This window comes from Eutrema salsugineum, unplaced genomic scaffold, assembly GCF_000478725.1.
Source record: "Eutrema salsugineum unplaced genomic scaffold, Eutsalg1_0 scaffold_7, whole genome shotgun sequence".
Taxonomy (NCBI): Eukaryota; Viridiplantae; Streptophyta; class Magnoliopsida; order Brassicales; family Brassicaceae; genus Eutrema; species Eutrema salsugineum.
This window is the reverse complement of record NW_006256486.1, coordinates 7,168,340-7,230,504: the sequence shown is the minus strand read 5'-3', so window position 1 is coordinate 7,230,504 and position 62,165 is coordinate 7,168,340. Positions and strand designations below refer to the sequence as shown.

The following is a 62,165-nucleotide window of genomic DNA, read 5'->3' as shown; positions in this document are numbered from 1 at the left end:
GAATTGTGTCTCTGGGGGAATTATGCCGAAAGTTGGAGAGTGTTGCTACACATGCAACCAATGCTACCATTGCTTTCGTGTTACAATTTGGAAAGTTAAGATTGTATCAAGACAAGAAACAAATGTTTAGTTATACAAGCAAAATATCGTTTTTTATAACTATACATAACTTTTAAGCCATTTCATTATTTAGGTGTTTGGAGCATTGGTAATTGTTACAGTTCTTCAATTAAGATGACAGATCCTGATCTCCCTGAAATAAATGCTTTTAAATACCGGTATATTTATAAAAACAAAAACTTTTACACTTTGCTTTTTAGTTTACTTTCATATTACTAAAATGCATCAATTTAATTTCCTTTACAGCTTACCAAAGGATGATGTGACTTTGTCATACACACACCCTAACCAATTGACCATTGTCAATTCTGTTTCTGTAAGAGATGATTTCTTTTTACATACCCCTCGCCGGATAATAAGTGAAATACTTGGTGCTTCTGAGGTATTTATTTCATTCTAAGACACATATTTCTTAAACAACATATGCTCTTCATTTTTTAAAAGTTTAGCAATGTTTAAATGATTAGGTTGAGAAAAGTGTGACTATGGCTACCATCATGTCGATCGACACTGAGTTTGGATGGTACTATATGTCATGCAAAGTATGCTAAAAAAAGGTGTTTCCTCTTGATATGAATTTGTTGAAAGAGCAATATCCTGGGAAGCCATTTGCTAAACAGTTATGGAAATGTGGCAAATGTAAGGATGATGTTGAAAGTGTCGTACCAGCGTAAGTTTGTACAAAAGTTTTAGTTATAAACAAATATTTTAACTATTTACGAAATATATTAATATTTATATATTCTCCTATGATAACTTAGGTTTATGCTGACTTTCCGTGTTATGGACAACACTGGCGAAACAAAGTTCTTAATCTTTGATAAGCTTGCCATGGAAGTTGTAAATCAAACAGCTACACAATTGACTGAATCTGTGGAAGAGGTACTTATTCAGTTTACTATCAACTCTATTATAGTCAATCTTACTATATATATTACAAAATTATATGTTTGCTAATCTGCGTGCAGATCCAAGACCCAGACGTGCTACCTCTTCCAATTAGTAACATTTGTGGGAAAACTTATCTGTTCAAACTATCTATTGAGAGTTCAAACATCGTTTTCAACAGTGACGTCTACAAAGTTACAAAGATTGTGACCCAAAGTGACATGGTCAAAGAATTCTCAGAAATATCCGAATTTTTGGTTTGATCCCTAAACTATTTATTCATATTACTACAACAATTTCATTGTCTTTTGATCATTGTTAACTTATTTATTTATAGACTACCCCTGATGTCAAGTCTGAAGAAATGGGGTTTATAACTCCCGATGAACAGGTATGCTATATTGTTATTAGATGCCTCTCATTAAGATTATATGTCTATAAATAACAGTATTTGTTCACACCTGTCAATTTAGGTTCCTAAGATGTTACTTGACAGTGGCGAAGATGATAATTCACCACAGTCAAAAAGGAAAAGCGAGGAGATGATTGATTTGGATGATCCTAATGGAGAGCAGTCTACTTCTAAGAAACCTTTCACTGTGGACATGAAGACTGGATCGAGTGAAGAAACGATTTCTCTGAAGCTTGTTAAGAAGGAGAAAGTTGATGACTGAAGTCTTCGTTTCTTTAACAAGATGCATTATCCTGCTTGCTTTGTTTCTTAGGATCTACTACAATATCTCATTGTTTATGTTTCGGTTATTTTGTTTCTTGCCCTTAGGATTTTTCATTTTCTGTTTTCAGATGTTCTGGAAATTTGTTATTTGGAAGTTTAATAAAAGCAGGAATTTTTAACTATATTATGTTTTACTATGTTAATTAATAAATGCTGAATTTTCATTTATCAGTATAAATAACAAAGCAAAATACCGTTTCATATAGGGATTGTTTGGACAATCAAGCCTAATATCAAAAGAAATTCTGCATGGCAATTAAACATTTACAATATTCATGCAAAATATATGGAGCCATTATTACTTTGGCAATACAGACATTTTTTTACACTAACGATTAGAGTTGTATCCTAAAACAACTCTATATTTAAATATAAAAATATATTTACATTTTACAATATTAGAAGAACAATCATACCTACCCTATTATGTCGTATATAGTTGCTAATTGGTGAATATTACACAACCAATTATAACCAAATCAACTTCACTTAATTCTGAAAATTTCCATGTTCAGATAAATTCTCAATTTATTTGTAATCTTAACAAATCTTCAGAATATTATAACTATCCTATTAAGATGCCTACTACTTCTCATTTCTTAATATTAAATATATCCTACTCATATATCGATTCTCTACATTCGCACAAATCTGAAGAAAAATGAAAAAGAACAAAAAATCGTCTTCTGCAATGGATAATGAACATGACATCTTAACCAAAAGACCGAAATTTGATTTCATCAACCCAGGTATAAAATTTATGGTTCATTCACTAATAAACTCAAATTTATACTCGGATTTTGATATTCTTAATTCAGTACAATTTATTACTTAAGAATTCATTTATAAATGGTCTATCTAAAAGTTTTATATCTATTTTTTGATTATTTACTAAACACAATGGACATAATCAAGTTATCCCTGCACGAGTACCATTACCAGTACCTATTTCAAATCCTGATGCTTTCGAAAATATATTGGGAGATATCAGTAATATTCAGAACATCCCGAGAACTTCAAGTACTCGAAAAAGGAATCAGTGTAGTTTGAGTACGTATTATATTTATTTCCAGTCGGCCAAGATGAAACAATTAAACAACTTATATTGCTCAACTATTTATGATTGTTTCGTAATTAGTTAATAAACATGGAGTGAAACCTTGAAGTTTTTATTATATACAGATCCCAATGGACAGAATGAAGTTACCCCTAAACGAAAAGCATTGCCAGTTCCAATTTCAATTCCTGGTGTTTTCTGAAATATATTGGGAGATATCAATAATACCCGAAATAACCCTAGTGCTTCAAGTTGTCTTAAAAGGAACCAACTTAGTCCAAGTACATAGTATATTTATTTTCATTGTAATCATATTATTCATTGACAACTGTATTATCTTGATATTTTGTTATTCTCCTATAACATCAGTAACAGGAAAAGAAAATTACACTGTCACACAAACATGTATTATTTAACCCTTCTTCTTTATGTTTTTGTTGTCCTGAATGAAACCACTTTTCTAACTGAAATATTTTCTTTATAATATCTAGCAAGCCCATTCACTCCATGTTATGGCTCAAATCAGCTTCTGCCAACTATATATATATTTCTTTTTATTATAATCAAGCTTTATATATATATTGATTCATTTAGTTTAATATCTTTTTAATCAATTTAAATTCTTATAAATATAACTACTTTGTTTCTTATTCATCTACAGAAAAATTAGACCAACCGATTGTTGGAAAATATGTTTTACCCGATAGAAACATAACAGATGTTCCAAAAAATCTCAATTTCTACGCTGGACCTTCAAGTTCAAGAAATGAAAATCTAGAATTGAGTTGTCCATCTAAAAGTTCTAGAAGTGCACGTACGTTTATATTTATTTTAATTCGCTTTCTCTTATACCATTCCCATTTTATATAATGAGTTTTTCTTTACTTGATCTACATCAACTAGCGAAACAAAGAGATGATCCTTCAAGATACAACACATGTAAAAGATAGAGTCTGCACGTATCCTTAATAACTTAGTTGTTATATCATGATTGTTTATATACTCGCCTAATTAAAGAGATTGCTTAATCACAATGGTGTCCTTCATATTATCAATTAATAGTTGTTTTGTTTTGGAACTCTGCTATGGAGAAAGCAATGCAACCATGTAATAAATCACCTAAAACTACTTCACAATCAGGTACAAGTATTCTATATGTTGCAATATTAGTGTATATTTATGATGTATATGACAGAGAAAATATGTTTTATCTTATCTACCATTTTGATAGTTTGGTTTACTAAAAATAGGCTATGTTACTTCATCGACGTCTGCTTTATCTAAAAACCAAGTAACAAATTCTGCAAGGAAAAGGAAAGGTAAAGTCATGTATAAGTTTATAGGGGAATTGTCTTAGAATTTAAATTAATATTGGACGTCTTAATAATTGTTAGTATTTCTTCAATATTTGTACAGATACATCCAATGATCATATTCCTCAATCACAAAGTTACCCGCTAAGTAACATTAGCAATTCCATTTTTGAGAATCAAAGATTGTCAAAGATTAATAGGAGACATGTTATGTTGAATAAGAGACATGCAAATATTCAAGCTTCAGGTATGTATATTCATGTTACTTTCCCAAATATTATTATTGTCGGGTATTGCAAGGTCTTCTATAGTCTATCGTCATTATGATTAAATTTTTTGATATCATTCACTTTCACGAACATGAATGTGTTGTCAGGAACTTCAACAATCGATGATCCAAGTGGTTTACAATCTACACTATCTTTAGAAGGTGTAGTAAGGAATTATACACCTTCAAATGATCGTGACGTCCTTGGATGTAGTACTGTTCAATCTCAAGTAGATATTGGACCTGTGATTCAGCCTAATGGTAACATAGTTTACTTTGTATGTATCAGCTTACTGTTTTACTGATATATAATAAATTAAAATTCGTCATGTTATAGGTTATCACGATGATGACGACCCTGTTTATCAATGTACCCACTGCTCGGTCCGTATGTGGTTTAACGAGAGGATCAGCAAGAAAAAAAGATGAAGACATACATTTTCACGCTGTGTTGTATGCAAGGAAAAGTAAAGCTCCCCATGTTACAACAACCTCCTCCTCTACTGTTACATCTCTTGACAAGTGATGATGAGATTTGTCGTCATTTCTGTGAAAACATCAGAGCATATAACATGATGTTTTCTTTTACCTCTATAGGAGGTAAAATAAATCATGATATAAACAAAGGTAAGGGACCACATGTTTTTCAGCTACATGGTGAAAACTACCATCTTATTGGTAGTTTGATGCCTAATGCAAATGAAACACCCAAGTTCTTACAGCTTTATATTCACGATACGATTAATGAGATTCATAACAGAGAACTTTCATTAAGGTACATAATTATTTATTGATTGATTTAATTCTGAGTGTGTTTACTCTGACCGATTCTGAATATATTTTAATGTTTTCTTTTATAGCAAGAATGGAAAAATTGACAACAAGCTACGGCCTGAGTTAATTGAAGCTTTAATGAAGATGTTAAATCATTGCAATCCGTTGGTTAAAGCTTTTCGTTCTTACAAGGACAGGTACCAAAATGCAGATATTGAGGATACTGTCTGAATGGTTCTAATAGCCAAGAGAGATAAAGATGCTAGAACACATAACTTGCCAACTGCAACAGAAGTAGCTGCATTAATTCCTGGTGATTTCGAAGAAGGGTTAGACAAGAGAGACATTATGTTAGAAGCAAATGATGGAAGTCTTCGAAGAATCAGTGAATTATACGTCGGTTATCTAGCTCTGCAATATCCTCTGTTATTTCCTTATGCTGAATATGGCTATCAAGTTGGTATCGAAAATGGATTTTCACATAAAGAGGAAAGAAAAAGGAAAACTATCAGCATGAGAGAATGTTATTCATATCGAATTCAGGATAGGTTGATGGAATCTCAGGCAATAATTCTGTCTAAACAACTATACCAGCAATTTTTGGTCGACGTATTTACAATGATTGAAGCTAATAGATTACGATACTTCAGGGACAACCAAGTAAAACTCAGGTCTGAGAAGTTTGTAAATTTAGTGGAAGCGCACAATGAAGGCCAAAGTGATCTATCTAATATTGGAAAACGTATTTTGATTCCTGCATCTTTTACTGGTGGTTCTAGGTACATGAATAACAATTACTTGGATGCAATGGCTATTTGTAAATACTTCGGATTTCCCGATTTATTTATCACTTTTACTTGCAATCCAAACTGGCCAGAGATTGTTAGGTATTGCCAGAAACGAAATCTGAAACCTGAAGACAAGCTTGATATTTGTTGTCGTATATTCAAGATGAAGCTGGAATCCCTAATGACAGATTTGACTGAAAAAAAATTGTTCGGTGAAACTGTTTGTGGTATGTTTTAATATATCGAGTTTCTGTCATTTCATCTACAAAAACCATATATTTTACTCTACTGATTATGTATTATACTATGTTACAGGAATCTATACAATTGAATTCTAGAAGAGAGGACTTCCTCATGCTTATATTTTGATTTGGATAGCATCCAAATACAAATTTCCTACACCTGAGTCAATAGATAAAGTAATATCAGCTGAGATCCCTAATAAAAAAACTGATCCTGAGTTATATGAAATTGTGAAGCAGAACATGATACATGGTCCATGTGGTAATATAAATAAGAGTTCTCCATGCATGGTAAATGGAAGGTGCTCTAAGATGTTTCCAAAGAAATACTGTGATCGGACTGTTGTTGATAACATTGGTTTTCCACATTATAGGAGGAGACATACTGATGATTTTGTTGAGAAAAATGGTATCAGACTTGATAACAGTTGGGTGGTTCCATATAACAGGAAGTTATCTTTGCGTTATAGAGCACATATCAATGTGGAGTGGTGTACAAAAGCTAGGTCAATCAAGTACTTATTCAAATACATCCACAAAGGTCTTGATAGAGTTCTAGCTACTATCGAGAATAATGCCAAAGATATTGGTGAGTTTGGGAACGAGGATGGTGACAACGCATCTGAAGTTACTAAAGATGAGATTAAAGAGTATTTTGAATGCAGGTATTTATTGTTTATCAAACTTACAATTATAACAATTCAACACTTCTATTGTTGTTTTCCTCTTATGTTAGATTATTTCTAATTTGCTTAATTTATCAACAGATATGTATCTGCTTGCGAAGCAGCTTGGCGTATACTTGCATTTGCAATACATTATAGAAGTTTGCCTGTGGAAAAATTATATTTCCTTCTCCTGGGGAGCAACCATGCGTGTATGGTGATGATGACCCTGTAGAAACAGTTCTTAATCGCCGATTAGTTCAGAGTTCATTGTTACTTGCTTTCTTTGAAGCTTGCGCAAAATACCCTGAAATATCGAATAATCTAACCTATGCAGAATTCCCATTAATGTTTATATACGACAGAAAAGAGGTTGAGTGGAGGCCAAGACAAAAGGGTATGACTATAGGGAGACTAACATATGTTCCTGTAGCATGTGGTCTGCTTTACTATTTACGTGTATTGCTAAACATGATCCAATGTCCAACCAGTTTTGATTTTTTGAAAACGGTTGACAATGTTTTATATCCTACATTCAAGGATGCATGTTATGCTTTGGGTTTGCAAGATGATAACACTGAATACATAAAAGCTTTGAAAGAAGCAAGCATTTGGGGATCAGGATCTTTTCTAAGGAAACTGTTTGCTGTTATGCTCATTACGGATAGTATTCTTAATCCATGTGGAGTTTGGAATGAGACTTGGCAACTTCTTTCAGATGATATCATACATCGACGAAGGAGACTAGAAAACAGAGAAGGTATTTTCCTTTACTATTTGGAACAAAATACATGTAGGACATTACCATTGTGTTATATTTTATTAATTGTTTCCATCATTTGTTGTAGATTTAACTCTTTCTGAAGACCAGCTCAAAAATTATACATTGGATGCAATTAAGATAATTATGCATAGCAATGGAAGTTCTTTGGCTTTTTTTGATGGTATGCCTCTTTCATCTGATGTTTATCATAATGCTTCCATTAATCGATTGTTATTTGATGAAAGGAATTATGATAAGGATGAGATGTCTGCTATCCATAATAAGATGCTTTCTGGTTTAACTGAAGAGCAGATGAAAGTATACTCAGAGATAATGGAAGCTATTACATTAGATCAAGGTGATGTTTTTTTCCTATATGGATTTGGTGGAACAGGAAAAACACATTTCTGGAAAATTTTGTCTGCTGCCATTCGATCTAAAGGACAAATTGTATTAAACATGGCCAGTAGTGGTATAGCTGCTCTGTTATTGCCTGATGGAAGAACAGCTCATTCACGATTTGGAATTCCTATAAATCCAGATGAGCTATCTACTTGCAATATGCATCCAGGATCAGATTTAGCTGCATTAGTGGCTGAGGCCTCACTAATCATTTGGGATGAAGCTCCTATAATGAGTAAATTTTGTTTTGAGAGTTTGGATCGGAGTATGCGTGATGTTATACCTAGGCATGAAGATAAACCTTTTGGTGGAAAGGTTGTTATTTTTGGTGGTGATTTCCGACAAGTCTTGCCTGTTATAACTGGTGGTGGAAGAGAAGATATCACAAGGGCATCTCTATGTTCCTCTTATCTATGGGACAAATATTAAGTTTTGAAACTAACCAAAAACATGCGTTTATTGGCAGACATTGATGCAAGTGTTGCAGAGGAAATCAAATCTTTTTCTGAATGGATACTTCGGGTAGGCGATGGTAAGGTTAATCTACCAAATACAGGGGAAGTCATGATTGATATGCCCGAGGAACTTTTGATAACAGAGTGCAATGAGCCGATTAAGGCTATTGTTGAATCTGTTTATGGATTAGGATTTGAAGACCAAACCGATCCTAACTTTTTCCAGGAAAGAGCAATTTTATGTCCAACTAATGATGATGTATGATTATGATGTCTGTTCTTCGAGGTATAATCTATATACATAATCGTTATTTGTATTTTTTGGTTTAGTATGTAGTACTATGATTTTAATAATTTCTTATTAAAATTGCTTCTCTCTGTAAACAGGTGAAGAGAGAGTCTATCTAAGTTCAGATTCTATAGATCCATCAGATACTTCGAATCATGACAGTACTGTTTATACTCCAAACTTTTTGAATAACATAAAGATTTCTGGTTTGGCTAATCATTTTATAAAGTTGAGGGTATAGGAGCACCTGTCATGTTGCTAAGGAATATTGATCCCAACAGTGGGTTACGCAATGGAACCAGACTTCAAGTGACTCAGCTAGCTAATCATATCATTGAAGCAATTGTGTTAACAGGGCATACACTCAGTCAGAAAGTCTATATACCTAGATTGTCTGTTTCACCTCCTGAAGGCAAATTCCCATTCAGAATGAGACGGAGACAATTCCCACTGATGGTATCATTTGCTATGACCATCAATAAAAGTCAGGGACAACACTCTCAAGTGTTGGTTTATATTTGCCTAGACCTGTTTTTTCACATGGTCAGTTGTATGTTGCTCTATCCTGAGTTAAGTCTAAAGCAGGGTCAAAGGTTCTCATTGTCGAAAAAGAATGTAACTCACAGAAACAGACCATGAATGTCGTTCCAGAAGCTTATAAAGTAGAACTATTTGGTAAGTTACTAATTTTTATCTTCTTTATATTTTTTAATTATATATGACGAATTTTAAAAAAATCTATTATTGTTTTGTCATGTTCAGGAAATTTTGCAACCAACTCTTCCTTGGAAGCACTAATCATTCTACATTTTTTACCTTTTACGTATTTCTACCTTCTTTCACACAATTGTAATTCGGATACTATGATATTTTTTGTAATATATTTTTCCCAAATAATGGAAATGACCTTTTTATGTATTACATGATAAAATCATTAAGAACTTAGTGATTTTATATATATACTGAATGATTGATATATTCTCTGAGATTTTAAATAAAATATGCTATGAAAGTTTGTATAGATACTGAATGATTGATATAGTATCCATATATATATATATATGATCTTTGTTATTATAATTTCAGAGAATAGTACATGACATTTTATTACGTATTTTTGTATTTAAGATAATCAAGATTTACAAATATTTGGTTGATTCATAATCTTTCAGTTACCTAATATATTTCTTATTAGTTAAGTTAATATCAATAAAACCCTAAAACGTGAAATCCTTTCCTATTCATATATATATAGTTATCTTTTACATATAGACTCTCATTCTCTAAATCAGACTTCAAGAGAAAACAAAATGTCTCTTCTTATTGACAAAATTCCTGATTGATCAGTCTACCACAGAATAGACTGTGCATCTTAAACTAATTAAGAAGTGGAAGCAGTACACTCGACATCAAGAGACTACTCTTGATATGAATATGATAGATATCGAGGTAAAAATATGATATCTATCATAGAATCTACTTATATATTTTGTTAACCGAATGCCTAATAACTGATTTTTATGTTCTCTGTCAGGGTAATAAGATTCAGGACAGAGTTACAAAGAAATTCATTAAGAAGTATGATTGTTTACTGATTGAGGGATCATGGTCTGAAATCGATGATTTTGCTGTAATTCAAATACAATCGTGTAACACCGTTCGATCATACAACAAAATGATTCAATTCATCATCTCTACCACGGTTAAACCACTTCATCATTTTGAGGGTGCGTATGTTACATATATCATCATATTTTTAAATCTCATTATGAACAATTATTGAATTTTATGATCGTTTTTTTATGTCGAAAATTTATAGTCAGTAGGACATGTTTCAATGGTAGGAGGTGCACCCTATATTATTAATTTAAATAGGTAATCCTGATTCTCTTGCGTTTTATTTATATCAGAACTGATGAATTCACATACTACAGTAAAACCTCTATAAATTAATACTCGATAAATTAATAATCACTATAAATTAATAAATTTTTCTGCTCTCGAGTCGAGCCAGTGTAAAAATCCATCAAATTCGATAAGATAATAAAATAATAATTTTTTTGAAACCCCTATGTAAATATATGGTCCTAACATAAACATAAATGAATAATTATATAAATTAATGTATATATATAGATTTTTTTTTTTTTGTCGTCCAATTCGATTATATCGAACGCCCAAAGGCAAGTTACAGCAATTACAAAAGCCCAAGATACAAAAATAAGCCCAAATAATATCCAAAACCTATGAGATAAGGTTTGAGTATTAAACAACACGTGGAATACACGTGGAACTCTTGGGTTGAATGTTGACTGCCGGTGAGAAGATGCCGCCGATCTCATCGCCGTTCAGAGCTTCGCCTAACAGCCGATATCCGAAGAGTCTTCTGAATAAACTCCAATCGGATTCACATCCTCCTTTTAACTGCTGCTCCTTTGCCAAATTCTTTCTTCTCCATTAAAATCCAGCGATTGTTAATGTTGAAAAATTAACTTCATCATTATTCTCCACCACCGACCATCTTTATCTCAAAACCCATCCCTTTACCTTGAAGGCGAACATAGGGATTCAGGGAAGAACTATCTTCCAGTCAAGAGAGGATGATACTAACATTTGATGAAGTGAAATCACAACTCCCACCAATGGATCTGAAGCACCGCCTCATTTATAAGAGGAACCAAACATCGGAGAAGATAGGGCAAAAAAAATCCGATCATGTCGGAATTTTGTACCGGTCTTTGCCGGAAATTATTATCCGATAACAGAAACAAAAGATCCGAACAAACGCCGGAAAAACTAGAAACAAAACAAAACTATTTTACACAGATCCGGACTTGCCGGAATTTATTTTCCGAGAAGCATTTACAGCACGGTACCGACGTCGGATTAACGCGGCACCGGCCAAAAAGAAAACGAAGAACACGAAAGAAAAGTTTCAGAAAGAGTAGAAAACCGGTTGTCTTTAAATTACCTTCTTATGTATATATATAGATAAAATATAATATACTAAAATATGTTTAATGTGTTCTTCATTTTTATTTGAAATTTTATATAAAATCACCTCTTTATTTATTTACATTAATAGCTTATAATATTGTTTTCTTTATCTCCATTCAAAATTTGTGAAAAAAAATTTAGATATGATAATTGATTTTTTAACGCATAATTATTTTAAAATATATTATGGTATTATCTTCAATTTCAGCACCAACATTAAGAATAATAACCATAACCTTTTAATAAATTTTGTAGTAATAAACATTTATATTCTTATATAGATCAGTCCACAGTTAACAAATATAATAACAAATATAAACAACTATTCTATTGCGATTGCTATGATTAGTAATCATAATTTTCAAATTTTATATGTCATTTTATAAGCATATGAGTTTAGATTCTTAAATATAACATCATCTGAAAAAAAAAATTAAGAAGAAGGTTGGTGAAAAATAAGTTTCCTCTATAAATTAATAATTATTAATTTATAGATAAATTAATATCACGATAACTTAATAAAATTTTGTGGTCCTAACATTATTAATTTATAGAGATTTTACTGTATTAAGAATTTTATGTTTTTTGATATTAACAATATATGTTTGTTGAACTATGCATAATTATAAATAAGCCCATGCATGCAGCATGAATAAGACGTTTATTTCAAAATAATTTAGCAGATACATATCAAATTAGATTATCTGTTAGAATTTAATTTTATTTGTATTATTTAAGATATTTGTTCCATCGACCTTTATGATATTATTTATTTTGTCTACCTCAATAATAGTTGGTTTTATTTCAGTAAAAGTTATCATATAATAACTTTTAAAGTGAAAAATTATTCAGACAAATATTATGTAAATTTTCCAAGTTGATGTTTCTGAATTAACAAATTAATGAATTAGAAGACAAAACATATAAAAATAAGGGAGAGTTTCAGATTTAACCCATATTTCAAAGTCAAACACAAAACTAACCTCTTTTTTTTCTCTCTCCAACTTTTGTTATTTTCTCACAATTTTATCCTTCCCACTTAAACTATTATCGAAAATGCCATTATACATCTAATAAATCGATTTTTCTTTAATTGGCTAAAATCTTCTTGGACCTTCTAAAGACTTTTTAATTACGAGAATGCCATCGTCTTCAATACCTTCAACCACCATGAACAACCATGAAAATGAAATAAATGCTTATCAACCTGTTTTATAGCTGTAATAAAACAAATATCTAAGCTCATTCACTCATAACCTTGCTCATTCTATCATAATTTCTTCTCCAAAACATCTGGGCATAGTTGCAATGCTTCGCGCCATCCTTTTGCGGTGAATTCTGGTTTACTCGACACCTGGGTTGTTTAATTTCAGTGAAATCCTAAGTTCTGGGTATATAAGAGAAACTTAGGGGAGCTCAATTTTGTCAAAGGTAATCCTCGCACTTCAATTTCTCCACATTTCAGTTTTTATATCGCGAAAGTAGACTTCTCGTGAACTATACTGAAGTCTATGAGTCAACATAAGGTTATTTTTGCAATTGACTTTTAAAAAGTAGACTTCTTTAAACCTCACGAGAAGTCTACTCGATATCCTTTGAAAACAAAAAAAAACTCATAGTAGATTTCATCTGACGGCTTAAGAAGTCTACGAAAGAAAAGAGGTTATTTTTGTAGTTGACTGTATTTTGACTTTTTACTGTAGACTTCTAACTGAAGTCTACTGTTTACGTCTGCACACGAAGTCTACATTTAAGTTACTTTTGTAGTTTGACTAAAAAACGTATAGGTCATTTTTGTGTTTGACTTATGTTTTTCAAAAATAAAAAAATTTTAAAAATTTCAAAAAGCTTCAGTAGACTTCACAAAGAAGTCTACAAACTGTAGACTTCTCAGTGAAGTCTACCTATTGTGTTCGGTCAAACTTAGAAGGAATATTTTTTTTGAGTAGACTTCATTGTGAAGTCTACTAAAAAAAATCATTTGCAAAAGTAACCTATTTTGTTCCGTAGACTTCTATTTAAAAAGTAGACTTCAAACGTAGACTGCCAGAGAAGTTTACTCTTACATGAAGTCTACAATAGAAGTCTACTGTGTTAGTCAATGCGGTGGTCAAATGCAAAAGTAACCTTTTTTGCCTGAAGTCTACACCTGAAGTCTACTGAAGGGAAAGTCAACGGAATGGTCAATTGCAAAAATAACCTTTTTTTTAGTAGACTTCAGTAGTAGACTTCTCAATGAAAAAGTAGACTTCTCCTCCAGTCTACATTCGAAGTCTAAATAAGAAGTTTACTTTCCTATGTTTTTTTTTAAAACGCGTTTTAAGCAAATGTATAAAATATTTTTCAAACTTTTTGGTTCAGAATTGCCTCTTATTAGGTGATTGAGCTACCCATTGAATTTTATCTCATTTCATTGGATATTCATGGTGGAATCAGAAGTTTCAATTTTTAAGATACTTAGCTTATAAAAGTAGACTTCGTAGTGAAGTCTACGTTCTAAGTCTGCACTAGAAGTCTACGTTTAGACGTTTTTGTAAAAACGCCATTTAAGCAAATCTATAAAAAAAAATTTCAAATTTTTTTGTTTACAATTGTTTATTAATTAGTGATTGAACTACCTAGGGTTTTTTATTCCGTTTCATTGAATATGTCTTGTTGAATCAGAATTTTCGATTTTTAAGGTACTCAGCTTATCAAAATAGACTTCATCGTGAAGTCTACTTTGATACAAAAAGTCTCTATGCAGTGTTTGCTAATACGGTTTATATGGTTATTTTTCAGAGGATGGCTCAAATTCCAGTTGTGTACGGTGAGTGGAAGTTTAAGGAGAATTCATGGCATTTTGTTGTTGACATTGGCAAAGGTGGAAGAATGTGGTTTTTGAACGATGGTTGCACCTTTGGGCAGCTTACTGAAATGGCGCGAGATGATTATAACTTGGGCAAGAGGACTGAGATCATCGAGTTAACCTACGCACTACCAGTCTCAATGTTGCAAAATATGGCTCCAGATACACCTCCAATGCATGTCACCAATGATAGACAAGTTTCAAGCTTGATTGCGTTAAGCAGAGTACATTTGTTACACCTTTGTGTGTCCTGTCGAGTGGAGATGGATACTGAGGAGAACCAGGAACGATCAGATGAAGAGTTTGGTGAAGATGTTGAGGAAAATTCAGAACATTCAACCGATGATGAGGCAGACAGTTCTGATGTGAACGACGATGGAGAAGATGTCGACGATGCAGCTTACTCTGACGGAGAAGATTACAGTGTCTACGGAAAAGTGAAAGATGAAGATGATGATGAAGATGAAGTCTGTATTGAAAAGGTCAGAACCCGATATGGTGAAACAGGGAGCACGCCCATGTCATGGTCTGATAATATATATGTTGGGGCAAGTTTCTCTACAAAAGAGAAGCTGTTATCAGAGGTTAGACTGACTGCCATAATGTTAAAATTTGCTTTTAAAACACAGAAGTCTACCAAGAACCTGTTTGTGGCTAAATGTCGAGTGGAAGGATGTGCATGGATGGTTAGAGCGAGCGTGAAGAATGATGCATCCACTTTTTGGGTGACAAAATATGTGAAAGACCACACATGTTCAATAGCCCATCGAATGGCTCACCGTGGGAAGTCTACTCCTAAGTATATTGGCCAGCTGTTTATAAGCTATTTCGGCATAATTGATGGACTTACACCAGAACATGTCAGGGTTTCAATGAAGCATATGTTTGGCATCAGGATGGATTACACTACCTCTTACAGATCTTTGATATATGCCCAACAATTGGTCAGAGGAACAGCTGAAGATGGATATGCGAGTCTCCCAGCTTACCTACATTCAGTGAACAAAGCCAATCCGGGAACTGTATCAGCTCTTCATGTAGATTCGAATAACAAATTCAAATATCTATTTCTCGCATTTGGAGCATCGATTGCTGGTTTCCAGTACATGAGAAGAGTTATTGTGGTTGATGGCTGTCATCTAACAGGGAAATACGAGGGTACTTTGTTGGTTGCCACCGCACAAGATGGAAACTTTCAGATTTTTCCTTTGGCCTTTGGAATTGTTGATGGTGAAGATGATGCTTCATGGGAATGGTTTTTTTCTAAACTGCGTGAATGTGTCTCAGATGGTTATCCTTTGGTGATAGTTTCTGACAGACATATTTCTATTAAGAAAGCTTGTGAAACTATTTTCCCATGGGCAAAACGAGGGATCTGCTACTACCATCTACAACATAACATAGTAACAAAGTTTAGGGGGAAGCAGCTGTTGTACTTGGTTAAACGTGTGGCTTATGCTTACAACCTCTATGACTACAACCGGTACATGGCGGAGCTGAGACAGATCAAGCCTGACCTTGCTGACTATTTGGAAGAAGCCGATGTCTCTCTTTGGTCCCGAGTTCATTTTGTTGGAGACATATACAATATTAAGACTAGCAATGTCGCAGAGTCTATAAATGCTGCACTTAAGAAGGCCCGAGGATATCCCATTTCATTCCTCTTGGATTTCATACGAGAAGCTTGGTCGGTGGTTTTTAAAACGCAGAGAGGATGCTTTGAGTCTCACAACACATAATACTCGGGGAGTGGAGTATTTGCTGGCGATTCGTGGACATTATGCAGATGCAATGGAGGTGGACCGAATTGACACTTGGAGATACTATGTGAAAGGAGGAACCAGGAATTGTATTATTGATTTGGAACATGGAATGTGTGAATGTGGTGTGTTTTATATCGAGAAGATCCCATGTTCACATGCTATTGCAGCTGCATTAGCCGGTGGTGTAGCTGTGGATTCCCTTGTATGTCCGACTTACTAAAAAAACTACTTGTTTGCCGCATACTCTGCCAACATATATCCCCAAATTTCAGAGGTCCAAGGAGGACCAACATCAATATGTCTGCCACCAGACATTCGCCGTGCACCAGGCAGACGGAAGAAGTCTCGGTGGCAATCATGGCTAGAAATTGCTAGGAGGAAAAGCAAGAAGCCAAGGAAGCTGCACAAAGTATACAGCTGCTCCCAATGCAAGCAACCTGGTCATACCCTACCGATTTGATAAAGTTCATTAGAGTGGTATGCTTCGTCCTGACACCGGTTTGATCAAAAGGATCATATCCACGGGCACGGCCAGAGTGAGATGCCGACGATGGAATGATGGCCTTTGCGGTGCTGTTTCCTAAGAAGGGACTCTTCTGTGTCGCAGCCAGCTGGCGGTGTCTGGCACTCGTTGCTCGGGCAACTAGCTGAGCCGCTTCTCTGGCTTTGGCATTTTTGGCAAGTGCAACCGCGTCGAAGTCAACATCACACGTCTTTGGGTCAATTTCACAAATACTAGGCTCTGGGGCCTCTTCTTCATTCACGGCAGCCTTCTTTCCTTTTGCATCCCCGGGGGCGTTAACACTCTCACACGCACCAACGTTGACATTAGCTTTCATCGGAGCATCATCTTTCTCTGAATTACTCTGCAGTTTATTGTCAGAAACATGCATGAATATACAAATGAGTACACCAATGCTATAATTTAGTAACATGTTTTATCATAGTCTGAAAATTGTAAACAACAAGTTTTGAAAACATAAGTAAATAATCTCACATGGTACATAACAGTAGTAAACATGTTCGAATTCAAATGACATTAGTATTAAGTGTTCCTAACTTTGTGTGATCTTGTTTGCATGTAATGTTTTCGTATAGGCGGAGGGTTTTTGGAACTAATCCCTTCATGCTTCTTGGATCCAGTGCCCTGCTGCTGGGTTGGCTCTTCCTCAGTGTGCTTCGCCGACCCTGTAGTCAACTCTTCTACCGCACGCTCTACAGATTCAACCTTCTCGGTGAGAAGTTTGATCTGCTTTTCACAGCTACCAAGACCATTCAGCATCTTGGTTGAAAAGCTTTTGAAGCATTGGTCGAAGTGCGCTTTCATAGTAGCGACAACTCCGACCCCTTCATCACCAATGAATGATGCGGCAGATGCAGAGGCTGTGCGGGATCTCTTGCGACTTGATTCATCTGAGGGAAGGCTCCTCTTTCCGGCTTCTGACTTGACGATGTGTGCACCCAAAACACCTTCCAAAGGCCAATGGTTTTTTGAGAACTTGAAATTGGGGTCATGGAGTGCATTGACAATCTTGACAATATCTGGATCCTGTTCGTCATCATCCCACACGGGAAACATATCTGCCAAGTCCTTAGCCACGCAGGACTGTATGCGAGCCTGGAAAAACACAATTAATAAATGGATTTAGAGCCATATGAAGCCTCGGAAAACTACGTATGAAGTCTACTCCTGAAGTCTAACATAGAAGTCTACTCCTGAAGTCTAACACAGAAGTCTACTCCTGAATGTCACACACTATTAATGACACATATAGAAGTCTACACATGAAGTCTACTTCTGAAGTCTACATTGAAAACTCATTACTACATAGAAGTCTACTACACTAATACAGTACTACATAGAAGTCTAACACAGAAGTCTACTCCTGAATGTCACACACTATTAATGACACATATAGAAGTCTACACATGAAGTCTACTTCTGAAGTCTACATTGAAAACTCATTACTATATAGAAGTCTACTACACTAATACAGTACCTGTTTTAGCATGTTGGCTTTGACGTTCTTTCGTCCTCTGGATCCTTTGTAAGCCAGCAAAAGAGGTTCTTCAGTAACATTTGGAAATGGTTCACCAAATTCAGCAGCAAAATCCGGTAGAGCAGAGTAAACCCACAGTTGAAGAGCTTGCACAAATCCTTCTATATGAATGTTTTTGCTGAGATCTTTCTCCTTAACAGAATTGATCAAATGCTGAAAAGCAATTCTTCCCCATGGAAACTCCTTAAAACCTTCGAGATCCATCACTAGTCTGGCATGGTTGACATTTGTGGATGAGCCGGGTCTCATTGCCACTATGAAACCAGCGTAGATCCCAAGATAACCCAACCGCAGCCTATCATCACGAGACCATGATGAGCAGTTGGAACAGGCTTCGATAATTTCGGTAGTGCTTAGGCCCGACTCGGCATCGACCCCCATTAGCTCCCAAAATGCACGCGTGTCATCTTCAAGCGCAAGATCAGTTAAAGCCAAGTCATCCACGTACTCGCAGTTGAGTCCGGTGATCTCCTCAAACTCATGCAATGAAAACTGAATTGGAGTGGTACCAATGAGGCTCCATATCTCGTACCTATGCTTGCAAACTATCTGAAAGGTCAGCATGTGGTGCACCAGCCTAGAAGCCCAACCAAAATCCAACTCGTGGAACTTTAAAAAGACACCCAACGGTGACTCGTAAATCTCATCCTCCTCTAGAGCTGACTTTAGTGCAGGGACCAGCCTATAATCATCAGCGTAATAGCCGATGCTTTTATCCGGGACTGGCTCAAACCCTTTGGTGTAAAGTCTTCTGGGGAATTCAGAGGCCATTATCTAACAAAGATTCCTGCATCAACGGTAACAAAGCTCTAATGAGAAAAACTAGTAACAGTTTGAAACTATACCCGAATAAAGTCTACATTTTCAAAATGAAGTCTACTTTATCAAAATGAAGTCAACTTTCCCAAAATGAAGTCTACTTTCCCAAAATGAAGTCTACTTTCCCAATATGTGAAGTCTACTTTCAGTAAAAGAAGTCTACTTTCACAAAAAGAAGTCTACTTTCACTAAATGAAGTCAACTTTTCCAAAATGAAGTCTACTTTCCCAAAATGAAGTTTACTTTCCCAATATGTGAAGTCTACTTTCAGTAAAAGAAGTCTACTTTCACAAAAAGAAGTCTACTTTCACTAAATGAAGTCTACTTTCACAAAATGAAGTCTACTTTCACAAAATGAAGTCTACTTTCACAAAATGAAGTCTACTTTCACATTCTAAGTACAATCCGAGTCGCGAAGTCTACTGAAGCCAACCGAAGCAATCTTAACATTAAAAAAACAGTATATGAAGCAATCAAAACATCATAAATACTACATATGAAGTCTACAGAACCCAACCGAAGCAATCAATACATGATAAATACTGTATATGAAGTCAATCTACAAAGTTTAGAGTGTTACCGCCTTTATTAGATGCAGCTGGGGCCGAGAAAATACAACCAGATCTGGTAAAAAAACCTAAGTCAAACCCGACGGAACAAAAATTACAGGAAGATAGAAGAAATTTAAGAATTGCTAAGTATATAACTTCGGAACAACATCTACTAACCGTTTTGAGGCAGGAAATTACTTTAACCTCCAACGGCGAAAGCAAATCTGCAAAAAAAAAAAAACCCCTAATTTCAGATCTGGAAAATGGGGGTTTAGAAAACGGAACGGTGATGAATACGGAGGAGTAGGGAAGCATGGGGGTGTGGTTGGAGAAAGAAAACTTGCCTGAACGAGTTTATCGGCGGCAGTTCTGAATGTCGACGGCGCCGGAGCAGAGAAACAGAAATCGCCTTCGAGTTTTTTTTTTTTACACGAACTTTTCGACGGTTTTTTTTTTTAACGGGATCTGTCATTCGTATATATAGTCTGGTAATTCCGTACGGTTCGGGTAAGTTTTTTCCGGTTAAAGTTGCTAATTTTCCAGGGTCTAGGTTAATTTACCCGGTTAAGGGCAGTTTCTCTTGGTTAAGGGAAGTTATTCCCGGTTTAATCTCGGTTAAATGTCCGTTAGGTTAATTTTTACGGTTTAGTAGACTTCAATATCGAAGTCTACAACTTTTAAAACCTAAATAATAAATTTACTTCTACTTAATTTAAAAACATACATTTCCATTTACCAATGTGAAAAAATATTTTTTTTGCATTTGGGTTATGATTACGGAATTTATGATGGTAAATTTCATACCAAAATAATTTTTTATAAATTTTTAAATTAAATTTACAGATTTAATTACTTAGTAGACTTCATTTGATAGTAGACTTCAGTTTTACTTTAATAGACTTCGTCAGGGAGAAAACGGTAATTAGGACATCCGTTTTTTGTTTACACATACAGGATTAAATGGTTTTTTCACTACCCCTGTAGGTTATATCTGTCAAATGTTTTTTCAGGGGTCTACTTTTGTATTCAAAATCAAGTTTTGGGTTATTTTTAGCAAAAACCCCTAAAAATAATAAGTATTTAATATTAAAACACCATACTACATACAGATCAATGTAACTGTCGTTAATTAAAAACATCATCTATATGAAGAACACATTTTGGTAAATAAATATTTACCTAAATATATGTATGAATCAACTAAAGTAATTTTTTTATGGAAATATATGTATGAATTAACTCGCCTAATTATTTAGATGTATTTTTTATGGAAATATATGTATCATTTTTGTTTTTGATATATTTTATATCCTTATTGCCTATGATAAAAAAATTTCACTATATTCAATACATCTCATGATAATTAGTTTGACTAATATGAGTTTGCCTAAATATATTCAATTTCAGAAAAACTGCATATTTAGCAGAAACAATGCAGTTGATTGACGGATGCATATACATTTTTTTCAAAATGAATGAATCTTTCAAAAAAGTAAATTGCATAACTTTATTGGTTACATAATCGGTTTCCAATCCCTTTAACGTGTAGGGTTTTATTTATCAATTTAATTATTATATATCCTACCAAATTAGATATCCTTGCCGTTTAACTTTTGTAACATCCATTTTATTAAATTGTTTTACTCTCTTTTAAACACAAATTTACACAGTAAGGTAATGGCTACTTATGACTACATCAACGATTTGCATCTCTATAGAACAAGTTGGAGCCTCAGAGTTAAGGTACTGAATAAATAGATCGACCAGGGAACTCCTAATCGTGATTCTTTACAGATGATGCTCATGGATGAAGAGGTTTGTTAACTATAATAATTTCAAATTTCTTATATTGTTTATTTTGGAACATAAAATTTTTCTATACAGGATGATATGGTTCAAGCATATTTGTATCATGCCGGTTTGATAAAGTTATATGATAGAGAAATTAACGAAGGTGACTGGAAGACTATCACAGATTTTGTAGTCTTTGAGGATCCATTACCAGAACCAAATTCTCCAATCGGTTGGGCTATACAGTTATTGGAAAATACAACCATAACTGATACTGAACCAAGGGAAGGGGAATCTGGAAAGGGCTTCTATTCTTTCTCAGAAATCCTTAAAGGTAAAACCGATACTGAATTCCCTGTTGGTAAACATTCTAACTTTTATTTCAAATTTAATATTTATTGAAATAGGTGAATAATATTTAGGTTGCATGGAACTGATTAGGTCCTTTTATACATATATATATATATATATAGAGATCTGTTGGGGTTTGTTATTAGTATTGAAGAACTAAAGGTTGTAAAAGATCAAACTTGCCCGAATAGGCATAACAAAATGACTACTTCTATCACTTTCACAATGAAGGATCACAAGTAAGCATTGCTCATTATGTTGTTTTTTATAGTTTAAGTTTTTTGTCATATGAATATTAAAGACTTCATATTTTTCGTGTAGTGATATGCAGATTCAGTGCAATGCCATAGGACAATTAGCTGTTGATTTCAATATCAAAATATGGGATGTCAGACAAATTCCTGCTTTGTGTCTTCAAACTGATTGGAGTATCAAAAATTGATGGAGGTTTGTTTTACAGTACAACTTTTTATATCGTTTTTTTATAAATATGTTGACATGTTAATAAAATACATTCATTCATTTGCAGGTAATATATATCTCAAAGGCAGAGGTGGAATAACAGGATTTTAATTTCACCCTGAGTTAGAAGTAGCAGAATCCTTTTGTAAAATGTAATAATTTTTATTTTGTCAATTTTACTTTTTCACTAATTTGTTGACATAAATCATTAACTATTTTTTTATATATGTTATTTGTCTAACTAGGTTTTGGAATAATGAGAAGAAATCAAATAAGCCAAAGGAGCACTGAAGAATGATGCCGGGGCTACATCATCTTCGAAGAAGCAGAAGAAATGAAATACGTACTGATTATGTTTTGAACTTTCATGTGGGATGATAAACAAGATACAGTAAAACCTCTATAAATTAATAATGCCGGGACCATGATATTTTATTAATTTATAGAGATAATGTTTGTGTACTTAATTAATATATTATCTGTGTAGATGAACTGACTATCCATGAACATGAAAGCACTGGCTTCTCTCGCTTTCTACTTGCTCCACCCATCGATCAAGTTTCAAAGTTCAGGAACAAGTAAGCATTAAAATTATCCTTCCTTTTACCTTATAAAAACTCAAACTTTATATATATATATGATGAAATGAGTCGTCATTTATATTTTGCAGGATTACAAAAAAAATGATGGCTTCGTCTTCAACTCAAGGAACTTGCGCAACTAATGTCGACTAGAGATGCATCAACATCTGTTGCATTTTAATTATTTTTATTTTCTAAGTCTATGGTGTGATGTTGAACTTTTCTATTTCGGTTAAAATTTAACTATAACTTATCGTCTGTTTTGTGGATCCTTTTGGATATTTGCTGCTTAATTTCTACTTATTAAGAACGTATTTGAATTTTCGAAATTCTGTTTGTTCTCTGATTTAAAATTTTGTGGTAGTTTAGATAATAGAAAACTATAATCGTTTATCTAAATGTTTTAAAAAAACTTAGTTAACTAAAAACTAGGGAAATTAGGTTATAGAATAGAACCTCAGTTTTTATCTTCCGATATGTTTAGTATATTCAATAAACATAGCTGATTCTTCTTTCTAATAACGTCTATCTTAGATTATAATCGACATTAGATATCTCTACAATATATGAATCAGCTGTAAGATAATAAAAGAAAAAAAAAAAAGATAGTTCAATTAAGTTTAAGTAGATTCAACTAAAAACTATGCTGAAACCAAATAAATTTTGAATTGAATTAATACAACTTCAACAGTAGAAACACTACAACAAAACTATCTGAGTATATTATAGAGTATCATATCTTTACCTCTGATAGCTTCTGGAAACATAATAATGATTCTCATAATTGAAAGAGAAAGCTAAAACTTCGAGAAGACCATTATTCTCTATCACATCGAATAGATCTTCGATGTCATCGATGTTTTCCTCTGTATTTATATGTTTCTCCTTTTAAACTTGGATAGATAACTCTGTATTCATAAAAGATCTATTTAGTAATTACACACACATGTGTCTATTTTATTACTCTTTGTATTTGTTGTATTACATAAATAATATACCAAGCTATAATATTAACATTAATAGTCGAACATAATAATTTTATGTTGCTTTAAATAATACACTTCAATTATTTGGTAATTGTTTCTTATACTTAGCATCATTTAGATATTTATAAAATAATATTAGTAATCGGTTAATTTCATTCATTTTTGTATTTTAAGAAAAGGAAAACTATTAAAAAAAAATCAAAACAAATCAATAAACAGTTAGTCACATATATAAAGTCCATTTATCTTATTTCATTATGTTACTAACATAAACAAACACTTAAAATAAATTCTGTTTGAAATACTACAAAATGCGCAATTAATCAAATATTATTCAACTTCATTTATACATACATTATAGTACTTCATGATTTCTGTATAAATGATAACAATCATCTCGTGCACAGCACGAGAACTATCCTAGTATTATAGATATATACATATATATGAGAAACCGAATAAAAAAAAAGCCTTTATAAAACTTAAACTTCTTTTGAAAATTAAGGATATATAGTATTTGACTAAAACTCGAATTGGAACCCAAACTGAAAACTGAAAAGTGGAATTGAGTGATTTATACTCAAAAAATACATTTTCTATTTATTCTTATAAAAAAGCATTTCTAGCTATTGGAGTACTTTTTTCTTCTTTATAAATTTCACACCAAAATAATCTAAAATTCCCCTCGTGTTCACGATAACGGTGGATACGAGTTCACGGATACTGGATTAACACTACAACAAAGATGCACATTATTGGCACGACAAAAATGCTATTATATGTTATTGATAGCATTTTCAGTCGTGCCGTGACATCAGCAGCTATGGAAAGTATCCACTATACAATAACATGTTTTAAATCCTACAGTATGTTTTTAGACAATAGCAATATTCAGATGCTGTATTTTATTGTTTCAAATCATAAATTTTTTTTTTTACAATTCAGAATTCTCGCCATGTTTAAGTTTATTACAGCATTGTAAGTTCCTGTAAGACACAATTTAGTAACAAAATTTACGTGCCATGAAACAAATAATACATTTATTTTTGCGCTATAAAATGTGCTTTCCTGGTCAATAATAACACATTCGTTTTGTTATTATATGAGCTTTTGGTAAGTAATGGCAATTTCATTTTGCTATGATATGACCTTTTCTGAAATTATGGCACTTTAGTTCTGTCATGATATGTGCTTTCCTCATAAGTAATAGCACTTTCGTTTTGCAAGATATGTGCTTTCTGGACGTTATCTTTCGTTACGAAATACACCTGCTTTAATAGAAATCAAGACCAGTAATAACATAAGTATCAATCATCCAAATTCAACACACATAACACAAGTCTAAATCCCAATCCAAGTTACATAAGTAGACTTAAAGTAAAGGTCTGAATCCATACTACACTTAATAAGCCTAAACGCAAAGTTAGCCTAGTTTTAAACTAAGTAAAACTAGCTAATCTGGACCAAGTTTTCTTCATTCCCTGCAACAATCAACCATGTATACATCAGTATCGTATACAAGAGCAAAGTTAAGAACCAAAGTAGCTAGCATGCTCTACTCACAACACTAACATTAGTTTGTTGAACTCAAACCATGATAACTTTATCCTCTGGCCATGCCATATATGTACCAGTGCATCTTCCATACACTCGATTGCAGAAGATGGCTTCCAAACTGCTGCATCAGGTACGTCCACTGCCTTAACCAGAACTTTAACTCCATTAACACCCAAGCGAACACAGTGTAAAATTTGTTCTGGGTCATTTGAAATCCATTCTGCTTGAGCGACAATCCGCTTTCCATTTGCAATATCCACCAACTTGCACGGCTGATTTTCCATGAACACTGCGTTAGGATTATTCTTACGCTGCCATGTCAACATTATAAAACAGTCATTACATTCATAATTTCCAGAAGCAACTTTATTAGTAATTACCTTATGGAGCCATAAAATTACCTGAGATCTTCGAAGGGGGGACTCTGGATTTTGTACTTTTTGCTTCTTGGGAGATTTTGAACATTTTGAAGCTGGAGCCTTCGCAATATGAGATGTTGAACCTTTTGTTATAGCTTTTGGACCTGTCAAGTCTGGAGACTTCTCAGCAGGTGAAGTAGAACCTTTTGCTGCAGCTTTTTGAGCTGGTCCTTTCTCAGATGCTTTAGATTTATGAACAGGTGGCTTGTGACCTCTTGCATCCGTGGTCTTTCTAAAACAACTTTACTGACAGGCCATGACACAACGAATTTAAACAGTCTTCTAGGTATGCGATATCATTTGAAGGCCGCCATATGAATGTTCCAGGTTGAATCCGAGTGGAAATCCATTCACCAATACTTCTTTCTCATCTGTATGCCAATAGCTTTCAGCAAGACAACATCATCTGAGGACAAATCCAGTAGTTTGCACTTGTTTAAAGAATCCTGTCAAATATGCATAAACAATCTATCAATTATGTTCACCAATTAATCATCTCTGCAAGTTAATACTATTCACATCAAAGACCATTTAAAATGGCCTAAAGAAATATATATGATCCTGAAAATTAAACTTTACCGTAGGGACAACGTCTGATGGTTTTGCCATCTGATCTTTAAGAACATAGTGCTTGGCAGACCATGCAACAAACTCTCCAATAGCATCCTTAACCATACACATGTTTGTTGCAGGTCTCCCAAGAAAAGCATCTGGTTTGATTACAAACTCAATCAATACTTTTACATCTGTAGGTCCTAATGGAGCACGATTAACTAATTCAGTGGGAGAAGAAGGAATTATACGCCCCTCAGCAACAGGTTCACCAGTACCCTCCCAATCAATCACCACACACTTTGGGTGTGATCCTTTGTTCACACTCTACAACAGGTTGTTAGAGTAATATGTTAGAAATTGCAAATGATCAGTAAAACTATTTTGAACTAGATTACTTACTTTTACAGCTGAGTTTTCTCCGACTTTAAGTTCTAGTTTCTGAAACATGAAAAAAAAATGTCAAATAGATGTATTAATTACGAGGCTGATTATTAAAGAAATAGTGAGGTTGTGACCTGTTTCTTCAGTACATCAACTTCATTTTGCAACGCATCAACCTTTTTCTGTAAATTCACTTGCTTCACTTCCATCTCAGCCAAACACGTTTGCTTCACTTGAAAACATGCTAGTTTAGTCTTACTCATAGACCTATCCATTGCTCTCAGCCTACCTGGATTATCAGGTCCTAAAAGCTTGCTTAGTGTATCTTCTCCGATATTTGTTTCAGTTGATGGAACATTCCTAGCAACCAACTCAGCTGCCTTTTTCTGCAAAACAAAGAATCTCGGTGACTCACCCATAGTTTAAACTCACGACCAAAAACGAAACTCTTTACTTATCAGCCTTTACAACTTACAAACTTTTCTGCAGCAACGTCATTCACTGGCGTACCATCTTTTCTGGTACGTGACTTCATCCATACTTTTAGCCTGTCCACTTCAGACGGATCTTCACTATTTTTTTTCTATCACAAAACACAAAAAACGGTTAAGTATATACGACACTTTCTATGTAGTATATTAAGTACACTGATAGATGCATTAGAATATATCAACATATACTTACCAGATCTTCTGTCAATCTCACCATTCCTTTGCGGCTACAAGTGTGTGGAACCTGACTGGCCCTTCTTTTTTGTATGACTCACTCACAACCTGACAGATGAATTGTACTACATAATCAACTATACATCTATCAATCACAGAGTAATTAGTTCCAATTTACATAACTTAAAGGCTGGGCTAGTTTTGACTTTGACAAATTTTTTCTAATCTGTGGGAGAGACATTGGTTGGTCGCAAATACATCCTTTGTTGATTAGTCGTTGCTTTATTAAGCTTAGTTACTAATCGGGATTTGGATGACCTCCAAAGACATCTCATCTGCTTGAAAACAACTATCTTCTGATACGGTTGATCAAGTGCAAATCTCGCCTGCAATCAGTTACCAAAATTCAATAAATATACAAAACAAAACATAAAATACATATATATATATATATATATATATATATATATATATATAAGTCACCAAGATGTAAATGAATAAGATAAGTCACCTGGATAGACCTCCACAGAACTGTTTTCACTTCCTCGCTGATTTTCAACCAACTCTCAACTGTAACAGGGACGTGTTCTCATACCAAGGGCCCTAAATATGATGATAGCTTGACTGAACCAGGACCACAAGGTTCACCTGTGGCTGTGAAGTCAACATATTCTCTGACATTTTTGCGATGTTTCTCATCAAATGTTGGGCCTTTTTTTCTCTTCCGCTTTGGTCCATTCGGAAGATCAGCATCTCCAGAAATTTCAATCTCACCTTCAGGCTCCTCGTTGAACACTCCATCTGCAGCAGATGTCCTTCCGGGCTCATCTTGTCCAGGTTGTGTATCTTCCAAATGCCTTGAGTCTTCCAAATGCTGTGAAACATGCTCCTCTTCTCCAGGTTGTGTATCTTCCAAATGCGTTGAGTCTTCCAAATGCTGTAACATGCTCCTCTTCTCCAGGTTGCTCTAACTCGACGTGATTGAGTTCCACATGACCTACATATTCGGGCTCGTCATCGATAACTGCAGTAACTTTCTTCTTTCTCCCACGATTGCTCTTCTTCTTTCCCATCTTAATTCACCTGCAACAAAAGACAGATCACTTAGTTATAAGACATAGAGAACTTAAGTGTTTCACATCACAGAGATCAATAAACCGACAAGAAGCTAGCAACCAATAAACACCCAATATCCAATCAAATTTTATTCACAGCACAGAGATCAATAGACTCATAAGAAGCTACATTTCAAACATAAATGCCTTCACAATCGGTTCGTGCATTTCCAGCCTCATCCATGTCGACTTCCATGTCAACATTCGAAGGCAGTGGCCCAATATCTGCATTAGAATCCGCAAAATCTTCTTTACTGTATCTTCTTGAAGGTTCTCTCATCACAACATACCAATTTGATGAATCATCTTCCCTTGAGTAAAACACTTGTTTTGCTTGAGAAGCTAAAATGTACGGATCCCTCATAAAAGACACTTGACTCTGATTAAGATTAATTAGAGTGAATCCATCTTCTACCTTTACCCCATTTCCCTTTACTGCCCCATTGACACTTGAATAAAGGAACATAGAAGACATTATTGTCTAGCAATATAATCTCAGTGACTCGCCCATAGTATTCCACCACTGCAGTCACTTGTGACATGTCTTTTGCACTAGATCTACAGATTGCAGTTGCCTCATAATAAACCCCACTGTTCTGACTTTGCCTATGCACTGAAGTCGTGTGAAATCGTTGCCCATTTACTATATAACCTGTGTAGGACCTTGAGCTATTACAAGGACCATATGCTAACCACTTAAGTGTTTCTCCATATCTGTCTGAATCCATAGGTATCTACCAAGTTTAGAGAAAAAAAGTCAGAGACCGAAAAGACGAAAAATTCAATCTCAAAATCAAATTTAAAGTACATTTAACTTGCCTGTTCTTTTAGCCAACCAGCAAAGTTCTGAGTATGTGTACTCCATAACACTGACGCATCACGGTTGCATCTTACATTTGTGTTTTGTAGATGCTGCAGGTGCTCGCTTGTACAACAAAAAGACAAAAAAAAAAAGAATTAAGTCAGTTATACATAGAGGAAATGACAAATGAATGGATTTATGATGGAACTTACTCCACAAATGGGTCTACGACAGCCATATTTTGGATCACAGCAAGGTGAGCTATTTTCTTCTCTGTCTCGGTGAGAATAAATAACTTGCCTGCTGATATCGGACGGCCCTCCAAGATAGAGCTATTCTCATAATCAGTATTCCTATCTAATTTTTCCTCCACATTTGTTGTCTTTTTCAAGAACTCATTACAGAATTGGATACATTCTTCTGCAAGATAAGACTCGGCTATACACCCCTCTGGTCTTGCAGGGTTTCTGACATAATCTTTCAATACTTTCACATACCTGAACGATAAATAAGAATGATCAGTAGCAATCAAAACGAAGAAAATGTAAGAAAACGACAATAAACAATGTTCAATAAATTGTTTACCTCTCAAATGGGTACATCCATGGAAAATGGACAGGACCACCTAATCGGGCTTCCCTTCCTAAATGTACTGTCAAGTGGACCATTATATCAAAGAAGCTCGGTGGAAAAAATCTTTCAAACATGCATAAAGTTTCAACTAACTGAGCTTCCATTCCTGATATCTGAGATACATCAACAACTCGCTGACACAGTTGATTGAAGAATGCGCACAAGCGTATGATGGCTATCCTAGGACCTTTAGGCAATAATCCTCTAAGTGCAACTGGCAGAAGTTGTTGCATCAACACGTGGTAGTCGTGTGATTTAAGTCCTCTTACTTTACAGTCCTCTAAAGATACTGCCCTTGATATATTTGAACAATATCCATCTGGACCTCTAAAATCAAAGAGTCGCTTACAAAAGACTTTCTTCTCTAACTTGGACAAAGACCATGGTGCTGCTGGAAGGTAAGTTCTTTTTCCTTGGATAGTTGGGTGCAAATCTTTCCTAATACCAAGATGTGCAGGTCTTTGCGAGCTTGAAGACCATCTTTAGATTTCCCACAATGCAACAATGTGGAGACAATGCTTGCTGCCACATTTCTCTCTACATGCATTACATCCAAATTATGCCTTACCGGGAGGTCCTAATCAAAAAAAAAAAAAAATTGAGTCAAAACTAAAGTCAAACAAATTAAATGATAAAATCTGATAAAAAGAAGCAATTAAAAACAGAAAAAGAACCTCCCAGTAAGAAATTTGAAAAATATGGACCTTTTCTTCCATCTCAATAACTCCTCTTGATCTACTTCTACTTCTTCCTCTTCCTCGGATTCACTGGAGATATCCTCATCATCAGATTATAAGCGAGTAATCTCCTTCCTTTTTCTTTGCAGATTCCTTCAGATTTCCAAAATCCATTTTGAAATTCTTAAGGGTTTTATAAATCTCATGACCACTTAATATTCTTCCATTTTTCCCATATTCAACCTTTCCATCAAACCAAGCCTTTTTTCCCCGGTAACTGTGAGTTGGTGGCAAACCCTTTCTATGGCACATATACACATGTTTTCTGCTAAACTTTAACCACATACTATCAGTGTTTTTCCCACATAAAGGACAGCCCATTTTGCCCTTTACTTTGCAGCCTGCTAGATTTCCAAAGGCAGGAAAGTCACTAATAGTCCAGAGAAGCATCGCCTTAAGAGTAAAACTAGTTTTACTGTAAGCGTCATATGCTAACTCTCCATTGTTCCACAGATGGTTTAGATCCTCTATGAGGGGCTCTAAATAAACATCAATACTATTACCAGGCTGATGTGGACCAGGGATAAGCAATGTGAGTAAGATATTATCCTCCTTCATGCATAGGTTAGGAGGAAAATTATAATTTACCAACAGCACAGGCCAGCAACTATAAGTATTATTCTTCATGTCAAACAGATTGAATCCATCAGTGGAAAGTCCAAGCCTCAGATTCCTCTCTTCTGCTGCAAAGGATGGGTATTTGTGGTTCATTTGATCCCAAGTCGCAGAATCTACCGGGTGACGCAGTTTTCCATCACTGCTCTTGTTAGTGAAATGCCATCTTAATTCTTTAGCCATCTCCTCAGACCTGAACATCCTTTTCAACCGGGGAATTATCGGAGAATACCGTAGTACTTTTTCTGGAACACCTATCTTTACCTCACCAGTTTGGGTATTAGTCTTCCACCTTGAAGCCTTGCATTTGGGACAACTATCTAAGGTCTTGTACTTCTTTCTATACAGACAACAATCATTTACGCAAGCATGTATCTTTTGATAACCCATATCAAAAGATTTGAAAAAACTTTTTCACATCATACAATGAGGTGTGAAGCACATTATCCTTGGGCAACATCTCCTTTAATGTCTCTAGCAGATCATTAAAGCTCTTGTCGGACCAGCCATTTTGGGTATTCAATCTAAACAGTTTGACAATGGCTGACAGCTTGCTATCGGTTACACAGTTTGGGTATAAAGGAGTTGCAGCATCTGCTAGCTTCGCATAGAAGTCATCTTCCCTCTTATCTTCACCATTGTCATCCTCACATAAGTAATCCTTAATATCATACTCTTCTTCGAAATACTCAACAGCTCTATACAATCCAAAAATCTCATCATTCCATTGATGATTGAAGTTGGTTTCACTTTCAGACTCTGAAATCACTTCCCCATGATGATACCAATACCTAGAAATCTTATAAGCCTCATCCATTCCCCTTGTGACAAGATGCTCTACTACAACTCTACCTGATTGATGAACTATATTTCGACAATCAATACACGGACATATCATCAGATCACTGCAGTCTCCTAATGCAGCAGCCACAGATCGTACAAAATGTCGAGCCCCACTTTCATAAGCAGGATCCGCTCTTCAAACACAGAAATAAATGGGGAAAAAAACTTAAAATCTACAAAATCCCACAGAACCTAACTTATATTGATCAATTTTAATACCTGCTAAAATGTACCCATGCCTTCTCCACCATTATATGTACTAAGTTACGTAAAACCTTTAGTGTGATACACCAATTTAAAACTCAGTATCAAAACAATCGAGAAATATAACAATAGCAGATACTAATCAATATCAAACCAGTAACCAGTAACTCAGTGCCATAACAATGAACAAACAGGAAAATATCAAACAAGTAACTCAATTGCAGAACAATTAAGCAATTACCAATTACCAAGTAACAAAAAATATAGTGAATGATCTGTATATCCAATATTTGAAAGTAACGCTCTTTTACAGCAAATATATAAAGCTCGCAAACGCAATTACATTTATCATAATAATACCATAAACACCAAAAACAAAGCACACAGCCAAATAACTAAACTCATATAACACTTCAAATTGGGATATACGGGGCTAACCTGTGGCCCTGTGATTATGGTAAAGATAAAGCTTCAATTCCAGAAATCTTGCATTGATCAGCACTTGCAAAAGAATAACATGATTTGTATAAGTAAAGAGAATATGCATGCAGTTTAACAGAAACAACTATGAGATATAGAGATAATTAAACGTAAACAGCTACGGCTAAACTCCTAGACGGTGATACACCAAAAAGCAGATAAAAGAGAGATAACAGATCTCGTGCAAACATTCTTTTACTGTCAATTCTGAAAAACCTATGTAAGATCGAAACTTCCTTAAACTGAAGTCACACAGAAACTAAAGTGATGAGTTATGTGAAAATTCCATGCTTTATAAAGTGTAATATATCAATTGCAACTAACAGCGCAGGTTCAAAGTTATGAGTTACATCTATAAACCAAAATTTTCGTTCTTAATCTCCAGTTTCATCAAAATTAGATGGTACATTGTCCACCAACTCGAGGAACAGAGGCATGCAGAGCGAAATAACAAGTACAAAAGACAGATTATCGATTCTAATAAACCCTAGCTTAAATCGAAACTTCCAGAAACAAAAGACAGATTATCGATTCTAATAAACAGAGAAATTGGTCAAAAGTAATCTACTTAAGCGCGAAATTAGGAAATTAGAGTGAGGAAGAAAGAAATCAGGATAAGAAATACATGCCTTCGCTCGATTTCAGCTCACTGTTCACTTCAGACGGACGAATTAGGGTCGGCGAAGAAGTAGTGGTTGCGGCGGCGAAGGATTTGTCGAATTTTGAGGGTCGACAAAGATTTTGTCGAAGATGGTTAGGTTTTAGGGAAATTTCGATAAAAGGGGGAAATTGTCTACGTGTTTTCGATAAAGGGAAAAATGGCGCATAAGTGTTTTTTTTTGTCTAAGTATTGGCGGATTATCAAAATTTGGTTCCCGCTTATTATAATTTTATTTCAGCATTGTTTAAGTGCTATTATAAGTTTCAGAACTTACAAACGTATCTTCAATAGCAGTTTTGCAATTCGTGCTATTACGATATGCTATTAATGTGCAATTTTTTTGTAGTGTAAACCCAGATTTTAAAAACAATAATTAATTTTCCCTTTCTGTTTTATTTTGTATTTTTCTGTATTATGAAAGATATAAAACATTAGAATGAATTCTAATTTTATTTAATCATTGTTTTAAGACCCATTATGCTATACTTTATTTATTAAACAAGAAACTTTACAAATAACCTTTATAAAAATTTAAAAAAAAAAATAGAAATCTACTTAGATATCCATTCACAAAATATGATGTGGATGATGCATGATGGACATATAACATGGACACGATTGCATGTATATGTTGTCATTCATATATTCGACATGGATATGCATTTGACATTGTCCATAACCTATCCACATTATCATGTTCATCTTTTAAGCCATTTACTAGCTCTACCAGTGAGAGAGAATGGAAACAGGACGCACATATGGTAGTCTGTATTTCTCATTATGGTTGAACACAGTTCTTCAAAAAAATTTAAATGATCTATTGGGTGTTCTGTAAGAAAACCATTGTACTTTTTGAGATAGCTAATCTATTGTATCTTAGCTTCAGAGTCGCCATCCTTAGGCAAAGGTGGTCTAATTGCTTGCCTATCTGCAAAGAGTTTGTGGGCTGCGTCGCATTCTCTAATCAGTTGTCCTCCCTTCTTGGCATATTTTGGTTCTCCAATCGCTTCATTGCCATCATTGATTGGATCACTAAGCTCGTCATCAGATGGATCACCATCTAGAAAAGGGTGCTCCCAGCGAGAAGATCGAAATATGTTCCCGACCCCTCATCGAAAAAGTACCTAAAAAAATCAAAGAAAAATAAAAATTAGAAAGAGTTCTATAGAACTAGGCAGAGATTCGCAATGAAAAGAATCAAAATCCCCGGCAACGGCGCCAAAAATTTGATGCTAAGAGAATCAAGGGTTACTTCTAGTTTCACGTTTTAAATTTATAACCCTAAATATCAGCAAGTGCACAGATGTACGCTGTAGTATTTAGGGGTCAAACCATAGAGATTTTGAGATTTCAATACGAATCAATCAAAACTTTAGACTAGTAGAACAAGCAAAATGGGGATTTTTGGTTTTGGTATCACTAAATCTAAATGCAAATGAAATGAAAAGGCTGTAAAACAATAAGAACTAAACGCTGGGTCTAAAGGATTTCCGCTGGGGTTCATGAACTGATCAAAAGATAAACAAATCGATAAAGGTAATCATCTAGTGAGGATCCCAAACTCGAATAGGCGCGTGTATGATTAGCCAACTCTCGCAACCCTAATCAACAAATCACTCAACTCGGCAATTAACTCTCGCTCTCATGCCGCGAATAAGATCATGCATTAAAAACAGAATTCGTCCACGCTCGCGATTCTTTATAGGTAACTTTCTTCTTCTACAGCGACTTCGCTCGATCACTTCTAGGTCTGGTAATTCGATACAACACTCTCGTGGCTCCAATTACTGAGATCGGTTTCTAAGCAGCTAGCAACAGAAACAGCATAGGGAACAAGAATGAACGAAAGACTCCTAGAAGATTAATAACCCTAAATCAAACAAAGCATATGATCAAGACATGAAATTCCATTTGAAAAATCTCTTGAAAACCCAACTGGGAAATTACTCAGACATAGTTGAGCTCAACATCACAAAAGTATTTAGAATTGCAGAGAATCGAAATAGACAAAGGTTAGAAACGAAGAAAAAAATGAAGCAGGAGGGCCGATGGTGCCCCTCTCGGTGGCTCCTCTTTACGGCGAGTCTCTCTCTCTCTCTAGGGTTCCTGGCAAAATGTGGCACACCCTTCTAAATAACTTAAAAGAGGTTTATATAGTGTCTTGAGACCTCAGGAACGCCTAGGGCTTGCAGGAATAATGATGGGAATGAATTGGGATTTAAAATAGGCTTTTGAGGCTCGGAAATAAGCTCCTCGTGGTCTATAATGTCGCACCCCCGGCAGATGATTTTTGACCGCGGGTGAGCTTCCGACTGTGTTGATTTGCTTTCAGTGCATCGACCATATCTGGAGATCTAACCGTTGGATTGCTCTGATTCCACTTGCATTGGAACGCTGGTTGTCTCTTCTATATTTTGTAAACATTTGGGGATGATCGGACGGTGGGAAAGCCTCCATTGTTTCCCAAACTTCCGACGGTCCAAATTTATCCAAAGTTGTGCTTTTTGCTTTCAAGTGCATTCTTTTGTGAAAATATCCTGAAAACTCTTTTGAAACTCTAAAACATGGAAATCACTTAAAAACCTTTAATACTGAGTGAAAACACTTGCATAAAGACATTGAAAGTGATCCATAAAAGTGGTCAAAATCAGGTGTTATCAGCAGTACGTTCCAAGCCTCTTTAGCTGTCTCACAACCCTATATCAGTTTGATGGTTTCTGCTTATATACTGCAATGAATGGCCATCAACACCTTTGATTTTTACTTGTACTTCTTGCTTTCATCATCGATCCATTCTTCTATTGACATGGGCTCGTCAGCTCCTGCGGCACTTTTCTTCTTTGGTTATTCCCACTTGACCAGAACCACCTTCCACGCCAAGGGATCAATCTCTCTGATGAGTAAGCGCATCCTCGCTTTCCAGAATCTTTCACAAGTTCTTGATAGCTCTCCATCTCCTCAGGATCTCACTTGTTTACAAATTACAGATGACCGCTATGATACCAATTGTAAATGCAAGAGCCGGAATATCAAGAACAAAGACACAACTTAACACAGAGTTTTTTTACTTGAAACTTTATTACTAGTAAATCTGTTAATCAAATCATACAAGTTTTCATAACACGATTTAAGACAGACTCAAGACACACCTTGATCTGTTGCACTAGTCTTCCATGTTCTTCGATCTGTACTTGATCTCAGAACTCTCCTAGAAAACCAATTAACCCTTGATGCAAACTCTGATACACGAATCTCTCAGCAGTGCTCTCTAGTAATTGTGTTAAGAACATATAATGCTTCAACACCGTCTACTTATACCTAGTAGACTATGCGGTTCTACATGCCAAAACTCTACACCCCAGATCCCTTTTCTTGATCTTGGTGTATATTTGTTATTTCCTTAAACTTTCTCATGTTTAAGGAAATCTTTCATTCTTCTCGATCCACTCTGCTACGCTCGTCCAGCTCCGCTCTCTTCCAAAGTTTTCATTCCTATTGGTCCAGCTCAGCTACAAGTCCAGCGCCACATTCTCCTGCGTTCCAATGATAAATTGATCCGCATTCCAAGCTCGTGTTACTTCGTGCTCCAGTTCCACTGACACCGCAATCCACTCTCAATAGATGCTGCCAGGTATGAAAAGGTGTCTACTTCAGATGCAGCTACATCTTCATTCCAAGCTCGAGAGAAAGAAAGAAGATTTCGAGATATCAAAGATTCACGGTGGAATAGCACGAGAATCAATTAATGAAATCAAGAAATTGATTAACCGGGAGAATCTCCGAGTTAATCTAGGTCAAAAAGAGAAGCAGAAGAACGAAAAAGAAGGGAATCGATTGAGTTTTTGAGCTCAAAAGCTCTGATACCATGTTAGTGGAATTGAATCGAGAGGAAGAAGATGAAGAAATATTATTTATCTATATACTTATTTGTATAGTGATTTGCTTATGTGTCACGCTCACAGCGATTTTCACAGCCTTCCCCTTACGTGTCAGCTCCATAATAAATTTCGGTTGTAAAAAGACCGTTTAGCAATATTTTGCAATTACATGTCATTTTTTGATTGGTTCTTATCTGATAATGTGTAAAAAAACTTAAAACAAAGCGGTCTAAATTATTATGATTTAATGTTTAATTTCATAGTCAATCAAACTATTTTTAAAATTATATACAACCAAAATTAAAAAAAAAAAGATTAACAAAAACGTTTGTTTTTTATATATATAAAAAAAAATCTTTCTCTAACTATTTATCATTTCTTATGTTTCCAAAATTTATAAAAAATCTAACAATAATATTAAAAGAAACAAAAAATAGAAACTATTTAAAAAATAATGGAATTTCTTTTCAAAACAAAAAAAAATGAAATTTAAAAAAAAATCTAATAAAAAGGCTTAAAAACAACTAATGGAATGACGGTATTTATGATGTTTAAAACATATTTGTATAGTAATTTGCTTATGTGTCATGCTCACAGCGATTTTCACAGCTTTTCGCTTACGTGTCAGCTCCATAATGAATTTCGGTTGTAAAAAGACCGTTTAGCCATATTTTGAAATTACGTGTCAATTTTTTATTGGTTTTTATCTGATGATGTGTAAAAAAAAAACTCAAAACAAACCGGTCTAAATTATTATGGTTTAATGTTTAATTTCATAGTCAATCCAACTATTTTTAAAATTATATATAACCAAAATTTTTTAAAAAAATTAACAAAAACGTTTTTTATATATATAAAAAAAAATCTATCTCTTACTATTTATCATTTCTTATGTTTCCAAAATTTAAAAAATATCTAACAAAAATATTAAAAGAAACAAAAAATGGAAATTATTTTAAAAATAATGGAATTTTTTTTCAAAACAAAAAAAAATGAAATTAAAAAAAAAACTCTAATAAAAAGGTTTTAGAAAATAACTAATGGAATGATGGTATTTTTGATGTTTAAAACACATAAAATTGTGATCAAAATCGAATAAATTCATACGGTACTTCCAAAAATTGCGTCTAAAATACATAGAACAGTGATCAAAAGATCTCAAAACTATTTAAACTAAATTATTTAGATACTACTATGTTTTTATTTATTCTCTTCTATTGTATACCGTTTTCACGATCATGTCTTCCAACATTAAAATGCAATGAAATCTAACAAACAAATATATTCAAGAATGAAAAACAAATGAATCCAAACTTCTATTATATTTTCAAACAATCAAATGAAAATTATATCAGTTCGCGCAAGGCACGAGAAAGTTAACTAGTGTTCTATTAATGTGAAATGTTTGTTACAATGATTTATATGTAACTCTATGATCTGGTTAAGTCTGGTTTACATCAACCTATTATAAATCAATTATAATCTGGTTTACATTCTAATACTGGATGGTGAAATACGGAACCCCATAGCTTCGACACTCAACAAAACCTTGTGATTGACTTTGCAGGTAATCTCGACAATATCTCAAGGTTGAGAATAATCGGGGTGGAATCTGAAATCATGATCGTTTTGTTTGCTGATCGAAGTGATAGAGATTTGTTAAAACGTACAGTAAGACCTAGAGAAAGATCTAGCTACCATTAAATATATACCGTGTATATATTTCTATATATAAAAAGTCAAAAGTAAAGAATAAAAACAAATATGGAATGCGGTGTGATATATCATGGTTTTTATGGTTTTTGACCATGATATAGGTCTTATTTATAGAGTCTTTTTAGTATCTTTCGAGTCTTTTGGAATCTTTTCAGGTCTTAGGTACGTTTGGAGCTTAACTGGAGATTTTGGAGCACTTTGGAGCTTAATCAGGATCAAATTCGTCAAGGATGGATTTTGTGCTTTAGTGTCGCTCGACACCATGGAGAGTGACACTCGACACTTGTCAGAGAAATAAGGAAAAGGAGAATTTTGTTTCCTATTTGAAGAAGGAGTTGGGCCCAGAAGTTTTCCAAAGAAGCCCAAGACGTGTTTTAGAGATATAAATAGGGTTTTTAGTCTCTTTTGAACCTTACCTTAGATTTTTGAGAGAGAGATACTCTGAGTTTTTGCTTTTGGCGATTTTGAGAGCTAGGGGAGACAAGTCTGAACTCTGTCCGTTTAGAGAGAAGATTTCGAACCCCTTTATCTATTTCGATTTAATCTATTGCTTTCTATTCATCATGTTTGTTGTTCCAATAATCATGTCTGAGTAGATCACCTGTTAGGTTTAGGGTTTAATTAGGGTTTTCTCTGAATGTTTGATTAACTTGCTAGTTAGGGTTCATAATCTGATTTGTTCTTCACCATAGGTTGTTCTTAAAGCTAATTCTGGATTGATCACCTAGAACTTAGATCTTAAGTTAATTGATTGACACGGAAGTGTAATTGAATAACTGGAAAGAACTTAGGGTGAGCAAAGTAGCTATTCGCAAAGCAATTTGGTTTAGATGCTTTGTGAACATATCGAATTTGTGCATTAAGGCTGGTTTAAATCTGTAGGATTTGCAAAGGAATTTGGAATTCTATGATTTTAACTTAGATAATTCTCACAACGGAAGTTGGTTAATTATAATTCTGTGTTTTGAGTTCAAGAACCGTGTTTAAACTTGAACCCTGATTTGTTAAGTTGATCTGCATTCATTGATCTCCCGAAAAACGCCCTAGACCTAATCATTCTCCAATCGAACTTACATCCTTTTTCTGTTGCTTATTTATTTTCTCTGCATTGCTGTTTTTATTTCTCATTGTTTAGCTTAGCGTAATTCGATCTCTATAAGGTTTATTGAGTGATCTCTTGTCTCTGTGGTTCGACCCCTACATACTAGAACTGCACATCAGTGCTCTTGCAGAGTAGCTTAAGAACATTGCAAGACTGATGGATATTATTCGTATCGACATCAAGCTACTCTTTCTTCAGACACAAAGACATCATTTTTACACAAAATACTTCTCGATAAATTATGGAAACTTCCAACTTCCAAGACAAGTCTCCAGAAAATGTGGAAACTCCACTTCCCTCTCATCCACCAGTTTGTTCGCAATGTACAACAAAACCTAGCTTATACTTTGCTTCTGCACCTCTTTCCCAGTTCTCATCCAGGCGCTACTGTTTTGCTCTTGCTTCTTGTTCACGTTAACTTTCACAAGCTTCAACCTAAACCAGTCCAAGGCAAACCCTACAACTTCCGATAAGCGTGTTTAATTTCTGCGTCATCTAAACTTCATTTGTGTGAGGCGACCATCACAAATTAGGTCATGTATCTACGCTGTTTTGAGCAGTTGCTTATTTGGACGGTGCATTGACCTCTGAAAAAAGGAACATGAAACCCATTGACGTCTACTGTTTCATAATCACTATCTCCAATGATTTTATTATTCAGCACCAACATGAACTAAATTAAAAGTTAATTTGACAGGAAAGAACATAGGTACAAAACACATTTATGCAAATTAAAATGTGGGAACGTCCTATTATCTCTTCATCCTCTTAAATATGATAGGGACCTCATCATCATCGTCATCGTACAAGAAGAGAGGAGCTCTAGCTGCCAACAACTCGGCCTTCGCCTTTACCATTTGAGCTTCCAGGTTTGAGCACTTCTGCTTCAATGCCTCTTCTTTCTCCTTCTTTTCCTTTACTTTATCAAGTTTAATCTCCAACCAATCCAACCTGAACCCTGCCTCTTTCTAGTATGTTAGAGCAGCATATTGGCCTGCCATATCATCCTTGGAGATTTCCTGAGGCGATTGACACATTGTCTGGGTTAAGCCTAGGAGGAGATTCATGTACGCCATCTTCATAAATGGATTTTTTGCACGTAATTTTGATGCGATATCTTGGTGTCTTTTAAACAAACGGTTTACAGATTCTACCTGCAAGTGGAAAATGGATATCTTAAGTAAAACCATATCTTGAGAGCCCACAAAACCATATCTTAATAGACCCACAAACCATATCTTGAGGCTTGTAAATGGTAACTACATCAAGAAAATGAGCTTCTCATAATTTCTAACGTGTGAAGGAAGAACTTGAAACCCCTTAACATCTATGGTTTCTATTACTGGAGAAGATTCCTCTGATACATCTAATTTAGGGAAAACGACGTATTTCCCCATCAGAAGTATAATATAGTAATAAATTCACCTAAACTTTTGACCTCAGTCCTAAATCTCTCTATTTTTTTGAAAGTTAAAAACGTATTTCTCCTCAATTAGAAATATTGGTTTAAATGGTTAAAAAGCTTAACCAGATATAAAACCTCGTAACCGATATCAAATCAAATAAAAACACGCCCAAACTAAAATTTGATCCCCAAACCCGACCCGAGTTGACACCAAACCCGACCCGTTATTATTCTTCTTCTTCACCGGTAATCATCAATCGCAGCATAGATTTCCCCAATCAAACAATACTAGAGAAACAGGACTGAATCACAATTCACAGATTGCTTCACACCGACTCCACCACGAAAGAAAGAAAAAAATAATGCTTTCATAATTCTTCAAAATCACGCTCACAGACCCTTTCTCTCTTTCTTTCTCTCACATGGCTCTTCCATTAAAGTGCGTTAAATCGGCGTCAATCTTCCCCTTCGCTCTAAAATTTCTCTTCACGTTTGCCGAAAAGTCACTCGCAGAAGGCTTACTACGACCGTCCGATATTCCCCTTCACTCCCTTAAGCTTCAGCTGCGGACTGCAGCGACGACGATTCGTGGTGGTGAGACCTCGTTGAAGGAATCAGTATGCTTATAGATGCCATCTTATTCAATGTTGTATGGGAAGTTACAGTCTTTTGTTGTATTTATGAATTTCTGGAAAGCTGTTGTTTTTTTGGGTCTCTTTGTTGATGCTTTCAAATTGGGTAGTTGAAAGCAAAAAAGAAAAAAAAATTTCTCTTCTATGATAATGAGTAACGTAGGTTGTGTATCGAGAGCTTTTGATTAGAGTCAAAATTGTATCAATTTTGTATCAACTTTGTTTGAGTATGTTTGAGAAATCCAAATCTTGTTCTTCGCACTGTAAACTCAGTTCTTATAATAGTGTTTAAACATCTTTCCTGCATACATATACAATAACTTGAATAAGAAATGCAAAATTCTCAATGAAGCAAAAACTGCAAAATATATTTGAAAATGATGTTGGAGATGGAGTCTTATTAATTCACGAAATACTAAAAGAATTGAAGAAATTGGTTGAAACAATTTAACAGGCACGCAGAAAACGTTACTGCGGAGACGACAATGAGTGAGATTCCATATTTGAGGTTTGGATTGTCGAATTTGTCACATTCTTTTACATATTTGAACTAGGGCTTTGGGTTTACTTTGGGGATTTATGGGATTTAGTTTTTAGGTTGGTTTAATTTCGGTTTGCTTATTTGAATCGAGTCATAATTTGGTTTATCAGTTTTTATCAAATTTATATTTGGTTTTAAGTGGTTAAATTGTTTTTGGTTTAAGGTAAACCGAATAAAATTGTGGTTTAGGTGGTTTTTAATTTCGAACTTTTATTTTGTGGGTAAATACGTTTTAAACTTTATGATTAGGGATATACGTTATTAACTTTTAAAATAAGGAGATCTAAGACGAGGTCGAAACTTTGGGTAGATCTGTTACTATACAATACGGAATTACGTCGTTTTCCCTCTAATCTACCTACAACTTCAAGAACTTCAACTTTGACAACAATTTTGAGTTCATCATTCACCATAAATCCTTTTTTGGCATTAAGTTCGGTAAGGGTAATCATTTCTTTAAACCCCCAGTAAGGACTCTCCTGGTTTAACCAGGGGCAGGGTTGCGGTTCTACTAAATCACAAAACATATTCCATGTCATGATACGTGATATTCACCAGTGAATTTAACATGATGTTCATCACTAAACAAGCCCTGGACAACATTTACACAAAAGTCTTGCAGCAGCCCTAGACATACATATGAAACTTTGCAGCCTAACCAAAAGAGAAAATAATCAAGAAACAAATCACTTTTAAGTTGGGACAGTTTATCCGAAAACTGATTTACTATAGTAAAGGAAACTTTAACATGTCTTCTCCACTCAATAGGCAAAAAATTATAATCAGCAACGACTAGATACAGAGAGAACCAGTTATCATTATTATTTCCCTTAGGAAAGGCCAGAAGACGCCTGCAAGCAAAACATTAAATAACATAAGAAAACAATCAGCAAGACGAAGGAGATTATCCTATAAATCCTTAACTGGAAGAAACAAAAAAAAAAAACATTAGTAACCAACTTTTCTTCTTCTTACCATTTGCAGCCACCAACCACGAATTGATCAGAATATATTTTCTCGGGATGCAAAGAGGAGAAATTCTTAATCACCCAAGTGAACTTCTTATCAGTTTGATTCCCCATTGAACTTCTTTCAAATTCAGCCAAAATTGTAACTCAAACCATAAAACAACGATATTTAGAAACAAAACCAAAATAAATAAACGAGACTACTCTATGGAACAGCATCGTAAACAGTTTGTTACCACATATGACAAAACGAAGAGTAGAAGGACGTACCTCTCTGAGTCGCTTCGAAGGAGAGGCAGAGACACAGACGAGACAATGTGTACTCAAGCAAGTGGAGAGACACAGCTTTAAAAGGCATCCAAGTTTGATTACCTAAACCCTGAACTCCGCACTCCTTAAATTCCTTTTTCATTATTATTAATATAAATATAGCAAAATTAAAACCAAACTGAAACCAAGTGGAAAACGATAATTAAAACCCAATATTGAGCAAAAAATTCAATAGAGAGCCCAGTAGCCCCAAATGCTGAGAAAGGCAGATCGACAATTTTGTTGTCACCGAGACAATGATGGCAGTGGGATTTCCGTCCGGACTCATGTTACCTCACCATCACAGGCTTTTGGATATTCATTGGTGAATCTCTTGCTTCATGGAAATCTAAAAAAACAAACAACATGTTGTTTCTTAATCTTCTGCAGAGGCTGAGTATAGAGCTATATCATTCACTGCATCATAAGTTTTCTACTGTGATAGCTCTTCATATGTCGAAAATTGAGCCTGGTGGCTGAAGCCTCTCTACCCTAGTCTGTTTCAAAGTTTTATGTCCAAGCTACAGAGTAGAATACGGTAGATTGTAACTGGTTTATATACATATATACTCGTACATGATTTTTCTTCAATGAAGTATTAGGATATTAGTCCTCCACACTGTGACGACGAAAGTTTCTAGTGTTCATAATGCAGAAGATGAAGACGAGAAACCAAATCGTTGGAAAGTTTGCTTCAAAGGCGCCACATGTGGGTTTCATACACATGACAGTCAACAAAATTTGGACGTTGGGAAACAGAGAGATCAAAGTGGATGTGTTCGTCGTTGATGAAACGACGGTAAAGTTTAAGATTCCTGATCCATCAACTAGAGCGAGAGTTCTTCGTAGAGGGATGTGGAGCATTAAAAATGTCCCGATGATAGTTTCAAAGTGGAGCCCAATAACCGAAGAAGCTCAGCCCGAGATGAAGATTATTCCGATGTGGGTGGTCGTGCGAAACGTTCCTCGATCTATGTTCACATGGAAGGGATTGAGTTTCTTAACCAGCCCTTTGGGGGAGCCAAAGAAACTACATCCTGACACACTGTGGGCAAAGAATTTTGAGGAAGCTAGAGTATTTGTTGAGGTGAACTTGGAGAAGAAGTTACCTGAGTGTTTTGGGTTCAAGTCGAACACGGGAGTTGACACAGTGGTTCATTATGAATTTCCGTGGCTTCCTCCTAGATGTGTGTCTTGTGCTAAATGGGGTCATACATCTGCAGAGTGTAGAGCTACTCCTGGAGATAAGGTGATACTTCGACGAGAGACAGATAATGTGAATTCTCAGAATTCACCAGATAGCAATCGGAGGAGATCGATCCCGATTGCAGAACAGCTCAATGAGAAACAAAGTTCGCCAGTTTCAACACAAGGTTTGGTGAAAGAAGGAACAGGAGGCCAGAGTGAGATAGAAACAATGAAGCCAAGTAACACAGGTTTGGGATCACCAAGGGGAATTCAAAGCCCCATGAAGGATTCTATTCCAGAGGAGGTGGCAAACCAAGTTCCTGCTGAGAAATGGGAACAGGTTAAATGATGCGGTCCCTCTTCAGAAGCCAAGAGATTGTAGACAATATGAGAAATCAATACTGTAAACAATAAGTACACAAGAGTTTTGTTGGCAAATTCAATCTGCCTTTATTCTTTCTGGCTTTTCCTTTTTTTATAGAAGCAAATGGAACTGTCGTTCCTACAAACTTGGAAACAAACTGCATCAATTTGAATTACAACGTGCTTACTCTGGTCCTACAGTTTAGGAGTCAAAGAAGACTTAGTTATTAGCTAAAATAAAGGAAATAAACCTTGAGAAGACTTAGTCCAAATATTTTGGATTCGGTCTAATCACCCTCGTCGATCTTCTCCCGCCACTTTCAACGTCCTTTAACTTTGCTACCTCATCAATACCCTCCGCCTGAAGACGAACCTTGTCCTCAAGGTTCAAGGTGAAATCGGGAAAACGGACCTCAAACTGGTCCAAAGGTTCCCATGTTGCATCATCGGCGTGAAGTCCCTTCCAGTGAACCCGTACCTCCGCCGTGTCCTTGTCTCCGGCCTGACTCCATCGAACCTGTAACACTTCTGCAGGTTGTAACTTTAATACGCCATTGTCACGTAATGGAGGAAGTACTCCCATGTCCGGTGTTCCTTCTCCAATCCAAGGTTTGAGCAACGAGACATGGAAAACGGGATGGATTTTGGTACCCTCCGGCAAGGTAAGCCGGTAAGCGACTTCTCCTACTCGAGCGTTGACTTGAAAAGGTCCAAAGAACCGATGTGACAGCTTCTGCGAACTGCGGCGGAAGAGCGTTTTCTGCCGATATGGTTGAATGCGCAATAAAACCCAATCTCCCACTGCAAATTGTACATCCCTCCGTTTCGCATCTGCAAGCTGCTTCATGCGATTGTTAGCAGTGATCAGATGATGTTTAAGTTCTGCCAATAGCTCATCACGGGAAGCCATCTGCTCATCAAGTTCCTCAATACGAGCAGAGCCCACTTCGTATGCTGGAACGAGTGGTGGTGCGCGACCATAAAGAGCCTGGAATGGAGACATACCCGTTGAAGCATGGAACGTCGTATTATACCAGAACTCGGCCCAGGGTAGAAAAGAGCTCCACTGTTTCGGATGGTGATGGACAAAACACCTCAAAAATTGCTCAATACACCTGTTCACTACCTCAGTCTGTCCGTCGGACTGAGGATGATAGGCAGTGGACATACGCAACTGCGTTCCCGAAAGCTTCCAAAACTCCTTCCAAAATGAACTGACAAAGATGGGATCGCGGTCACTGACGATAGATCGCGGAACTCCATGAAGTTTCATGACATGATGAATGAACTTATTAGCCACCACACGAGCCGTATATGGATGAGCGAGTGGAATCAGATGAGCATACTTTGTTAAACGATCGACCACCACCATCAGCAAAGTGTTTCCGTCTGATCTGGGCAAACCATCGACAAAGTCTAAGGAAATATCCTCCCAGACTTGTGACGGAACAGGCAAAGGTTGCAGTAAACCGGCTGGTGATAACGATGAATATTTGGCTTTTTGACATACCTCGCAAGATGCTACATAGTCACGGACACTGCGATGCATGGATGGCCAATAGAACTGAGGAGCGAGGCGTCGGTATGTTCGCAGAACACCGGAGTGGCCACCCATTGGCGTATCGTGATGTTCCCGTAAGAGTTGCTTAATGAAAGGAGATGCAGGTGGCACCACGACTCTGTTGTGGTAGTAAATGAGGTCGTTCTTCCATTCATACGGACGACCTGGATTTGTCTCCGCCAATTTCCCAATGCGAATCAAATAAGGATCCGTTTTGTTCAAAGCTCTTATATCATTCCAAAGCGAGGACTGTTGAACAAAAATAGCTGCCAAAGTTGGACTCCCATTGACTCGTGATAGAGCATCAGCGGCGGCGTTGGCACGACCTGGTTTGTAGGTGATCTCGTAATCAAAACCAACTAGCTTACCCATCCAGCGTTGCTGCTCTGGTGTGAGTATCCTTTGTTCCAGCAAATACCGTAAACTCTTCTGATCTGTCTGAATCGTAAATTTTCGGCCGATCAGGTATGGTCGCCAAATCCGTATAGTGATAACAATGGCCAACATTTCCCGAGCGTATGTCGACCATGACTGTTTCGTAATTCCCAGCGTGCGACTCATGAAGGCGATCGGTCGACCGTTTTGTGACAGAACAGCCCCGATGCCATCTCCTGATGCATCAGTTTGGATCACAAAGGGAAGTGAAAAATCCGGAAGAGCGAGAGTAGGCGTCGTAGTGAGTGCCTTCTTCAGGTCAGAAAACGCCTTGTCCGCCTCGGTTGACCACGAAAATTGGCCCTTGCGCAAAAGATTGGTTAACGGTCGTGCAATCAAGCCGTACTCCCGAACGAATTTGCGATAGTATCCGGTGAGGCCTAAAAACCCACGCAGCTCCGTCACTGTGGTTGGTGTTGGCCAATCAAGCATCGCCGCTATCTTAGCTCGATCCACTTTAACCCCGTCCCCGGAAATGATGTGACCCAGATACTCCAGCTCAGGCTGGCCAAAAGCACATTTCTTGTATTTCACAGCAAGTTGGTGTTGTCGCAGGATGCAAAACACCTCTCTGACGTGCTGAATATGCTCTTGCAAAGAAGCACTGTAGATTAAAATATCGTCAAAGAAAACAAGTACCGATTTGCGAAGCAGCTGCCGGAAAACATTGTTCATTAGTGCCTGAAAGGTCGATGGTGCGTTGCAAAGGCCGAACGGCATGACCAAATATTTGTAATATCCGTTGTGGGTACGGAATGCCGTTTTAGGGATGTCCGGCGGATGCATACGAACCTGGTGATAGCCGGCGGTGAGATCAAGCTTCGTGAAAATGGTGGCACCGTTGAGCTCATCCAACATGTCTTCAACTGTCGGAATTGGAAAACGATCTTTTACGGTCACCGCATTCAATGCTCGGTAATCCGTACAGAATCTCCAGGATCCATCTTTCTTCTTTACAAGGAGGACTGGCGATGAGAATGGGCTTGAACTCGGCCGAATGATTCCGGCGTTAAGCATCTCGGCTACCTGGCGCTCGATCTCGTCTTTTTGGTAGTAGGCATAACGGTACGGCCGTACATTGACTGGGTCCGTTCCTTCTTTGAGCGTGATCCGGTGGTAACTGGGACGGCGCGGCGAACAGATCGGTGAACTCCGTCACCAAACATCTCATCTCATCAGGAACAGGTGAGGGCTGTTCGTCGTCATGGGCCATACTGATCGCAAAAATTGTTTGGCCTTGTCGGGCTTCTTTGGACATCGACTCCTGAGTTGTGGGCCTGAGGCCCAGTGCTTGTATTCCCTTCAGCGTAATTTCCTGTCCGGTCCAGTGAAATCTCATAGTTTGTGCTCGCCAATCGCACAATGTTGGGCCCAAAGATTGTAACCATTGAATTCCCATGACTAAATCCAAGCCCACCAAGGGTAATGCGTACAGTGTCACCGTAAAAGTTGCTCCTCCCATCTGTATCGATACTGCCTCGAAGCGATGTCGACATATCAATGGTTTGCCGTCGGCGACTCGCACCGAGAATGGAGAGATTGGTGTGACTGACAGGTTAAGTCGTCGAGCGGCTTTTTCGCTGATAAAGTTATGGGTGGAACCACTATCAACCAGAGCGATGAGCTCCTGTTTGCGAATCTGTGCTTGAATGCGAATAGTGTTGGCCGTATCCCATCCGGCTAAGGCATACACCGTAATCTCCGGTTTTGGGTCAATCTCATCGTCATCCTCGATATCCATATCATCATCTTGCTCACCCTCCATGATGAACAACTGGGGCTGTTTGCATTTATGTCCCGGCGTATACCTTTCATCGCAGCTGAAACAAAGACCAAGGCTACGCTTCTTCTTTAACTCTTCCCAACTTAGTTTCTTTGGTCCTTGCGTTGGTGTTTGAGGTTCCCGAGTGGTCATAGGTCGTGATGGAGTGAAAGATCTGAATGCTGGTTTGGATGGGCTCATCCGTTTTAGCCTCTGCAATTGGCCATCCATCAATCGCACATAATTGATTATCTCTTTCAAGGTTTTGGGACGGAACATCCTGATGCCATCGGCAATTTCTGGTTGAAGTCCACCCATGAATGTTCCCACTAATGCTTGCTGTGACCAACCGCGTACCTTGTTTTGCAATCTTTCAAACTCCTGCTGATAATCACTTAAAGACCCAGTTTGGCGGACTCGGGAGAGTGCTTCGTGGAAATCTTCACCGTCTGTGGGGCCGAATCTGGCCCACAGCTCTTCTTCAAACACTTCCCACGTGATCTCCACCTGGTCCTCCCGCAGAGCTTTTGAGATCGCCTGCCACCATTCATTCGCAACTCCATCCAGATGGAATGAAGTGAAACTGACGTGCTGCTCCGGGGCCATCTCTTGATACTCGAAGAATTGTTTGACCTTGCTCACCCATTCGGTCGGATCTCCTCCTGAGAATCGTGGGAACTCGAGTTTTACGCGTCGGCTGGTGATCGGTGCGAAGGGATTAACTTGATCTCCCCGCGCATTACCGGTGTTTGGTGGAGTATGCTCCGGTCGTCGACTGCCCCGCGAGGCATTGGATCCTCCGTCATCGCGACTGCTCGTGACGGCCTCCATCAAACGGGTAAAGTTCTCCTCCATTTTCCGGAATTTGTCATCAAGTTCTCCTTTCATGTCCACCATCGCGGTTGACATTCTTTGCATCTCGTCTTGCATCATTCCAGAACTTGTCTCCAACCCTTCCAATCGATCTTTGGTACTCGCCATGGCTGCAACCTGTTTTGAGATACGTTTAGATCGTCGTCGAGTAATTGTGTACTGTGTTTATAAAAAAAATTTTGGGATAGGATGCTCTGATACCACGTTGATGCGGTCCCTCTTCAGAAGCCAAGAGATTGTAGACAATATGAGAAATCAATACTGTAAACAATAAGTACACAAGAGTTTTGTTGGCAAATTCAATCTGCCTTTATTCTTTCTGGCTTTTCCTTTTTTTATAGAAGCAAATGGAACTGTCGTTCCTACAAACTTGGAAACAAACTGCATCAATTTGAATTACAACGTGCTTACTCTGGTCCTACAGTTTAGGAGTCAAAGAAGACTTAGTTATTAGCTAAAATAAAGGAAATAAACCTTGAGAAGACTTAGTCCAAATATTTTGGATTCGGTCTAATCACCCTCGTCGATCTTCTCCCGCCACTTTCAACGTCCTTTAACTTTGCTACCTCATCATTAAATCACCTGCAAAATCGAGAAGCCACGGTAAAAAAGGGGAAGAAGCCGCCGAGTTGGATGAAGTCATTTCACCGTCGAGGTTTGCTTCTCTTTTAAGTGACAGTGAGCAGACAGAAGAAACTGTCAACACAGTGGTCGAGACAGAGGATGACGAGAAATCAGAGAAACAAGATGGAAGAGTTGAGAAGGGTAACTTGAAGGGAGAGACAACTGCTGTGGCTCGAATTCCTCTACCTCGAGGATCGAAAACGACGCACAAGTTCATAAAAGCTGCTTCTAGTTCGACACCTAACCCAGGATCGAGTTCGAAGAAGAAGAGTAAACCCCGAAAGAAAAATAATCATTAATGTCTGGATTTTTTTGGAATATCAGAGGATTCAACAAAAAAAGAAAACAAAAAATTGTGAAGGACTGGTGTAGAGAGAAGGATTTTTCTTTTGGTGCATTGATAGAAACTCGGGTTACAGAGAATAAGGCAATGGAGATCGTAGCGGAGACATTTCCTGGATGGTCGCTCATAAGTAACTATGAATACCATCGGTTGGGGAGGATTTGGGTGGTCTGGAGTGAGGGTGTGAGGCTCACCCCTGTGTATAAAGTGACCAGATGGTGACGGTATTGGTTAAAGAGCTGGGAGCAGAGGATGAGTTTCTATGTTCTTTTGTCTATGGCTCCAATTTTTCTGACGACAGGAGGACTTTATGGGAGGATATGCGAAACCATTATAGTTCACCTGTATACAGACGTATGCGTTGGGTAAATCTTCACTGCACGATGAAGTGTTAGCCAAGGATGAAGTGTTATCAAACCTGTCCATGGAGGTGCTGTTTAAAATGGCAACAAACAAGTCGCCGGGACCAGATGGATACACTGTGGAATTTTTCAAGGAGGCCTGGTCCATTATCGGTAAAGATCTTGTGATTGGCATTCAGTCTTTTTTCATTAAAGGATTTCTGCCTAAGGGAATTAATTCAACCATCCTCGCTTTAATTCCAAAAAAGGATGGGGCTAAACAGATGAAAGATTTTCGGCCGATAGCTTGTTGCAATGAGATTTATAAGCTGATCCCGAAAATTCTGGCTAATCGCTTAAAGACTCTTCTTCCTCGATTCATATCTCCCAGTCAGTCTGCTTTTGTTGAGGATCGATTACTGATTGAAAATGTGTTACTAGCATCGGAGCTAGTTGCGGGTTACCACAAGGAACTCATCTCCCCAAGATGTGCTATCAAAATAGATATTTCGAAAGCTTTTGATACGGTTCAATGGGGTTTTTTGCTCAACATACTGAAGGCGCTGAACTTACCTGAAAGGTTCATTCACTGGATTAGGCTCTGCATAGCCACTGCTTCGTTCTCTGTTCAAGTAAATGGTGAGCTAGCTGGCTATTTCGGTAGCACGCGAGGTTTGCGACAAGGGTGTTCATTGTCGCCTTACCTGTTTGTGATTTGTATGGAGGTGCTTTCTAGACTTTTGGACAAAGCGGCTGCTCAAGGGCAATTCGGGTTTCATCCAAAATGCTCGAATCTACAGATGACACATCTCTGTTTTGCGGATGACTTGCTGGTTTTCTCGGATGGGAAAACACGATCGGTGGAGGGAATAGTAAAGGTATTCGATGAGTTTGCAAGCATTTCTGGGCTTCGTATCAGCCTGGAGAAGTCTACTCTTTACCTCGCTGGTGCTTCTGCGAACGTTCGGGATAGTATAGCTCAAAGGTTTGCTTTTGATTTCGGCTCTTTGCTGGTTCGCTACTTGGGGCTACCGTTGCTGACGAAGAAAATGTGGTCTCTTGATTATACCCCTTTGATCGATAAAATAAGAAGTAAAATGCACTCTTGGACAGCTAGGAGCTTATCTTTTGCAGGTCGATTGCAATTGTTGTCTTCTGTCATTGCTGGGCTTACCAATTTTTGGACGTCTGTTTACAAATTACCAAGTGAATGCATTGAAAAGATCGAAAGTCTCTGTTCTTCTCTCCTTTGGTCGGGACCGCGATTAAACCCCAGGAAAGCAAAAGTGTCTTGGTGCGACGTATGTAGACCCAAGGACGAGGGGGGTTTGGGTCTTAAATATCTGAGAGACGTCAACACTGTTGCCCAGCTCAAACTTTTTTGGCGTATGATCACTGCAAAAGCATCTCTGTGGGTTAGATGGATTTCAGCAAACAGAATGCAGCACAACTCAATCTGGTTAACACCAAGATCTGGTTCGAGCTATGCATCTGGTTTGTGGATTTGGAAGGAAATTCTGAAAATGAGAGACATGGCTGCAAATTTCATAAAGGTACAGACTGGAAATGGTGGAAAAGCTCTATTCTGGTTCGATAGATGGTCATCGATGGGGCAATTGTTGACATTGTTAGGTCCCAGGGGATTCATTGACCTGGGAATAGATGAGACATCGACTCTGCATGACGTTTTTTTCAATCATAGAAGGCGAAGACACAGATACCCGATACTGAATAAGGTGGAAGATGAAATAGAACACGCTAAGACTCGATACCAAGTTGACGCTGAGGATACATATCTCTGGAGAGTCACCGAAAATGACTATAAACGAACTTTCAGCACTCGAGCTACGAGGGATTTGGTGCGAACCTCATCTCAAAAAGTCCTTTGGGCTAAAGGGATTTGGTTTTCTCACCACTGCCCCAAATTCGGGTTTATCTCCTGGCTTGCCCTGTTAGACAGACATAGTACTGGTGATAGAATGCAACATTGGAATGCCAACATTCCCACTGGCTGTATTCTATGCAATGCTCAATTGAAAACACGCAGCCATCTTTTCTTCTCATGCCCTTACTCAAAGCAGGTGTGGTCAAATTTGGCAAGAGGAGTTTTGCTTCAGGATTTCACGGTGGAATGGACGGATTTGGTGAGGATCATCTCGACTTCTTACCAAACTCGAATCAAAACTTTCATCATTCGATATTTGTTTCAATCTACTGTTTATAGACTATGGAGAGAACGGAATGAAAGACGGCATGGAGGAAGCACAACGTCTGCTGCAACACTAATAAGGGTCATTGAAAAAGGTATCAGGAATCAATTGAGTGCCATCCGATTGCTGGGAGACTCTCATTACGAAGAAGGTCTGCAACTCTGGTTTGCAACAAGACCAAAAACATGATCGAAGCTTTGTAATCTTTTACTGCTTTGTCTTTTACATAAACAGCTCGCATTCACTATGTAGAAACGCTATTTTTTTTCGGGTTTGAATACAATTTAACATTCATCCAAAAAAAAAAAAAATTATGGCAGGTACAGTGTCGGTCACAGAATTTTGTCTTCTTGTTACAGAGATAGCGACTAGCGAATGTAAATAACTCTGGCCCATCGTGATTTGATACGACATCAATTTTCTACAAAATACTTTTTTAGAAAATGTGGAAGCCTCCAGTACAAGTCTCTACAAAATCATTCGAATACAAACCCTTACGTACATACAAGCTTTCCCTACGAAAGTCTTATTACTTAAATTGGATGCTAATAATAAACACAAACTCACGCAGTATTATCCAAAAACCACTCTTCACAAATGATCCTGATCCTTAAATTACAAAGCAAATTAACTAAACCGCAATTGAATTAGCTCAACCAAGAAAAAATACGGGTAAACCAAAGGAATTGGATAAAGCCATTGGTTCCTCATTCCTGTCACAATGTGGGAGCATCCTTTATAAGTCTCTCTTCTTAAATTTAAAAGAGCTCTCACTTAAAAATCAAGACGCGCGAGCATACAAACGACAACACTTAGCAGAACCTAAATGTTCCTAGGAATTCAAAGTTTCAGACAACATCGTCATCATACAAGGAGACAGGAGCTCTAGCTGCCAACAACTCAACCTTCCCCTTATCCATGTCAGCTTCGACGACTGAGCACTTCTGCTTCAATGGCTTAAGTTGTTCCTCCATTTCTTGTAGCCGTGCCAAACAAGCCTCCTCTTTACTCTTCTTTTCTTTTACTTCATCAAGTTTCTTCTCCAACCAGCCCAACTCAAACCCTGCATCTGTCAGGTATGCCAGAGCAGCATACTGCTCTGCCAGATCATCTTCGGAGATTTTCTGAGGCGATTGACACAACACCTGTGTTAAGCTTAGGAGGAGACTCATGTACGCCGTCTTCAGGAATGGATTCTTTGGACGAAATTTTGATGCAATATCTTGGTGTTTTTCAAACAAACGGTTCACAGATTCTACCTGCAAATGGAAAATGAGTATTGTATAAAGTAAAACCATAGCGTACGTAATAGGCACCAAAACGATATCTTGAGCTCTTGAGAGTTGAGCCTGCAACTATATGTCTATATCAAGAAAATAACTTTTCACGATTTATTCTTTCACTTTCTATGTGTTGGAAAGTATTTTCCCTTTACTTAAGTACAAACAAAATAACACATCTTGTACAACACATGATGGCGTCTATTTTGGTAGAAATTTCTAAAAAACAACAAGAACTTTTGTATTTCTCATAACATATTTCTGACCTGTGAAGGAAGGACTTGAAACCCTTTGACATATATGGTGTCATTTACTGGTGAAGATTCCTCTGATACGTCTAATTTACCTACAACTTCAAGAACATCAACTTTGGCAACAATAATGAGTTCATCATTCACCAGAAATCCTTCTTTGGCATTATGTTCGGTAAGGGTAATCATTTGTGGAAACCCCCAGCTAGGACTCTTCTGATCAAACCACTTTTGACTTTCTGCAAAATCACAAACGATAATTCATCTCATGATTTGCATTTCTGAATAAAACATGACGATATCACACGAGATACATTAATTAATCTATACATACAAACAATATAGAAATCAAAATCTCGCATCAGCCCAACAAATAAATATGAATCATCAAGAAACAATCACCTCTAAGCTTGGACAGTTTATCGGAGAATTGATTTACTATAGTAAAGGAAAATTTAGCGTGTCTTTTCCATCCAATGGGCAAAATTTCAGAATCAGCAACGTGTAAATACAGACAGAAATGATTATCCTTATTATATCCTTTGGGATAGGCCGCAAGACGCCTGCAAGCAAAAGAAAAAACATAAGATAACAATCAGCAAACGAAAGAGATTATCCTGTAAAAGTAAAATCTAATTTGGAAGTAAAAAAAACATTAGTAGGCAATTTCTCTTCTTACCATTTGCAGCTACCAACCTCGAATTGATGAGAATATACATTTTCAGATTTCAAAGAGGAGAAGTTCTTAATTACCCAACTGACCCAAATGAACTTCTTATCAGTTTGATTCTCCATGGATCTTGATAATGACTCCTAAACAATCAAATTTGCAACTCAAACAATCAAACAGCGATATCAAGAAACAAAACCAAAATATATAATATATTGAGACTACTACACTACGGAACATTTTACTTTAATTCATCGTAATCAGATTACTTTCTTTCACAAGTTACCACATTTGACAAAATGAATAGAGTCAACGTGATGAAAGAGTAGAGTTGCATACTTCTCTCAGTCGCTTCGTTTGATCAAACAAGTGCAGAGACACAGCTTTAAAGGCGTCCAAGTTTGATTACCAAGACCAGAGGATTGCTGTGTGAGCCAAAACTCGTACAACCAAGAATTTGTGAAGAGAAACTAAGGGATCTGAAAGTTTTAGGGTAATCGCAAGAAACAGTAAGATCGAAAGAGGATTTTTATTGCTGTAAAGTGTTTAGTCCTTATTGCTTAGGGTTGCCAAAGTTGGCGGAATGAATTGCATAAATCATATATTTATACTAACTTTCTAAACCGCCTAGCCGAAAATCTCGGGCGAGATTTTCGGAATATTTCCTTATCGCCTCGTGCGGCTGACCGCCTTTGTATCTCGCCTAGGGTTTTTCATGGGCTTCATCTCTCAAGGCTTTGGTTCGGCCCGTCCAAGCTTCTTTACGGCTCGGCCCACTTGCCATGGAGACATGTTCTAGTCCGCCGCACCGATACACGGCTCGGCCCAAACGTGTTGAAGTGGGGCTCGGCCCATTTCTTTTGATGCGGCTCGGCCCACCTGTCTCCTTTCACGGCTCTCCCTACTGGCCTATCTGCACGGCTCTCCCATTTGTCTTGGTGAGAACGGCTCTCCACTTGTCTTGGTGAGAACGGCTCTCCCACTTGGCGACCACGGCTCTCCCACTTGGCGACCACGGCTATCTTTCTTCCATACTTAGCCATTCTGAGGTGGTTTATCTACTTGGGGTGAAAACCGACCCCAACAGTTAGCCCCCCAGCTCGTCAGTTTCGGAGACGAGAGTGACGAGGTCCATTATTTCCGACCGTAGGATAAACCACTGAATTAGACGCCGAGGCGTTTTGGGAATGAAGACGCCGAGGCGATCTGGAAATGAAGGCGCCGAGGCGTTTTGGGAATGAAGACGCCGAGGCGTTCTGGGAATGAAGGCGCCGAGGCGTTTTGGGAATGAAGACGCCGAGGCGTTCCCAAGGAGTGCCGAGGATACCGAGGTGTTCGAGATGGTACCGAAGATGCCGAGGCAGGATTAAGGACGAGGCGATTTTTTTTTTTTTTTAAATAGTGATAGCCCATGACGAGGTGATTTGAGGAGGTTATGCCGAGCCGAACAAATGGCGAGGCGTTTCGAGAGAAAGCTCGTACCGAGCTGTTTTGTTAGCGGCAAGGCGTCTCAAGAAAGAATGTCAATGCCGAGCCGTTTCGTTAACGACGAGGCGTTTCAAGAAACAGATTCAACGCCGAGCCGTTTCGTTAACGACAAGGCGTTTCAAGAGAACAGATTCAATACCGAGCCGTTCCGTTAACGAGGAGGCGATTCAAGAGAGAAAGAGTCAATACCGAGCTGTTTCGTTAACGACGAGGCGTTTCAAGAGAATATATTCAATGCCGAGCCATTTCGTTAACGACAAGGCGTTTCAAGAGGGAAAGAGTCAATACCAAGCCGTTTTGTTAACCTGGGTACCCTGACTGTTGGTCTTCCGAGAGGAAATTCCCGCTCTTTTGGCGCGTGCCAACGACGCGGTCCGGTATAGCCAGTTCACCGCAGATCCCACGCGTTGTTGGACGGCTTCCCGAGGTCTACGCGGAATTCACGCGCTTTGTTTTTTCTATAAATAGGTGAGCTCCTTCACTCTTTCTCATTATCTTCAGACTCACTCGTTTTTACTAAAGGTAGCTCTCCCTTCTCTCTTCTTTCTCTCTCTAGTTTATTTATTTTCCGGCTAGGGTTTCCGAGGTCTCCGCCGTCCCAGATCTTTTTCTGGTAGAGGTTCGCCGAGTCCTTCTGTAATTCTTGTATAACTTGTAAATCATGTCGAGCCACTCCGACGATTCGTTGGACTCGCTTTTTCATTACGAGCCGAGCCGCGTAGATGCCGAGGCGAGAAGTTCAACAGAATCCTCCGAGGTGTCTGTTTCGCCGAACCCTTCCAATCGTTCATCTGACGAGGCGTCGAATGACGCGAATCCATCAAACGAGGGTTCTGCAGATGACGAGCCGTTGGCTTCGACGAGCCGTCCCCAGGACCCGGTTCCTGATGAAGGTGTTAATCGCGCCATAGTAAAAGCCGAGGAGGAAGCATTTCCCTTTGACCTACTCGAGGCGAAGTACGAGTTGGAACGTCTCATGGCGTCCCGAGGCGCTTCTACATCTGGGCGAGGGCCATGAGTTAAAAGACAAAAGCCTGATCCGCCTGGCTCTACGCTTTCTTCCCTTGAGTCGCTCGAGGCGTTGTGGCATCGCTTCAGGATATCCGAGGCGGTGGAGTTTGTCGTTCCCGAGAAGAGCGACCGAGCCGACAAGCCTCCAGAGAATCACTTCACTCTGTACGATGCGTTCTTCGAGCTTTGCTTTCTCTGGTTCCTGATCCCCGGAGTGATCCTCGAATACCTTTGGAAACACAGGATCTCGATTGGGCAGATTATGCCGAGGGGATTACGGCATATGATCGGCATTTTAGTCCGAAGCTTCGAATGCGGTCTTGACATCGAGCTGAATCACCTGCTGAACTTGCTGGAAATCAGGAAAGCTCCGAAAGGAAATAGGTTCTATATTTCCAACAAGGCAAAGCGACGGATTATTGGCGGTTTTCCCAGCAAGGACCAGTTTTGGACTGAACGCTTCTTCTACGTCTTGGTGAACGAGGCGTCGGTCGGCGAAGATTACGTTTACCGAACCAAAACCGCTTGGGGACCACTTGGTAGCCGACCCGAAGCTTTGCCTCGGCTCGGAGATTCAGTTGATATTCTCTTCCTTTTCTGAAACTTTTGCTTTTTTGCTTTGTTTTGCAGTTCGTTGCTATCTTCCCCTGATTCCCGACGACCTCTTTACTGTTCGAGATTCTCTTTCGGCGCGGAAGGTTAATTGGAGAAAAAACTTCACCCTCGAAAGAGTAGAAAAAGCGCGAGCCATCCTTGCCGGAGTCCCCGTCAGTTCTTCGTCCTCAAGTTCTTCGTGAGACACCCGGGAGAAGATGGTGGTAATCGCCCTTAGAGAAAGGAAGAGGCGCGAGGAAGAGGAAGCCGCTAGACGAGCTGCCGAGGCAGCTCGCGCGCAAACCGAGGCGGTTCTGGCGCTAGCCGAGGCGGTCTCAGCGCAAACCGAGGCCATCCTTCAACCCGACCCTCCAACCAGGAAGGGGATGTGATGATCCGAGCCGCAGAAGGCGACACTGCCGAGGCGGCTGAGAAAGATGTAGTGCCCGAGGTAGAACCGGGCAAAATTATCCCCGAGGTGTCCGGGGACGGCTCGGCAGCACGGAGTAAGTCTCCCTCGCAATCCGCCATCCTGGCCCTCCCGAAGTCGACGAGGCCACCGACTTCGGTCGTCCAGAAGCATGGCTCTAGCCGAAAACGTTCGGCTACTGACAAGGGGAAAGGTGTCGTCGTCCAAAAGGACGAGCCGTCTAAGAAGAGGCGGAAACCGACACCCGGGGACCCTGCCGCGCGTAAATTGGTTGTTGACGACCCCGACGCTTCTTCCGTCATGTTCTCGCGTGTAAATAATGGGAACACGCGTCTTCCTCCTCCGGAGAAGCTGAGGAGGCCGAGGTCATACGGCGCGATGGCGCAGCGTGTTACCAAGGTACGTTTCTATTCGCTTTCCTTTATTTTCGTAAACTTTTGCTAAGTGTTTAACGCGAGTTTGTTCTTTGCAGTTTGTCGCGGCCATTAGCGACCTGATGTCCGAGTATGAGGCGGACCTGTCTAAGGTCGAACGTCGCTTGGACGAGGCCCGAAATGAGACCGCAGCGTCAAAGGTGAAGCTGGAAGAGGCGCAAAACGAAGCCGCATCAGCAAAGGGGAAACTCACCGAGGCGATGACCCGAGTGTCAGGGTTGGAAGAAGAGAAGATAGTTCTCCGAGCAGACGTCAACAAAGTTTCCGCCTCGGTGATTCGCCTGGAGGAAGCAAGGAGAGCCAAAAGCGCCGAGGTGGCATTGCTTAAAAGGCGTATCGAGGCCAAGGACACGCTGTTCGAAGCCAAGGTCAAACACGCGAAGAAAGAGGTGAGGCGCGAGCTGACGGCGAAGTTTCAGGAACGCCTCGCCAAGGTGGAGGAGGGTTTGGTCAAGCTCGAGAAGGCCAAAAATGATGAGAGCGATCTGGGACAGATCAAGGGCAATCTTGCGATGGTTGCTGACCTGAAGAAGCCGGACGCTCCGACGCTTGACGGCGAGGAGGCGAAGCTGAAAAGCTGGGAGAGTGAGTATGCCGACGACGAGGCGTACGAGCGTATTGCTTCCGAGATTCGGGGCGAACTGTATTACTCTCCAGTATTGCTGGACTCGGTCGACACCACCCTCGGCAACGAGCCGCTCGAAGAAACAGTGGCCAATTTAGGCGTTGTGGACCCGAACGGCTCGAACGCGGGTACGCCGATTCCCTCGAACCTTCTCGCCGATCGTGAAACGCAGTCCGCGGCATGAGTTTTGGCTCACAAATTTTTCTTACTTGCTTCTGTACTTAGGATTTTATCCGCTCTCTTTTGAACTTTTATGTGTTTTGTGCCTGGACGGCTTTATCCACCCGACTCTTTATTTTCGCTTAATGAATATATTTTCCTTAGCCGTTTTCGAACTTACTTGTCCATTAATCCGTAAAAATGTTTACGAAAAATTGTCAAGGACGAATGCTGTTATGTTGAGAGCGATTTTGATTTCTTCCTTAACTGTATTTTCGAAATTGACCGAAACATGGGCTAAGGGATGAATTGTTTTAAGGATCTCGTTTAGGTTCTAGGCAAATCTTTGATAGTAAAAGAGTGTTACGTGATAATGTTTAGGCCAATCTTTGCTGGTAATGCCGAGCCGTGTTTACGGTGAGGCGTTTTCGCTTTGAATGTTGCCGAGCCGTGTAAACGACGAGGCATTTTTGTTTTGAATGGTGCCGAGCCGTGAAAACGACGAGGCGTTTTTGTTTTGTTTTTAATGGTGTCGAGCCGTGACAACGACGAGGCGTTTTTGTTTCGAATGGTGCCGAGCCGTGAAAACGACGAGGCGTTTTGCTTTTGTTAGCCAAGGATGAAGTGTTATCAAACCTGTCCATGGACCGGTGTTCTCGAGAGGACGAGTATGTTTATCCGGGTTTAAGAGTTTTACTTCGGTTTTAGAGAAAGCGATGTAGTCTCGACTTATATTCTCGTGTGCGATAGTAAACCGGGTTGTCCGTTCCCTTGAGGGTATCTTGGCGTAGATTTGCTGAGGCAGATTTTCCACTTCTCGCAGAAGGCTTCGAAGCGTGTTGAGATGAACTGGGATCCGTTGTCGGTGACTATCTCGTAAGGGACCCCGTGTCGGCAGATGATATTTTTCCAGACGAAGTGTTCGACTTGAACATCCTTTATGCTTGCGTAAGAATCGGCCTCGATCCACTTGGAGAAGTAATCCGTGAGGACGAGCAGAAAACGCTTCTGCTTCGAGCGATGTAGAGGTCCGACGATGTCCATCGACCATCTCATGAACGGATAAGGCGACGAAATTGAAGAGAGCAACTCGGTAGGTTGATGAATTGTTGGAGCGTGCCGCTGATACTTTTCGCACTTTGCCGTAAATTTCTCGCAGTCCTTGACCATCGTGGGCCAGAAGTAGCCGTGCCGTTTTATCTTGATAGCGAGCGACCTTCCGCTGGAGTGGTTACCGCACGCGCCGCTGTGCACCTCGTGCATGATCTTTCTTGCTTCCGGTCCTTCGACGCATGTCATGAGAGGCCCTGAAAATCTCCATTTAAACACCTCGCCA

The 62,165-nt window shown here is 37.9% G+C and overlaps 5 protein-coding genes and 1 pseudogene across 6 annotated transcripts in view; 2 read left to right on the top strand and 4 right to left on the bottom strand.

Moving 5' to 3' along the window:
• Nucleotides 1-1,682, top strand: part of LOC112083027 — a 2,512-nt gene extending 830 nt beyond the window's left edge. Inside the window, exons 4-9 of the mRNA XM_024150748.1 lie at nt 367-502; nt 588-643; nt 882-1,002; nt 1,089-1,232; nt 1,346-1,399; nt 1,482-1,682. Coding sequence (XP_024006516.1) covers nt 367-502; nt 588-643; nt 882-1,002; nt 1,089-1,232; nt 1,346-1,399; nt 1,482-1,682 — 712 coding nt within the window. The remainder of the gene's footprint in view (nt 1-366; nt 503-587; nt 644-881; nt 1,003-1,088; nt 1,233-1,345; nt 1,400-1,481) is intronic.
• A 12,859-nt stretch (nt 1,683-14,541) lies between these two features.
• On the top strand, nt 14,542-16,588 carry LOC112083026. The gene is made up of 3 exons (XM_024150747.1): nt 14,542-15,763; nt 15,893-16,217; nt 16,315-16,588. The coding sequence occupies exons 1-3, from the start codon at nt 14,542-14,544 to the stop codon at nt 16,586-16,588; spliced, it is 1,821 nt and encodes a 606-aa protein (XP_024006515.1).
• A 151-nt stretch (nt 16,589-16,739) lies between these two features.
• Nucleotides 16,740-19,199, bottom strand: LOC112083025. The gene is made up of 3 exons (XM_024150746.1): nt 18,369-19,199; nt 17,429-17,986; nt 16,740-17,234 (listed from the first exon to the last, which is right to left on the bottom strand). The coding sequence occupies exons 1-3, from the start codon at nt 19,197-19,199 to the stop codon at nt 16,740-16,742; spliced, it is 1,884 nt and encodes a 627-aa protein (XP_024006514.1).
• Nucleotides 19,200-30,881: 11,682 nt separating this feature from the next.
• LOC112083024 lies at nt 30,882-32,542 on the bottom strand. The gene is made up of 3 exons (XM_024150745.1): nt 32,511-32,542; nt 31,874-32,425; nt 30,882-31,788 (listed from the first exon to the last, which is right to left on the bottom strand). Exons 1-3 carry the CDS (start codon nt 32,540-32,542, stop codon nt 30,882-30,884), a joined length of 1,491 nt encoding a protein of 496 aa, XP_024006513.1.
• Nucleotides 32,543-41,084: 8,542 nt separating this feature from the next.
• Nucleotides 41,085-43,992, bottom strand: LOC18010444 (annotated as a pseudogene).
• Nucleotides 43,993-54,561: 10,569 nt separating this feature from the next.
• On the bottom strand, nt 54,562-56,213 carry LOC18010447 (MATH domain and coiled-coil domain-containing protein At2g05410). 2 transcript variants are annotated; one of them, XM_006393475.2, is made up of 4 exons: nt 56,098-56,213; nt 55,821-55,981; nt 55,434-55,657; nt 54,562-55,146 (listed from the first exon to the last, which is right to left on the bottom strand). In XM_006393475.2, exons 1-4 carry the CDS (start codon nt 56,211-56,213, stop codon nt 54,736-54,738), a joined length of 912 nt encoding a protein of 303 aa, XP_006393537.1. In that variant the 3' UTR covers nt 54,562-54,735. The 2 variants fall into 2 exon arrangements, with proteins under 2 accessions (XP_006393537.1, XP_024006270.1); XM_024150502.1 differs by lacking the exon at nt 56,098-56,213 and having other exon boundaries at nt 55,753-55,830.
• Nucleotides 56,214-62,165: the final 5,952 nt, after the last annotated feature.

Bases quoted from the DNA above. Each gene is read 5' to 3' on its own strand.
- LOC112083025 (XM_024150746.1), bottom strand. From the start codon at position 19,199: ATGGCCTCTGAATTCCCCAGAAGACTTTACACCAAAGGGTTTGAGCCA. The intron at 17,987-18,368 runs GTACTGTATTAG...GTGTTTTTCCAG, and splicing joins AAGCCAACATGCTAAAACAG to GCTCGCATACAGTCCTGCGT. The intron at 17,235-17,428 runs GTTAGGAACACT...AATAAACTGCAG, and splicing joins TGCAAACAAGATCACACAAA to AGTAATTCAGAGAAAGATGA.
- LOC112083024 (XM_024150745.1), bottom strand. From the start codon at position 32,542: ATGGTGGAGAAGGCATGGGTACATTTTAGCAG. The intron at 32,426-32,510 runs GTATTAAAATTG...CTGTGTTTGAAG, and splicing joins GCATGGGTACATTTTAGCAG to AGCGGATCCTGCTTATGAAA. The intron at 31,789-31,873 runs GTATGATGTGAA...TTGTCTGTATAG, and splicing joins AATGTGCTTCACACCTCATT to AAAGAAGTACAAGACCTTAG.
- LOC112083026 (XM_024150747.1), top strand. From the start codon at position 14,542: ATGGCTCAAATTCCAGTTGTGTACGGTGAGTGGAAGTTTAAGGAGAAT. The intron at 15,764-15,892 runs GTACTTTGTTGG...AATGTGTCTCAG, and splicing joins TCTAACAGGGAAATACGAGG to ATGGTTATCCTTTGGTGATA. The intron at 16,218-16,314 runs GTCTATAAATGC...TTTAAAACGCAG, and splicing joins AAGACTAGCAATGTCGCAGA to AGAGGATGCTTTGAGTCTCA.
- LOC18010447 (XM_006393475.2), bottom strand. From the start codon at position 56,213: ATGGAGAATCAAACTGATAAGAAGTTCATTTGGGTCAGTTGGGTAATT. The intron at 55,982-56,097 runs GTAAGAAGAGAA...TTTTGCTTGCAG, and splicing joins GAGGTTGGTAGCTGCAAATG to GCGTCTTGCGGCCTATCCCA. The intron at 55,147-55,433 runs GTCAGAAATATG...TTCCATTTGCAG, and splicing joins TTCAAGTCCTTCCTTCACAG to GTAGAATCTGTGAACCGTTT.